This window comes from Arachis ipaensis, chromosome B8, assembly GCF_059453495.1.
Source record: "Arachis ipaensis isolate K30076 ecotype BB chromosome B8, ASM5945349v1, whole genome shotgun sequence".
In the NCBI taxonomy this organism is placed as follows: domain Eukaryota; kingdom Viridiplantae; phylum Streptophyta; class Magnoliopsida; order Fabales; family Fabaceae; genus Arachis; species Arachis ipaensis.
Genome location: NC_142443.1, coordinates 13573353 through 13645441, shown reverse-complemented (window position 1 = coordinate 13645441; position 72089 = coordinate 13573353). Strand labels below are relative to the sequence as shown.

At 32.9% G+C, this 72089-nt stretch overlaps 4 protein-coding genes and 1 pseudogene across 4 annotated transcripts in view; 1 reads left to right on the top strand and 4 right to left on the bottom strand.

Annotated features, from left to right (window-relative positions):
* Positions 1 to 13886: 13886 nt before the first annotated feature.
* LOC107610517 (uncharacterized) lies at positions 13887 to 14671 on the bottom strand. Its single transcript, XM_021108884.2, has 4 exons — positions 14621 to 14671; positions 14326 to 14529; positions 14026 to 14202; positions 13887 to 13937 (listed from the first exon to the last, which is right to left on the bottom strand). The coding sequence occupies exons 1-4, from the start codon at positions 14669 to 14671 to the stop codon at positions 13887 to 13889; spliced, it is 483 nt and encodes a 160-aa protein (XP_020964543.1).
* A 19224-nt stretch (positions 14672 to 33895) lies between these two features.
* On the top strand, positions 33896 to 44386 carry LOC107610516 (cysteine synthase-like). The gene is made up of 8 exons (XM_016312565.1): positions 33896 to 33929; positions 34021 to 34130; positions 34369 to 34503; positions 34600 to 34651; positions 43702 to 43781; positions 43876 to 43949; positions 44091 to 44184; positions 44333 to 44386. Exons 1-8 carry the CDS (start codon positions 33896 to 33898, stop codon positions 44384 to 44386), a joined length of 633 nt encoding a protein of 210 aa, XP_016168051.1.
* An 8754-nt stretch (positions 44387 to 53140) lies between these two features.
* Positions 53141 to 59781, bottom strand: LOC107610515 (uncharacterized). The gene is made up of 8 exons (XM_021108883.2): positions 59753 to 59781; positions 55235 to 55932; positions 54862 to 55100; positions 54572 to 54775; positions 54391 to 54483; positions 54197 to 54301; positions 53679 to 54080; positions 53141 to 53155 (listed from the first exon to the last, which is right to left on the bottom strand). The coding sequence occupies exons 1-8, from the start codon at positions 59779 to 59781 to the stop codon at positions 53141 to 53143; spliced, it is 1785 nt and encodes a 594-aa protein (XP_020964542.2).
* LOC148547255 (uncharacterized) lies at positions 56004 to 59344 on the bottom strand (annotated as a pseudogene).
* Positions 59782 to 70295: 10514 nt separating the features above from the next.
* Positions 70296 to 72089, bottom strand: part of LOC148547254 (uncharacterized) — a 4499-nt gene continuing 2705 nt past the window's right edge. Inside the window, exon 2 of the mRNA XM_088495360.1 lies at positions 70296 to 71801. Coding sequence (XP_088351486.1) covers positions 70296 to 71801 — 1506 coding nt within the window. The remainder of the gene's footprint in view (positions 71802 to 72089) is intronic.

Here is a 72089-nt window from a genome sequence, read left to right as displayed (position 1 = left end):
ATACAATGAGTAGAGAACCAGAATTCTCTCACTTTCTCCCTCTTCCAACAAAGCAAGTTTCATTGGCGGCAGCTACGACTACTACTCATCCCACCACACCTTCACACAGTGAGCACAACAACATTTGGCATCTTAGATTAGAACACATACCCATGCATAAATTGATTTTTCTGAAGAAGTATTATCCTTTTATAGATTGTATTGCTTCAAAACTTTCCTGTGATTCATGTCATTTTGCAAAACAAAAGAAATGATCTTTTAATCTTAGTACAACTAAAATAAAAGATTATTTTGACTTAGTTCATATAGATATCTGGGATCTTATTTTTGTCCTTTCCAATAAAGGACATAGGTATTTTTTTACTGTGGTGGATGACAAGAGCAGATTCACTTGGATTTTTTTTTATGAAAACCAAATCTGAAGCATCATAATTGGTTATTAATTTTGTGAATTTTGTCAGAGTACAATTTGAAAAACAAGTTAAGTGTATAAGGACTGACAATGGGTCAGAGTTCACTCTAAAATTCATTTTTGCATCAATTGAAATTTTACACCAAACTTTTTGTGTAGAAACACTAGAGCAAAACAGGATTGTAGAGAGAAAACACCAGCATATTTTAAGTGTTGCTAGAGCACTGATATTTCAATCAGGAATTTCACATTGTTTTTGGCAATACGCAGTTGCTCACGCCATTTACCTAATTAAAAGGTTGTCCAGCACTAACTTGGATAATGCTAGTCCTTACAAGCTTTTGTATGGTAACTTACCTGACCTTTCATATTTAAGAGTATTTGGTTCTCTTGCATATGCCTCCACATTAACAAATTCAAGAACAAAATTAGACTCAAGAGCCAGAAAAACAGTTTTTCTTGGTTTTAAATTAGGAACAAAGGTTTTCGACTTATTGATTTAAAATCAAAGGAAATTTTCATATCCAGAAATGTAACTTTTTATGAAACTCATTTTCCATTTTTACATTCCACTAGCACTGACATTTCTGTGGTACCCATTCGTACTCCACAATGCATTTATCTTTTTCAATATGATACACCATCCACACATCATTTGCAATCATCCACACATACACACTCACAGATTCAAATGAACATTTCTCAAGCTCAATGCACTCTCACCAACTTCCTCACACACCATTGCACCCATTACCACACCACATACTAACAATGCACCTACATCACAACACTCTGACATCATACATGACTGCATTACTAGAAAGTCTGAAAGAGTCAAGAAAGCAAGCTATCATTGTATGACAACCCACACAGCTCACTCTAGCAACTTTGCCAACTCTAACTCTTTATAACCTATCTCACAACACTTGTCATATGATAAACTAACCCCAAAATATAAGTCACTTTCTTTAGCCATCACCTCAAATCAAGAACCTAGCACTTATGAGGAAGCAGCTGCACATGAATGTTGGAGAAAGGCAATACAAGATGAATTGACAGCACTAGATCAGAACAGAACTTGGTGTCTCACTGAACTCCCAAAAGACAAGGCTGTGGGTTGTAAATGGGTTTTTTGTGTAAAATTCATTTCCGATGGCACCATAGAGAGGCACAAAGCGAGGCTAGTTGCAAAAGAATTCACTCAAGTGCAAGGAGTAGATTATGGTGATACTTTTAGTCTAGTTGTCAAAATGACTACCCTACGAGTAATGTTAGCATTAACAGCGGAAAAGAAATGATATTTGAAACAGCTGGACGTCAACACTGCCTTCCTTCATGGAGATTTGGACAAGGAAGTTTATATGAAGATACCACCCGGTTTAGCTATGTCACAACTAGGTTTGGTTTGTAAATTACAAAAATCTCTATATGAGTTTAAGCAAGCAAGCAGGCAATGGAACATTAACCTCACTCAGACTCTTGTGGATGCTGGTTATAAGTAATTTTTTTATGATCATTCACTCTTCATCAAGAAACAATCTGAAACCTTCACTGCCATTCTAGTATATGTTGATGACTTGGTTTTAACCGGGAATGACATTGGTGAAATCAATTTCATCAAGCAAAATTTGGATGACAAATTCAAAATAAAGGATCTTGGTGATCTCAAATACTTCTTGGAAATGGAAGTAGCACGCTCTAACTCTGGAATTCACATTTATCAGCGGAAGTACACCATGGACCTTCTCAGGAATTTTGGTTATCTAGATTGCAAGCCTCTCTCTACCCCATTTGATTATAGTCAGAAACTCTCAAAGGAATCATGTACCATTTTAATAGACAACACTGTTTACAGATAGCTCATCGGCCGACTCCTTTACCTTACAAATACTAGACCCGATATCTCTTATGCTGTGGGACGTTTGAGTCAATTTTTGGACTGTGCAATCACTTCTCACCTACAGGCTGCTTTTCGCATACTCCAATATTTAAAAGGCCGACCTGCAACTGGTCTCTTCTTCTCCTCTACTTCTAATCTGCATCTCACTGGCTTTGTCGACGCTGACTGGGCTACCTGTGCCAATACTCGTCGCTCCGTTTCCGGTTATTGCTTCATGCTTGGGAACTCTCTCATTAGCTGGAAGAGTAAGTTGCCAAATCCTCTGCAGAAGCTGAATATAGGTCTCTTGTTATTGCCACTTGTGAAGCTAGTTGGTTATCTTTCTTAATGAATTTCATTGGTTTGACGCTTCAAAAGTCTATCACTCTATTCTGTGACAACCAATCAGCCATTCACATTGCCAATAATCCCATCTTTTATGAAAGAACCAAACACATTGAGGTGGACTGCCACATTGTTCGTGAAAAGCTTTTGTCTGGTCTCATTCATCTTATGCCAGTTCGTTCCAAGGATCAACTTGTTGGTTTTCTTACCAAAGCTCTGCCACCGGGTCCTTTTCTTGCTAATGTTTCCAAGGTATGATTGTTAGATTTACACAATTCTAGCTTGCAGGAGGGTGTTACCTAGATTATTTCTTTATCAATAATAGGCTTACCATTGTAATAATTTTTTAGTGAGAGTACATAAAGAGTACATAGTATATAAGGTGTAATAACTCAACAAATATTTTTTTAGGGAATTTTTTATTCTCTTCAACAATGAGAAGAACTTATTTCTCTCCTTCTTTTAATCCTTTCTAGTTTATCAAACCATCAACATCACAGCTTGAACAGTTTAGAGCATGAGATTTTCTTCATCGATGGATATCATCATATTACTATTCTCTAGTGGCATGTACAATATGGAGCAATATATAGATAACTAGAAATTATATTCACTAATATTTTTCAGATGTTATATCTATTAGTTCATTACTCATAAGATAAATGAGACACATCACATACCCTTGGCATGACCAATATGCAAATATCCATTTAGTTCTGGTGAAAAGCGGGTCAAAACTTTTCCAAATGTTACTTGGCATTTACTAAGTTTCCTAAGAAGTGAAAACATACATAAAATTTAATGAGCAAGTAATACACTGGAGATGGCTCCCATGTAACTTGAGGTTGTAATCAGAATAAAGAATTTGCTTCATAATACTAACACAATAGATCAGGGACACAATTATGATCAAAATAATGAAATTGGATACTTTGAAATGATCAAAAAAGACTTGAAACAAACATCATAAATAAGAGTGAGATAAAGATCACCTCTACTTTAGCAGGCTTCTCTATCTTCTTTTTAGTAGGCTTAATGATGATGAATCCATTTGAAGAAATATGGCATTGGCAAATAGATTCATGCTGCTCTTTACTATTACATGCATATATAAAGCCAAATAAAGCTAGAAAAATGCTGAGAATCTCTGGGTCTTTAACAACAAAGTAAAACAGGCAAAGCTACATGAAAAATATCATCACATCCCTCAATGGCAGAGTCAAATGAACCTTGTTTTAGAAGAACTGCCTTAAAGAGTTGCAACCTCTCCTTTGCACCATTTAGTCTTCTTTGGATCATCTATCTCCAAAACTAAAATAAAATCATTATATTATACATTTATACTCATATGAGAAATAATGTTGTTTCAGTTTTTAACATTTTGGGTGAATTTTATTTTGGTCTCTAGCATTTTAATATTTTATTTTTATCTCAAAATGTTAAAAATATCATTAATGTTATCTCATAGTTAAATTTGTTACTAATAATTAACAGAACTGATGTACTATTAATAATATTTTTTAAAATTATATTTGTTCAACTTTCTTCTCTTATCTTCGTCCTCTAAACAAGTCTAAATTTTATTTTCTTTCTTTCTTCTTTCTCTCTCTTTTATATTATTAAATCTCTAGAAAAAATTTGAGGAAAAAGAAGGAAGAGAAAGTAAGAGAATAGAATTTGGGCTTATTAAGTGGGTGAAAAAGTGAAAGAGTAGAATTGGCCAGACATAATTTTTAACAAAAATATTATTAATAGTATATTCATTTCGTTAAGTATTGGTAAATAATTTAACTATCAGATAAAACTAATCTTATTTTAAACGTTTCTAGATAAAAATAAAATAAGTTCAAAACCAAAATAAAATTCATCCCAAACATTGAGACCAAACAGTATTTTATCCAAAATAATAATTAGTTTATTAAAAAACAAAAATGAAGTGACTTGGGTCACGAACTGTTAACCAGAGGCACCAGTCACAAACAACATTTCCAGAGTTAAGACTCATTCTTTCTTCTTCCTCGCTCCTGCCTTGTGTAGTATTGTGTTCTACCTAAACGCGGTGGATCAGCACTGAGTTGACCAGCTACGTATATACATTATTGACCAATATACCTAAAATTGAGCTAATTAACATCATACGAAGCTACTAAACGCAAAGTTGTTAGTAACTGTCTAATTCATAGCTTAACTTTGTAACTAACTACAACACTTTCTTGTGTGAAGTACCATTAGTTAATTAAACAGCTACATTCGTTTTATCTGTAAATAAACTAAAAGTAAAAGTGCTTATTAGTATACCAAAGGAAAGGAGAAGAGTGGGACTCTTGGCGAGTGAGAACGCCGGCGGCGTAAGTTCTGCCGTCGGGAAGGGTTTGGAACTGAATCGGCTTCTGAACCTCACCGATTAGGTTCATGACATTCGCTACCTACAGCAGTAAAATTCAAAACGCGGAGAGGAGATAGCGGCCAGCGGCAAGCAGAGAGGAGAGGAGCAGGAACGACGGAGGGAGCGGAGAGGATTTTATAATAATATTTTATTTTGTTGTAATTTAAATATACACTATATTAAATATATATTAAAATATAAAATATATATTAAAAATAAATTAAATAATATATATTTATATAAATATATAATAACTAATTTTAATATATAAATAATATTTTATTTAAATATTATTATTTTAATTTAAGTATTATTATTATTATTATTATTATTATTATTCGTGCTTAATCAGAGAAATAATTAGCCAATAAGTAATAACTCAAATGGCATAGTCTCTCCATGTTCAATTAAGAGGTTTCGAGTTCGAATCTCCTATATAAAAAAAATCAGAGAAATAATTATATTTTTATATATTTATTTTTGGGAGGGGGGGTTATGTGATTATGTCTGAGATATACACGTAAGCCAACAGGAAAAACTGGATAAGAATCAGCCCATTTTAATTATTTTTTATTTTATTTTATGAATCTTTTTTTACAAAGACTCAAGGAGAGTATATCCTTGAAATCTTTATGCCGTATATAACAGAAACGTTTTGAAATCATCCGACACACATTGGATATGATTGGCGTTTTAAGCTAATTATGGTGAAATCTTTTCAATATATATTTATCAGTCAAACATTATTACTCCTTTTTTATGAATAATAATAATAATAATAATAATAATAATAATAATAATAATAATAATAATAATAATGTAATTAGAAATATGTTATTAACTATTCATCCGTGGTTCTCCTGTTTCCCACTAATATCTACTAAAGAAGCTATGTATTATTATAATAATAATATTTTTTTATGTTAAAAGTAATAAAAATGCTATGTGCATGCCTTATACTAGCTATGTCTACATACATCTTAATTAACAAATATTTTAAGGGCTCAATAATTAATAAATCAGAGATATTTAAAAAAAAATCTTATCAATATAGCATTAAGCATAATAGTAATAATTAGATATATTTTTAACATTTAGTATTACTCAAATAATAGTATAATGCATGTATAACTACTTGCATTGAGAACAAAAAGATATATAATTGCTATATGGGTAAGTAAAATGACAACACAAAATGCTCATAAATAGAAAGCCTCTTCACTAAACTCTTCTTACACCGTCTCAAAGAGCAAAAGCACAGATAAAAAAAAAATCAAATAGACAAAAACCATAACGTAACGAGAGACACTGTCAAACAAGGTAGAAATTTAGAGGTAGTTAACTGCATGTAAAATTAATAGTTGAGAATTTTAGATAATAATTTAATTATACTTATCAAATTATTTAATAATTTTCAACTATTAATTTCACGTGAAGGTAACTGCATCTGAATTTTTATCACCAAACAAACCTACATATATCTCTCTATATAAGCTCCATAACATAAGGCTTAATTTGAAAACATATGCAGGCCTATTTAATTGAAAATACTACAAATTAAAGCGAGATGTGAACCTGGAAAGCAAGCTCGATCCCGATAAGAACAACGAAAATTTCTATGTTGTTTTGTATATGACAAAAGCATATATAATAACACCCAAAAAAACAAAGCTACTTATTGCTTGGTGGTTCGGCATTATGATGTGGATTTGGTCCTCCTGGTGAGAGTCTATCCCCTGGATGATGCAACTCATCACCACCACCATCTCGAATATGGAAATGGATATGCTTTGTTGATGCATAGTGATCAAAGCCTAGTTTTCGAAATAGTTTATAGCTATCTACATTACTATTCTTGTGAATGTTTTTGGGGTGGAAGCTGCGAGCCTTCAACATGATGAAGGAGTTGGAGAATAATAGGATTAGAAGAAGTAGAGACACTTGAGAAATTCTTGTAATTGCCATGCTGCTGTGATGTGAGGAATTTGAACTAATTAACTTAGCAAGAGTGAGGAGTTTGGAGTATGTAGTAGTAATTGGAAGCTGACTATGACCACTATTTATATATCAACAGATATTTAAAAGATGTGTGTAATTTCTACTCATTTTATCTTTCATATATCATATTAACATGTAAAAAACCAACACAAATATTGTTATTGTTTCCACATATTTAAATTTTAAAGTGTTATTTTTATATAAAATAGATTTTTTTTAATATCAGCTAAAATATAAAACGTACATGAGATATATACATTAAATTTAATTTTTTATTTAATAATAAAATGGTATATATATATTGATTAGCTTGTGTTATTTTCATTTTCAATTTTAGGGAACTTTTTTTGGGGTTTTATTTCTTTTGTGTTATTTGATTTGATTAGTTGATTGCAAAGCTTTCCTATCCAATCTAGCTAGGGTTGCTTTTTTTAATTTGCCCCCTTTTTAAGGTTATTTAATTTGATTGTATTGTTGCCTTTGTTGCATTGCAACTAGAGAAACAGCAAAAGGAAACTAAAGCATCAGAATATGCCAAAATGAAACCACGGTTTCTAGTTTTTCGTTTCCGCTCTTCTCTGGATTTTGTAGTGCGACTCAATACTGTCGACACGTGCCTCAAGCATGCCATGACACGTTTCGATGATTGGATCGGATTCACATGGCATGGCATATTTATAAAATCAATTGAGAGACGAGGAAGAAGTCAGAATATTATAGTTTAAATGATATAATTTTTTTTATTCAAAAATTTTAAATTTTTTTAATTTAAAAAAAATTAAGAAATAGAAATTAAATATTATATTTAATATAAAATATATTATATAAAATTATATCTAAATATTATATTTAATTTAAAATAAGTTTAGAATATGAAAAATAAATTTAAAATTTTATCTCTAAAAATATCAATTTTTTGTATTTCGATTTTTTAGAAGTATAAAAAAATTAAAATTTTGTATTTCAAAACTAAAATTTTAATTCAAATCACTAAATATAATATTTAATTTTAGTAAAAAATTAAATACAGCGTTAAATATATAATCGTTTGTTTTTTTTCATATCAATTTAAATTAAAAAATTTATTTTATGACATAATATTAATAATTTTTTGATTTAAAAATTTAGAATTTAATTGTTATTGACTTTCAAAAAGCAAAAATAAGATAAATAAAAAAAAGACATATACAATATTTATACAAATTCAAAAGGTTCCTACATAAAAAAATGTGTTATAATTATTTATAGGTCATGGATTTCTTACTCCCACAATTTTTGTGGGAGTATCATTAACCTTCATAAAAATAATTACAAAATATACCCCGTTTTTTTTTTTAAAAAAATTTATTAATTAGATTTTAACTTCTCAAATTATTAGTTTTTAATTTTTTTTTCTTTTTTCTTTCATTTTCAGATTCAAAAGCATCCAGAGAAGAGAGGTATAATAGGGTTTTCCTCTCTTTATCAATTTCTGCTAGGGTTTTCAATCCCTGTCTTTCTCTCTTCCTCTTTTCCTTCTGTAAATCTCAATATCTCTTTATCTCTTCCTCTTTCCAACCTGCGACTGCCGCCGCGCTACCTGCCGCCCCCGCGCAAGATGCCGCCGCCGCCGCGCAAGACGGCTGACAGACATTCTCAAGGATGACAGCAAAGTGACAGAGCAACATTCTATGTCAAATTCAGAAGGTGGTGGAAGGGTGTAAATATATTTCAGAAGGCCTATGTTTTGATTCCAGTACACGAGGAGTAAGTTTTTTCCTTAGCAGTGAAACTTCATTTTGTAAGTTATTAAATTCTTGACGGCGAGAAAGTTCTTTTTTGCTTTCTGTTGTTTTAGGTTATACTTCTCTGAAAATAAAATTCTTATGATAGGGAAAGCCCTTTAAGGTCAAGAAATATATTTAGTTTTGGATGTGCTCTAATTTTGAATCATTGCATAACCCAGTTTTAGGAAAGATGAAAAGGTACAGAACTACAGATTTTAAAATCTCTCAGTGTTGAACTCTTCATTTCAACGGATCCTGCTGTAAATTTCTTTCTCACTGTGGTTCACTTTTTGATTGGTTAGGACTTAATTAAATTGCATGAATTAATTTGATAGTATCACAGCTTTTTCCTTTGCTGTGTAAATATATTGTGTTTGTTGTTTGTATATTGAATTAGTAGATTACTGCTAGAGTAGGAAGGGATTTGAGCTGATTTAATACGTCTAAGAATCTTAACAAGTCCTTATCTTCAAAATCTTCGTTGAAAATTGCTATGGGCTTGTTCTGTAATCTTTCTGTAAATCTCTATAGGAAAAAATAGAAAATGAGAGAAGATTCTAGTGATTTTGTTTGGAAAAAAATCTAGACCCTTCTAATCCGATATGTTTGAGTGTGTGCTGTTTAATGCTGCATACTCTTTGTGCTCTTTGAATAAGATGATTAAAGCTTTCACTTCCAATTTATTTTAAATCACAAAACTTTCCCATATCATTTATATAGGTTTTTTTGTCAAAGATAAATTTTTAAGATAAATTATCATAAGTTAAATTGTGCTTACAGTCGTTTACCTTAACCGGAATTTCTCCTTTTACTCTAAATCTAAATACATTGACTTTAATTAGATATCATTATTGTTGTTTGTATTAAAGATGTATTACGAAATGAAGCAATCATACAACTTAAAATAATGTCTTATATATATATATAGATAATAGTGGATCAAATTTGTTGATGTTCTACCAAAATATGAAAAAGTTTGAATATTGTAATACAATAATAGACCAAAGAATAATATAACTCTTCATATAATCAGAAGGTAGAGAATCGAGAGGAGTTGGGATTTTTAATATAGAAATAAGTTTCTCTAATAATACTAGAAATAGTTATTGTGACTGAAAAAATAGCATTAAAAACTTTTTATAATCATGCATTACAAACACCATTGCCCATTATAAAAATAATTTGTGCATAATAAGGAGACCTTAACTTTTTAAGAAAATCTGACTTTGGTAATAGGTCAGCCCGTAATGCAAAAGACACAAATGAGTCTAATTGGCAAAGATTATTTTTTTGAACAATACCTCAAAATTTCATTAAAGTTTCACAATAGACTAATTTGCCAAAAGAAACAAAGAGTTGATGATTCTATTTTAGAGACTAAATTGTTCTACTAAATTTTTTTAAAAAAATTATTTGTAGTATTACTCTTATTTTAAATATTTTACCACTAAGGTCAAGAAATATATTTAATACTTAGACTATAGTGTCACCTCATTTTACATTGACTTGAAACTACAACTGTGGTTTATCCGACTAAAATAAGGGGCTGATATGCTCTGTACTTAGTATTTCTTTGATATATTTTAAGTCTCTTCTGCCTTATAAGATTTTTATATTAGAAGAAATAGTGGGAGAAGAAAATTAAACTGGTAAGAAAAAACAAATGAAGAATGGGTTATTTAATTGTAAATGTTTATAGTTATGTTTTCTGTGCTCCTATGAATGCACTTCATGCTCAATTTTATATTGGCAGCAGGGACATTTTTATTGTTATATTTTAATCTCTCTTGTCCATTCTCTCATTTCTGGATTCCTTTTCTTCTAATGTTTCATGTATTCAGTCTTTATTGGAGCTTGATCATTATTTGTATTCCGGATAAAGGTGATGAATCAGGGCCAATCAAACTTCATTTGGATTCTTTGAGTCTTCACTCTAGCAGATCACTATTTGATAACATCAAAAGGTTAGGATGAAGTATCACTTGATTTATTGTATACCATATATGTGACATATCTAGTTCATTTCTGCTCTGGTTATTAGTTCTTAAACATATCACAGCTTCCATATCTTGTGACTTCACTACCATCTTATGTTACAAGTAGGTATTTTTCTTATGTTCTTGTAACTTGTAAGCATATATATTTGTTCTTTTATATTACATGTTGCTATTCTATCTCTACCTTTTAGGTTTGCAATCTTTACAAGTAATTTGGGTGTAGTTTTATGGAATTAAATTAAGTAAAAAAAAATTAAAAAAAAAGAAGGAAAATAATAGCAATCTTTACAAGTAATTCACCTTCTCCTTGCATCGCATCATTGAGTTTCTTTACAGCAACAATTCTTTGATCTGATATAATAGCTTTGTATACAATGCCTCCTACACCCCTTCCAATCTCTTGGCTGAATCCTTTTGTCGCCTTTTTTAGCTCAGAATAGCTAAATTTTCTAAATCCCGCTGTTGCAAGATAATGGCCATGTAGATCTATGCTAGAACTCTGCTGGCTCTTGATTAAGAACAAGACAACAAAGACGCAAGTCATTTCAAGAACTCCAATTGCAGTGGCAAAACACAAAAGGAAGCTCACAAAATGGCTTACATGCTTTTTCTGTTTTACTGCAATATACTTGCTATGCAGCCTATATTATGCTAGATTCTTTGCTGTAGAGCATACAGGTGCCAGATTATTCTTAAGGAAGTGTGGTGAATATTTATTTGTGGTTATACTAATATTCAAGTAATGCCAAGTATGTTGCGAAAGCTTTTATTCTTTTTAGGTTTTCAGTTCTTTACTGTCACTTAAACGGTGACTTATCTGAATTGCTTATTGCATACTTGCCATTGTGCATTTGTTCTCTTCGTGCGAATATTTCATTGTCATCATCATCTTTTTTTCTTTGTAATCTAGCTATTTATGTTTGTATACATTTTGAAAATGTCATAGTGATATGGTTGTCAATTTGATAAATACTACTTTTTTGGCCCCTGGTTTCCTCACCTAAGTAATGCTCTTGCACTATGTATTAGGCTCTGTATGAAGCTCTAATGAGGCAAGAAGAACTGCCAACTTACATTGACAACCAAGAAGAAGCTAGGCTAAGGGTGAGTTGTCTAAAATCTTCTTAGAACACAGTTAAATCATAGAGTTTCATTTTTCACATGATTTTTCTGATAGTTCTATTTCCTTATTTCCTCAATTTTGATGATGTTATTTAGCAGAAGAAGAAGTTCTGCTAGTGAGTGTTGTTGCTGAAAGAGGATCTGCACGACCAAGTTTTTCATACCATGGTGTTTCTGAGGATTGCTGAATGATGATCCCTTGCACACGTAAACTCTAAATATTGATTTATACTTGATGATGGATTTGACTTAACTAAGGAAATTTACTAATGTGTGTATAGCCATTCTGGCTTCTTTGCCGAATTAAACACAAGTTTGCTGTGTCACACTTTTTTCTATAGTTGTGTTTAATGTGATTTGCCTTTATCAGTTGGAAAATGAAAAGCGTTTGTTCCTCTGGATCTCTCTTTGCATAGATTAAATTAGAAAATTAGTTGGTAACTTGGTTATACAAAAAAACCAAGCATAGTTTTATTCACTTATTCAGCATATATACATAATACACATACATTGGAGGGATGACATAGTGCATTACACATTGATCAAATTTATACCAAAGTGAATTCAATAATGACATCTAATGGGACTGAAGATGAAAACGCCACCAATCATATCAACACAAACTAGTAATAATATTTTGAGGTTAGGTAAAACATACGCTTGTTTCCTCACCAGTGGAACTGCAATCACAAATCAAAGCTTATGCATGTTAAAAGCAAGAAAAAAAATTTTGTGAACTTGTCTATAATTTAGATAAATTGGGTTACAATCATCATGCTCGGCCATGGGGCAGATTCTCTTCGGCATTGCCTTCTTAAGCGGATCATGGCAATGATTCCCATTATGAAGGCCATGAATCCACCAAAACCTTGAGTTGAACGACCATAAGAAGTAGTATTGACAGGGGAACAATCTTCATACATAAACAATTTTCTTTAGCATTTTAACTAAATTTTTTTTAAATATCATAATTCGTTTAATAGATTATATCTTATATGTATATAATAACTGTTTGTTGAATGCTTTTTATCATAGGAATGATAGCGGAGTTTGGGTGACCGGTTGGATGAGAGAATGTACTTTACAAAATGACTTCAACATTCAGGTCATATTTATAAGAAAGTATTTTTAACATAATTTTTCCAACACACTTCTAATTAGAATTATATTGTTGGTGCTCTAAGCAGATTAACGACTCCACACGAATGAGACTTGCCGTGGATCTGATTTTAGAGGAGTACAACGATTTATGTCTCGTAATACAAGAAAATGCTTGGCAATATAGGACCAAGGTGGAAGCAGAGCATGAAGACATTTGGGAATGAGAAATTATCTTTTTAGATATTTTTAATATTTTCTTTGAAAGACAAAGTACTAAGCTATGTATCATTTGTTTTTACACTAATTTATCCTTCTTCATATTACAATTCTATATTACTAATTTCCTTTACTTTATCGGTTAACATAAATTATTCATAACCTATATATTCCCGTAACTAATTATTGCTAAGTATGATGAATACAATATATAACTAATCCATGGTGATTTTATTGTGCTAGTTCACCCAGGAAACTGAGGTACAAACTTATTTAACTAAACCAAACTTAATATATAACTATTTTATTCAACCTTTAACTATAAAAATATACATATTTTCATCATTCTATATCAAATTTGAAAGATAATGCTGGCATAGAGAGTAAAAAGACAAGCATAATCTCTATATCACTGAAGAAAATATTTGACACAGTAGTCAGAACCAACAAGTTGTGTATAATATGGCTTCTAAGCTTTAGCTAACATCCACTTGTGAGAACCGATATCTCATGTTGATGAAGAGGACGATTTTTTGTATAGTAAAGCATCAAGTGAGGATTGATCAGTCACAGGCGGACTACAAGTGAAGTTTTGGCATACAAGAGCTACAACCTTGTTTGCTGCATGCTTATTTTTCGTAATCAGAGCAATGTTGCTGTTATTCTATTCCCAAAATTCCATTTCTTCTTTGTTGTTGGGATCTATATGAAGAACCTACAACCAACATCCGCACAGATGTTATTGATGACAACCAAAAAGAAATATGCAGTATCAACTCAATAAAGGAGTTAAATATATTCACCGTTTTGTTTGGATCATATGATGCATGTGCTGCTGCAAGCATTCTTTCAAATTTCTCAGAATTCCTTTCTCCAACCACAACCACTTGCTTTCTGGAAGGTACACGCAGCATATCTGCTGCACAACACATGAGGGGCACCGCCATAGGCAACGCTTTCAATCTTTTCTCAAAAACAGCCTGCACTACCATGTAAAGGGGAATCTTAGACAACTACCAAGTGATAATCACTTTCCACCCTTGGGAACTTGTACAAAGAAGAAAACAAGTTTTCTAGGAGGAAAGAGGTGGCAGTTTACAAACCAGAAGGTGCTCTGCATTTCGCTTATAGTGCTCAGCCTTACTTTCAGCAAGCATGGAAGCCAACCTAATAAGATTTATAGCTGACACCGAGTTTCCAGAGGGTTCTGCCCCATCATGGTCTTCTTTCACACGGAGAAGAACTGATATATCTTCTCCAGTATTATTGAAATATCCACCTCCATCCCCATCAAGAAACAAAGCATCCTGCAAGTAACACATCTCAGGAGGAACTCGATGTCTGGCAAAGCACCGTAAAATTTCTTTCAGATTCAGATATCAATCTTTACCTGAGTACCTTGCAATTCAATTGCCCATTGAAGCCAGTTGATTCCACCACCAAACTCATAGAGATCCAGTAATCTAGAGATCAGAAAAGCATAATCATCCAAGAAACCAGGTGCTTTAGATGGAGAATTTCTGAAACTATGGTTCAGCCTTTAGGTTTCAACATTGTGAAGTTCTTTCTTAATAAATAATGCTGCTTTTTCCGCAATTTGCATGTATTCCTTTGGCTGGAATTTGCAAAACAAAAAGGAGAAAGTTGAATATATTAGCAATTACTCAAAACTGAAAAAATGAAGAGGATCTAATTGTCTCTAGGTGTTCCTTTAACAAGCTTCATCCACAATTCCCTTATAACTGCCAATGCCAACTAACTCATAAACTGCCAATTCCCATTTTGATCAACACAACAATATAAAATTTATCCATAATAGGATAATTTACAGACATCCATGATATAAAAGCAGTGTGTCTTCTATCTTTTTAAATACCAAAAGTCATTCAGCAAAAGGGCAAAACTAAAATATCAAAGGCTCTCTAACTGCATATATGGACACATCTGTATATTTAATCTTATTATATATGCTTACAAGTTACAAGAACATAAGAAAAATACCTACTTGTAACATAGAATGGTAGTGAAGTCATAAGATATGGAAGCTGTGATATGTTTAAGAACTAATAACCAGAGCAGAAATGAACTAGATATGTTACATATATGGTATACAATAAATCAAGTGCTACTTCATCCTAACCTTTTGATGTTATCAAATAGTGATATGCTAGAGTGAAGACTCAAAGAATCCAGATGAAGTATGATTGGCCCTGATTCATCAGCTTTATCTGGGATACAAATAATGATCAAGCTCCAATAAAGACTGAATACATGAAACATTAGAAGAAAAAGAATCCAGAAATGAGAGAATGGACAAAAGAGATTAAAATATAACAATAAAATACTACTTTAGAGACTTGATCCAAAAATCAAGGAGATTCCACGTCCAAAAATTGTGGGGGGAATAAAGAACACAATGAATTTTGATCATCAGCATTTGCAAATGCATGTTACACATTAATTACATACACATGACCCCAAAATAAAAAAAGATATAAAAAGACTAGTATTCCTCTAAACAAATGAATCTGTTGTATACCAGTACAAATGAACAAAATTTTACAACGCCTCTTTCTGACGGGTTGTGGACTTCTGGCACAAGTGTAAGACGAAAAATCCAAATGAGAAAGAAGGACAAGTGTGCTAAAAGAGACCTATTAAGAGCTTATTCCCGTTTGTCCTCCTCCTCCTCCTCTGACTCGTTATCTACATCCAAGTGTGCGTCCCTTCCGACATTCTTTTCTTGCTTGACCATACTTAGTTCACCACCTTGACCTTCATGCTTTCCCTTTGTTAAAGACTGAGCTTCTTCATCATCTGATTCTTCTCCCACTTCCTCTGAATATGCGTACCTATCAATAGTAGGCAGAGAAAAATCAAACACAATAATCGAGTCTACTCTCTAAAGCAAATTAATCACCAAGATTTAATTGGGGAAGGCTGCAAAAGTAAGGAGACAGGGAAACAGATTATCAGCAAAGCATTTGCTATGCAGCCGAAAAACTGGAGAACATACAGAAGCAGGGCGCGGCGGCGGCGGCGAAAGCAGGTCGCGGCGGCGGAAGCAGGCGTAGGAAATTTGCTGCAGAGGAAGAGAATGAGAATGGCAGGGATTGAAGTTGGATGGAAACCTTAGCTGCTTCTCTTCTCTGAATGCCTCTGTATCTGAAATCAAAAAGAAAGGGGAGGGCAGAGTTAAGGTTTTCCAAACTCTAAAGGGAGAGGAGAGTGAGGGCAGAGTTAGAGAAGGAAATTGCTTCAATCTGGTTGATGCTCTCCAAGAACTCTATTCTCTTCAGTTTCTCGTACCCAAAAAAGAAAGAAAGAAAAAAAAAGTTAAAAACCAATAATTTGAGGGGTCAAAATATAATTAATAAATTTTAAAAAAAATGGTATATTTTATAATTATTTTGATACAGGTTAATATACTCCCACAAAAATGTGAGAGTAAGGAATCCATGGCCTTATTTATATGTCTACTCATATTAATTATCATATTATATTTCTTTCTTAGCTCTGTAAATAAATTAAACAGGATTAACATCCAAATAATATCCTATCAAAACGAAAAAAGCATCTAAATGTCAGATAATATTTTGAATAAATATTCAATTTGGCCTTTGAATTTATACGTTTCAATTTAGTCCTTAAAATTTTAATTGCCTCTATATATTCTTCAAACTTTGTAAATATGCCTCACATAATTTTCAGTATAAAAACGTTAATAAAGCGCTGATATAGACAGTCGAACCACGCTGAACCTGCAAAGATACAGTTTTAGTTTTGGTATTTAAATAGTTCAAAAATGACGTTGTATCACTTATTTTGTTAGGTAAATTAATTGAAGTTTCAATAAACACTATTTACAGTGTTGTTTTTGGATTATTTAAGTGTCAAAATTAAAATAACATTATTTTATAGAATCTAGTGGGGTATTCAACTGTTCATGAATCTGTTAAAATTTGTACATTAAAAATTATTTCAAGAATTAACAAAAATCATGATGAGAATTAAATAAAAACAATTAAAACTTTAAAAACTTCAAACTCACCTACAAATTCAGAGATCAACTTAAATATAATCTCGTTAATTTTTTACTTAAAAAAGAACTTAATTGTTATTAGTTATTACACTGTTTTAGTAATGGACACACTAGAAGTAGCCATTTAATTAAGATTTTCCCTTCTCTCCGGCCTTTATTTCCATATTGATTAATTAAATGCTTTTGAAGCAGTATAACAGACGTAGAAATCAATAATATTAAAAACCTTAATTATATCAAAAGAAGAATTTGGACCACCCCGAAAGATATACTCTTGATTATTTCATATAAAAAGTTCCCTCTCTTAAATTAATGCACTCTACAAGAGGTTTAGGGTTCAAGAGGGTATTACGAGTCTTTGTAGGCGCAGCGCGCAAGAATTGCATGGACCATTATTTGTCTTTCATCCGGAATTCAGTTATTAATCCTATGTGATGGAATTATTTTTTCTAAAAAATTTATACAGATTAAAAAAATACATAAATAATTATATTTTTAATATTTTTAACTTTTTAGATTTGTGTAAAATTTACATAATTTTTTTTTATGTATCTGAATTATTTTTAGAGATCATCAACAAATATTAAAATTCTAAATCTTTTAACTATAAAATATTAAAATTTCTAATACCATGATAACATATATTTTTTATGTATGCATGTATAAGGTGTAGCTCAAACGCTTATATATTTAGCGGCTCTTTCCAAAAGACGTGAATGCAAATAAAAAACATCTCCCAGATAAGCTTCGCGACCTGTGGTCGTTTTAATAGAAGAGACATTTGGCGATAAGACTGGGCTTGTTTGGAGGGATCGTCATAAATAATTAAAGTGTGGTGTTCGCGGTACATAAAAAATTCAGCCAGAGCTGCTCCCGTATACAGAGCGAGATATTGTAATGTAGCTGGAGAATCCGCAGTTTCAGCTACTATAATAGTGTATCCCACAACCCTGTTTTCACGGTTTAGGCTGCTCCCATTTCGCTCGCGCTACTATGGGAATCGCTTTTGCTTTCTTTTCCTCTGGCTACTAAGATGTTTCAGTTGATTAGGTTGTCTCTTGCCTGCCCGTGGATTCAGCAGCAGTTCGAAAGGTTGACCTATTCGGGAATCTCCGGATATACGCTTATTTTCAACTCCCCGAAGCATTTCATCGCTTACTACGCCCTTCCTATGTCTTGGTCCGAGTGGGAATAGCATTTCTCTTCTGCATGTCCATGGAGTTTTGAAAAATCCAAACATCTCAGAAATAGATAGAGATGTAGGAATTTATCGAACGAATCGCACTCCTTCGTATACGTCAGGAATCTATTGCCGGAATGGTATTTCTTTCCTGTATTTCAAATACTTCGTACAGTGCCCAATAAGTTATTGGGCGTTCTTTTAATGGTTTCAGTACCCTGGGAGGGGGATAGGGCTAAGCGGAGCGAAAAGGGTTTCCCATGGGATGGGAAATGAAAACTATTAGCCCCACAGGGGGTTTGTGAAGCTGATAAAAAAAAACTTCATAGAATAAAAAAAATGAAGAAATAGAGATATGTCTAGATACTTTTTTCTATGGATAAAAGATCCAACTGATAGAGGAAGCGCCGTAAACATCAATTGGCGAGGTTTTAGGCCGAGATAATAAGAACTGCTTACAACTTATATCATTATACAAAATCTATCTTGGTTCTATTTGATTTCTTCAACAAGTTTAGTAATGAGTATAACGGCCCTATTGTTCCGATGGGGAGAAGAACCTATGATTAGCTTTTCCGAAAATTTCCAAACGAACAATTTCAACGAAATCTTTTAATTTCTTATTCTACTATGTTCAACTCTATGCATTTCCTGTCCATTTTTTCTAGTATTTTGCATTTTATATTACCAAAAAAATTAAAATTGAAAATTCATAGCAACTAAAGTTAGAATAATGGTATCCGTTGGCATTTGAGATATTGCAGATTGATGAATTAACGAAGAGAGAAGAATTCGAACCCTCGGTAAACAAACAGCCTACATAGCAGTTCCAATGCTATGCTTTGAACCACTCGGCCACCTCTCCCCCATATATATATATATATATATATATATATATATATATAAGTTTATTTTTTTATTTTATTCATTATAATAATTTTGGATTATTATATTTTTTTATTCTGGATTTTAATTGCTGCAATTATAAAAAATAATGATAATTTTAATTTGAATAACTTTATTAATTAATTTTGTTACTGAATAAAATAGATCTAATTGCTGCTTCTTTTGTTATTTTTTTGTTTCATTAATTTTTATAAAGCTACAATAAATTTATTGATGGTTAATTTTAATGATTGTAGAGTAATTTTATTATTGACTCTTCCCTGCTTTGTTAAATTTTAATTTTAATGATTGTGATATTTTATTAAATTTTTTAGAATAATTTTATTGATAGTTGATGTGCATTTTAATTTTTTTTAGTTATAAATTTTGATATTTAAACTTACTTATAAATTTTAATGATAAATTATGAACAATTTTATTGTGTGAAATTATATAATTTTAAATTTTATTAGTTTAAAAATAATTAAATATAAACACTTAAAATTATATATTAAATTTTTAATAATATATTTATATTTAATTAAATATCGATTGAACTACTAAACTATTAAACTAATCACTCTATCACATCATTGACAGATTCAATTCTCAAAACCTTGGTAGCAATAAACTCCTTGGCCTCCTCTGTAATGAGCTTAACTATCCCCTCCAATACTTAAGGGTCAGAATTAAGATGATAGGTGAGAATAATGATTAAGAATTCAGGACAAGATTTGATACATAATGCAGGTGGCGGCGGCGTGCTGCGTTTATTAGATTTGGACGGAAACGTTGATCAACTTTAATTTTGGCCTTTAACAACCTGATTGACAATCTAAATTCTAAAGTAATGATAAAGGGTGTGTGGCTCCACGTAAGCTTATGCCATGATTTTCCGATTTTGTCCAGTGAGCAGCACGTGAAATAATAACATATATAATTTCATCTTTAATAATGGGACGATTAAGGAATATTAATCAAGAATTTCAGAAAAGAACTAATCCATGTGCTAGGGCATGTGCCATATCACCATATGTTTCTTCAAAATTAAACCTAACCAACTCTTAGTCTTATTAGATAAAAATATATGTTAAATTAAAGTAATTAGATTAATAACTAAAAAATATTGGACAAAAATAATAAATTCTACTCACCTTTAAACTTTTCTTATTTTTTTTTAATAATAGTGGAATTTAGTTAGTTGAATATTTAGTTAGAGAAAGGCCCTATCAATTAAGAGATAATTTGATAAGTGTAAAGTAATGTAATAGCGTATGAATTATGTATTAAGTGCATGTTTGCTACTGGTTCGTGGATCAAAAGAAAAGTCAATATATGGATTAATTAAGGTACTAATTAAACTATGCATGATGCTACAGAGATCAATTCAACATTTATATTTGTAAACTTGAACCATAAAAAATTTATCTTTTGTTATCTTTCCGGAAAACTTGGAATCACAAATTAATAATAAATGTTAAAAAGTTTACTAGTGTAATATCTATATTATGGTGAAGTCTACTATACCCTCTTTAAAATAAAAGGTAAATTATTCCTCGTGACATATACAGTGATTATCATAAATTATCTTTCCATCAGAGTTTCAAGATTCACGTTATCTTCTCTTTTCTTTTCAATTGACGCTATGTTTCTCTTAAAATTTGATAACAATATCATTACATTTTTTAAAATCTTTACACATAGTACCAAAAATATTGTCTGACAAGACAGATTTTTCTACTGCAGTAAAATTGAGGGATGAAGTAGCGTTTACAAAATTATTACTATTTGGACCATTGTCACTACCGCCCTGAGTGAGTCCACTTGGGGAACTCAGAATCGTTTGATAAATTGCGGTCATGATGAGAGTAGCAACTACCATAATAGCGTTGTGTTGATGTTCTCTTATTTACATTCTACCGCGATCCATTAGTATGAAACCAAGTAACCGAAGTGACTTAAATTTTAGTTTGACTTCACAGTTGGAATCATCATCAACCGATGCACTACGTTTTGCTTTAACTTTTAATAATGATGTAATTGTTGGTAAAGCATGAGTTTCAGTTAAGTCTAATCACTTTATATATCACGAGGATAATTTACCCTTTATTTTAAAGAGGATAGGATATTATCTCATTTATCTGTGATCTCTACTCAAAACACACTACTGTTCATTAATTTAACCAAGATAACATTAACCAGAATATCTAAAAGATGCTAAGCATAGTAAACAAATAAGACATCCGAACATTTTCAATATTGAATGGTAACCTGATGAATGTTAGCAATTTATTTTACTTTTAGTGATAGAAAATAGTCGCTAATATATTTATCGTTAATTAATTTTCTTATATTTTGTCTCTCAAATTTTTAATGGCAATTATAATAATCATCATAAAAACCTTTTTAAAGATCATAAAAGATATATAACTTTTAGTGCTATTTTTTTTATAATTTATATAATCACTAAAATTAATTCTAAATTGTAATGTTATTCCTTTTTATTATTAATGTTATTGCCTCTAATAGCTTAAGACACTTCTTAATTTTATTATATAGTCATTTCTTTCAATTTAGAGGTAACAATCTATTTTTTTAATTTTAAAATTATTTTTATCAATAATAATTATATATTATTTTACATAATATAAATATACTAAAATTAACTACTATAAAATAAAATATGAAAAATGTTAAGGAATTATTAAAATTTATTGTTTTTGACCATCACTTAACTATTAACTCAATTTCTTTAGTTTAGTAATTCGAAAACATACTTTATATATCTCATACTTTTAAATATTGATAGCTAACTGATGTCAAAACCAATAAATTCCAATAATACTAGAGAAACAAAAATACAGTTAAAATTTGTCTTATTTAATATTCATTAAATGTTACAATATTTAATAAATATTAAATAAGATAAATTCTTGTAATTTTTAGCAAATATTTTTTTATTACCAAATATTTTCGTTTACCAAACACAAAAAATATTAAACTATGCCATATAGTGTTTTCATTACGCTTTTCATAACTAACAATATTCTCGACAAAGTCCTACAATAAAATAGAATAAAATCACTTCTATAGTTATAAGTTCCAAAATCTTGCATCCTCTATATTCTTCCACCTGTACAATTAAGTATCAATGATGAAAGCATTCAGGCCATGATTATTAACAGTAGAAAACCATATTTAGCTAACAGAACGAAATATATAAAATAATTTGATTGGCATAAACTACCATTTTCTTTCAAAAGGATTGAATGGAAATGTTGCAAAAGGTTAGGCCTATTATTCTATGGCTGAGAAATCATGTCACTGCTGCTAATATTGAGAATGGTCGGCGATGGACGAAAGTGGGTTTCTCGATTACAATAATGGAGGCAAGTGAGGATGGAAACATGAACAATTTCTCTTTTCCTTTTTCTTTCTCAATCAATTTGATTTAGGAAGATCAGATAAAAATTTATAATGAAAATTAGTGGCAATAATGATAATTTATGTGACTATTTAATTTAAAGAAATTAGAATTAAAAATAAAAAATAAAATAATTTTTGTGACGGTAATAATAATTGGGGCAATTTACGCATCTAAATTGTTTGACCCCCAATATTACGCAAATACATTGTTTCCAAATTTAATACGCAAATGCATTGTTTCACTATTTTATGTAAACCGCTACTGGCAGTAGCGGTTTACAGATGTGCATAAACCGCTACAACCAGCCGCGGTTTATGTGTGTGAGTGTGTGAGTCCAGCAGCGGTTTACGTGCATGTGTATGTGAGTGTAAACCGCTATTGGCAGTAGCGGTTTACGTGTGTGTGAGTGTAAACCGCTACTGCCAGTAGCGGTTTACGTGTATGTGTGTATACTATTTAAATAATATTATAAATAAAAAATTTAATTTATCATTTTACAATATAATTTAAAAAATATAAATATGCATGTAATAAATTTTTTATTTGTATTTATTATTAGAAGTGAGACCAAATTACAAATAAAAAAATACAGTCTTCAAAGTATTGAATTATATAAAGCAAGACTAATTTTTTTTATTCTCATCTCTTTTAAAATTTATAAATAATAAAATAATTTATTTTTAGCCAAAAATTTACTAAATTATATATTTTACTCTTTAAAAATCACTTCATTCTCTTTTATTTATATCAACCATACAAAGGAGATTGGAGAGTTTGGAAAATGGGTTGTGTTCTTTGCTGCTGATTTGCATTTGAGGTTCTAGCTAAATGATTTTTTTATTTGTGCAACTTTGTTGTCTTATACCAAAAAATAAAAATTATTTATATTTTACAGTTGATTAATTAGATAAATAATAGTGATAGCATCATAATTTTGATGAATAAAATAAAAAATATAAATATGCATGTAATAATTTTTTATTTGTATTTATTATTAAAATGAGATTAAATAGCAAATCAAAGAGTGAGTACCCACAGAGTACTAAAATATATAAACTAAGACTAAATTTTTTTTTTATCTTCATCCTTTCTAAAACTCATGAATGATAAAATAATTTATTTTTAGTAAAAAATTCACTAAAGCATACACTTTTTTCTTTAAAAATTACTTCATTTTTTATCCATATAAATCATATGATTGCAAAAAATATATACTCCGTTTTCTTTCTCTCAATTTTTTTGTAACTTAATTTAGCATAAACAAACATTTTTTCTAATCAACGTAAACCGCTAGAGGAACACAGAAATCGCTAAATTAAGTTACAAAAAAATTGAGAGAAACAAAACGGAGTATATATTTTTTGCAATCATATGATTTATATGGATAAAAAATAAAGTAATTTTAAAAAAAAAAGTGTATGCTTTAGTGAATTTTTTACTAAAAATAAATTATTTTATCATTCATGAGTTTTAGAAGGGATGAAGATAAAAAAAAATTTAGTCTTAGTTTATATATTTTAGTACTCTGTGAGTACTCACTCTTTGATTTGCTATTTAATCTCATTTTAATAATAAATACAAATAAAAAATTTATTACATGCATATTTATATTTTTTAAATTATATTGTGAAATGATAAATTAAATTTTTTATTTATAATATTATTTAAATAGTATACACACATACACGTAAACCGCTACTGCCAGTAGCGGTTTACACTCACACACACATGCACGTAAACCGCTACTGCCAGTAGCGGTTTACACTCACACACACGCACGTAAACCGCTGCTGGCAGCAGCGGTTTACACTCACACACTCACACACATAAACCGCGGCTGGTTGTAGCAGTTTATGCACACCTGTAAACCGCTACTGCCAGTAGCGGTTTACATAAAATAGTGAAACAATGCATTTGCGTATTAAATTTGGAAACAATGTATTTACGTAATATTGAGGGTCAAACAATTTAGATGCGTAAATTGCCCTAATAATTGGTATTACAATATATAGTAATATATAGTAAAAAGACAAATATATAATTACTACAAAATCATAAATTAAATAAGAGAAATAGTGACTATTGTATTATTGTCACTAAAAATAATTTTTGTCGTAATGTCAAAGATATAGTCATATCTCTTTATTTTAACTTAAACTTTTAAAAAAGTGAATTTAAAATATAATATCAAAATTTTTATGATTAAAATGTTTAGAATTCAATTTTTATTGACATCAAAAGAGAAAAAAAAAATTAACATAAAACATACAAAAAGGAAAAAAAGGCTTATGTAAACGCAATCTCAAAAAAATTTATTACGCGAAAGATCATATTAAAAATATAATAATTAATGTATTTTTTTTATTAGTTTAAATTTTTTAAAAAGATAATTTAATAATAAATTTATATCGTCATTGAAGACCTTATTATGAAAAAGTAGATTAATGACTATCGAAAATAAATCTTTTTAATTATTTATCATTTATTATTGTAAAGTGTAATTTATAATTATATATTTATTAAGATCACACTTGATAATATCAATTGAAACAAAAAATTAAGAAAATGTTGAATGTGTAAGTTGTTTTTAAATATGTTGATTATTTGACACTATAAAGATATAAAGATAAATAAAGAATTGATGGTTAAAATTAATAATACATTAAAATTTAAGGACGCCATCCATAAATTATTGAGTCTCGATATAATAAAGTATAATGAATAATTAGATACATATTTTTTAGGTTAATTCTATAGTACCTTTTATTTAGTGTCTAACTTTTATCTAAATTAATTTTTATAATTTTAAAATATTTAAAATTTTTTAATTTTTATATTTTTAAATTTAAAGTTAATTATTTAACCTATTTTAACAATTAAACAATATCTTTTAAACACAGTAACAAATACCTTTCCTTTATTTCCTTCGTATAATATCCTCTAGTTAGTATATCTGCAAGCCTATATGCTACAAATTGTCATTCCCAGTATTCATATTATGATGGTTACTACATCAAAGGCCAAGCTAAGGTGGTTTAGCTAGAGGTTTGTTTCTTTCCCTATTTAATTTGTATCCTCTCTCTTATAAAAAATATATATAATTTTATCATAAAATTATTTATCCTAAATATTTCAAATAATAAAAAATTATAAAAATAATTATATCTTTAATATATTTCTTATACAAAAACTTTTTTTAAAATGTAATTGTATATAAGTAATTTTTTTTGTGATAATATGAATTAAATTTTAAATTTTTTAATCATAAAAAATCTAATCTCATATTATAAAATTACTTATCTTATAAATTTAAATCAATAAAAATATATAAAATAATTATCTTATTTTTAATATTTTAAAATTAAACTTCTTAGATCTTAAGTCTTAAAGTTTAAATCCTAAAACTATCGCAAAGACTTTTTCTTTAAAAGAAAAGGAAGAAGATTATCTCATATTGGTTTAATAGTAAATGTTCTCACACTTTTTAATTTTAAAGACAAGATCCGTAGAGAAGTTATGATGAGGTCTTCTCATATAGGTTGAATTATAATATTCTAAATTATAATATCTTATATGTCTCTCGGCCATACACTAAAGCTAAAGAAGTATATTTAAATAATCTTCAAGAGTCAAGTCTTGCATTTTTTTATAATCTGGTTAACAATAAAAAAAAAATAAACCGCCTAAAATGTTCAAGAGATATGCATGTAAGTTACTTTTTATTGTTGCTAGTAATATGATTTGATTTCTGATTCTGTTAATACTAATATAAGTGCTTAGCTTGTTCATAAATTCATAATTCACAAGGTTATTAATTGAAGTTCCCAACATTTAGGTTAGCTTCATCTTTAAGTAGAGGGCGGTGCAAGGTCATTTAATTGTGGAATTAAGTCTAAATGACTCTGAACATTTTATAATAAGGGTTTCACTAATACGTTCTGTGCGTGGGGATATATGTTAAAAATTTAAATGAATAATTGAAATTTTTTTTTTTACAAAATATAGGTTTTTAATATATTTATCAAAGAGTTTAATTTTAATTTTAATATACTGTAAATATAAATTAGTTTATATAATTGTCTAATTATATTTATTTTTTAAATAATTATTCATATAAATATAAAAATAATTATTTTTACTAATATAATATTATGAGATTAAATTTACGCATAAAAATACGAAAATTAAATTCTTTATTAAAATAAAAAACTTAAAAACTCTTACTTATAACGACTTTAATATATGTTCTTAAAATACTATTAACTAAACCCTTTAATTTTCGGTAGTAACACTATAGAGTTAGTCCTATTATTAGGTGGTACTAACATCATGAATTACAAACTGTATTTATTAGAATATATTGGTTCTAAAGTATATTCCCTTTAGAAATAGTTCCCTAAAGAACTAATCCACGGCTAGGATAGATTAGCTATAGCAGCAGACCATACCTTAGTGTGAAAGAAATTAGTATATTTTTAGAAAGACAAAAAAGGGGACAACTTTATTTAGATGAAAACTCTATTCTTATTATATATTGTTTTGGGCTACTTTTTGAACAAGAATAAAGTAATGTTGTATTTGCATTTTTAATACTAACAATTATTTCATATCAAAATACTGAGAGTACATAGTATTTTACTCTAATATTATCATAGCTATATTGATATAGAAAAAGTTTAGGAGCCAACAATTTTATTAAATTTTGGTCAGCATATAACTAATAAAAAAATAAGTAATTTTATACTATTAGATAAAATTTCACACCATTAAAAATATTATTGATAACTACTTGATGACTATAAATCACAAAATTTATTAGCTCCTTAACTAACAATCCTCATTATTATATTTAGCCCCTTGTTATCAAGTAAGCCACCACTTGTTGATAGGAATAATTATGAGTCCATATATATATATATATATATATGATTTTGCTATGACTAATAGAAAGTTTTATCTTACTAAAATTAGTAATGTTATATTATTTCTCTCAAGGATCAAATGTATAATTAAATTGTTGGAAAAAATTTATGAAAGATTTTTAAGTGTACTGTTGTACCGATGTATCAGTAATTTTTAACCGTTGATCTTAATTATATATTATATATATTTTTTATAATTAAGATCAACGGTTAAAAATCACTAAAACATCGATACGACGGCACACTTGAAAATTCCAAAACTTATTAGTGTCCTGGCCTGATCCAACTAAAGGCATTTTCAAATTTCAACCTCTTTATTTTAAATTCAAAGTTGGTAAGTTGACTAAGTTCATAATAAGTGATTAGCAAAACAAAATCAAAATTGACATGTCGACTTCTCTCTATTTATTCCGTTAAATATTTTAATTTTTTTGTTAACTGACAGTACAATTTTAATTGTAGTGTTAACTGTTCAATTTGTTTTGTTTATGATAGATACCTTACATAATGTTTGGTGGAGAGATAAAAATGAAAAGAATGAGGTTGAGAGACAGAGATTAAAATAAATCTCAATATTCTGTTTGATGTAAAATGGGAGACAAGAATTAAAACAAGAATGAAACTCTAATTTAATTTGCACAAAAGGTAAAATTGAAATTAATTAATTGAAATGAAAGTATTTTAGGTATAAAATGTTTTAAAGTTTTAGTTTCTATCTTTAAAAATTTCAGTCCCTGTGTCTCTACTTTTTAGAAATACTGAAATACTGAAATTTTAGAGACAGAGACAAAAATTTTAGTATCAGTCTTTGAACCAACAAACACAATACTGAATCTCAGTCTCTCAGTCTTTGTCTCAGTACCTCAAAATAAACGCTAATTTACTGAACAATTAGCAAAATGCATATATTTTGCTTGCTCCAAAAATGGTGCAGTCCACTCTAACGGCCTCATATGAAGAGGATTTTCCATGCATCACCTCCATTCACATAAACAATTACACACCACACTTGGTACCAGAAAATCGCCAACTAGAGACACCGTGACGGATCGGAGGACCAACGCCGACGTGACGGTATAATGACACGAACAGCTCACATTGTGGTGACATCGTCTGTTTGTGCTAATTCCATTGCATGTATTTTTATGAGAGGGACTTGTTTCTTTGGTTAGTGTATAGTTTTTTTTTTTTTTTTTTTTTTTTTTTTTTTTTTTCATTTTAAGAAGCCTTCTAAAGTAATTAAAATTGGGGAAAAATTAAGTTTTGAGCTCTGTTTACTTAGCAGTGAGATACTGTGAGGTTATTTTTGAACAAAAAAATGATAAAAATGGTTTGAATCATGAGTTGTGAGTTGTTAGAATTTAGCTTAATTTTATTGTTAATTTGTTGCAGATATCTTATGATGTTGTCCTTATGTTATACTACGGAAGATGATTTAACCTAAGAGCTAGTTGTTGGACGTAGATAAGATCAAGCCCTAAAAATTTTGTGAAATATCAAAAGGTGGTGTCATTTATTATTTCATAAAGTCAAGCGACCTGAACTTTTTTTTTTCTGGACATTATTTAAAATTGAAGATAATTGATCAGATTTCGCATATTGATTAGCTAATTGGGTTCTACGCACTAACATGAGGTTTCCAATATTTGAATCAAGGGATCGGAAACACTCAAATGCAGTTAGTTTTATATAAATTGAGAATAGTTAAATAATAATTTAATTAAATATATTAAATTATTTAATAATTTTTAATTAACAATTTTATATAAAAATAATAATAATACATAAATTTTTTTTTATCTTAAATGAAATAAAATAAATAAATAAGTAATTTTCTGTATAGGATTCAATTTTTTTTTCCTTATATATTATATTTTATGTCCAACAAAAGGCAACATAGGATGTGACTCTTCCATTATACTATGCCGGAAAGTGAGGTTTTTACGTGGCGATCCGATAAACAGAATTAAAAGTAAGTATAGAAGATATCAAAGAATAATAAGCTTTGTTTATTTTTTTTTTTCACATATCATGTGCTAATGTTCTATCAACATCGTATATACGCTGCATAAAGTCATTTTCATTGGTCCTATAATTTAATTTTCCCTTAAACTTTTTTATTGCATTTCTTTTAATTAAATTATCACCCCCACTAGCAACTCAATTTTTTTCACCGTTTTTCTCGATCCAACGTATTAAAGATTAATTCATCATACATTTAAAATTAATTTAAAAATCTTGATTAATCGGACATATAAATTAACTATTCGATTAATTTAAATTAATTATTAGAATTCATTAATTCTAGTGTAATTTATAAAAAGTAATATTATATAACCATTAAAAATTATTAATTTTAGCCAATACTTTATTTTAATAATTTAAAAATAAAATATTAACTAAAAAATTGACTAATATTAATCCCGTAATATTTTTTATTTAAAAAAATAAATAATTAATGACTATATTATGTATATACTAAAATTAGTTATTAAAATTAATTATTAATACGAAATATATATTAAAATATATATATATATATATTAAAAATAAATTAAACTTACAAATAGTATTTTTGAATAATCAAATAAGTTGACTCGTTATAGGTGGAAAGTACAGTGTATGTAACAATACATACATCTCACCCACATAGTATTGAGTAGCAAATATTTTATTTTTATTTTTTAACTAATAAGTGATTCGAGTTTAAATTTTGAAAACATTTAAAAAGAAAATTAAAAATCTTCTGCAGGAAAAATTTCGTGTCTCTATAATATCGGTGAAATATATCGTTATCTTTATATATATAGGATAAATGTAAGAGCACCACTAGAGAAGGAAAAAAGAAAATTGAAGGGTGACACTCAAATTAAAGAAGCAGAAGAATCCAGGGAATAAAAAAATTGATGAAGGGTTATCCGATAAATTATTTTAATCGCAATCGCAGGCTTGTATGTGGATTTTTCTTGTGGTTGGCAACAGACTAATTATTAAAGAGTGTGATTCTTAATTATAGATATTTGAGTCAGGGTGGGCGGACAAGGTGAGATGGATTATCTAATTTACGTTGATAATACCTTAATTAGCATTATTACTACTTAATTACTAGACAATATATAGTGTACCCTTATCTTGTTGTGCAGGGAATATGCTTGCTTGTTCAGATAATGGCCACATAGACATTGCCTTCTCAAAGAAGAATTGGCCACGCATGCTCATTGCATGACAATTATTAAATGATAAAATGGTAAATTTTAGTGTTGGAATTGAATGAGAGATCTCACACTTATGCTGCCTCATATGGATGGGCACTGTATACATGCTCTCGATTACCTTCATAATAATTATATATATAGTCTATGTATATATTAGGAGCTGTTAGCCTGTGATTTTTATTATTGATTCCCTTTCTATTATGATGTTATTGTTAGGGATAACAAGATCGTCAGGTGCATTTTTTGTTATCAAATATAATGTGAACGAAAACATACCAAAATTGATATGGAGATTATCAGTAAAATCAGTAAACGAAATTATCTATGCGGTAGTACCTTATGCATGAATGTTAGCATACATATGAATAATATTGTATAGGTAAATTTTAACATATACAAATTATATCATACAAAAAAAATAAATAACATAAAAATATTAAAACATATAAAAAATAAATAACATAAAAAATTAAATATTAATTTTTTTTATTTATTCAATATTATTAGGATGGCAACTTTCTCCGGCGGGACGGATATCCGCGGAAAATTACCCGCTAGGAACGGGTTTGGAGAGTATTTTTTTCCCGCGGGGACGGGGTGGAAATCCGTATAATAAAAGGGGCGGTCCCCGTTCCGTGGGTACCCGTTTAATCCCCGCTATATCGAAAAGACTAAAATATTACTACAAGAAAATAAAATATTTGTAACAAAAATTTTGTATCAAATTTAAAATTGTTACAAAAAAAAATAATTTTTTGTAATAATAATTGGTAATTGTTACAAAAGAATAATGTTTTGTAACAACCTGATTTTTTTGTTACAAATTACGTTAGTTTTTGTAACGAGATGGTGTTTTGTTACAAAATATTATAATATTTTGTTAAAAAAAAGAAGTTGTAAAAATTCGAAATATTTTGTAACAAAATATTTTTTTGTTTCAAAAACTCCAATTGTTTTATAACAAAAAATTAATTTGTCACAAAATTCAATATTGTTTATAACAAGTTAATTGTTTGTCACAAAATATAAGTATATTTTATAACATTTTTTTTTCAAAATGTTAAACACTTTAAGAATTAAAGAATTGTGTATATATTTTTTTTCAAAATAATTTTATTTTGTTTCAAAAAAAATTTTTTTTTACATACTGTTTGTAGTCATTAATTTTTAAAAATGATAAATATTATTTTATATTCTTTTAAAAAATTAATATATAATTTTTATTAATAATCAAATTTTTAAGATTAACAAAATAGATTTGAATTTTCTAAATTTTGAATTTTATTTTAGACATTATTTATTTTATAGATAGAAATAAAAGAGAATATATCTAAAAAGTTATTTAAAAATGAGAGATTACACTTTTATGAATACTTTAAGTTTAAGACAATTAATAGTTATGTATAATTTTTATTATAATTAATTATTTTATACAAAGAAATTAAAGTTTTGATAATAAAAAAATAATAAAATGTCATATAATTTAATTTAGGCAATAGATATTTCAGGTTTAACCTGTGTTTTATAAAATGACTAAAATATTCATTTTATGATTTAAATTAAAAATAATTATTTAAATTTATTGATAAATTAATAAAATTATGTGTTCCAAAATTAATTTTTACAGTATTATATTTAAACGCTAAATTATCATTTTATTTCAAATATTTTATATAATTATTATATTACTTGTATATATTTTACCTTAACTCTAGAATTACTAAATAAAATTCTAATTTTACTAAATTCCTAAATCTATTACCCTAAATCCCTAAACCTATGTTTAGAGAGGGAACAGAAAGAAAACGGGAAACAGGGAGAAGACAGAAGGGAAAAGGGGGGAATCAGAGAAGAAGAGGAAGGAGAAGAGAGGGAAGGGATGGCGCCGGGAAGGGTGCCACTGTCGCCGCCGCTGCCGTCGTGTGGGTGAGAGGGAGAGCTCGCGAACGGGGTTGCTGCCCAAAGCTGTTGTCACCATTGGAGCTGCACGAAGCCATCTCCATCATCGTCGCCTAGGGCTGTCGCCGTTGTGCTTCATCACTGCCGTCGCACGCAGAGGGGAGAGAGAAGGGAAGATCCACAATTGGCCAAGAGAAGGGGGGGGAGAGTCGAAGGACGCGTTGGTGGGTGTTCTCCTCGCCGCCGCTGTGGGAGCTCGCCACCACTGTGAAGATGAACCGAGGCAAGCATTCTTGCTCTTGGTTTTCGTTCTGTTTTACTTTTGGTTTTTGTTCTGTTCTTGCTTCTAGTTTTAGTTCTGATTATTAGGGTTTGTGATTTCGTCCCCTTTGAAGCTACTGCCGTTGTTGATTGCCACTAGAGAATGTGCTGCCGATCTTCTACTGCCGAGAGCCAATGCTGGAGCTACCGTGATGAGTTTAAGTCTGAGACTGCTACTGGACTGTGATTGCTCTTAATTTCCATCCAATCTGAATCTTCTGTTTTGCTACAATCCCGGTCACTACTATGAAGACTATGCCTCTGCCATTCCGGTTGCGTGGGAGTCACCGCTGCTGCCATGAAACTAAAAGGGAAGGGAGTTGTTATGTTAAATTATGTGATTGCGACATCGAGGTAGGGGCTTTAATTTAAATAATTTTAATTTTAGAATGCCCATAAAATTTATTGAATAACTGCAAATAGGTTTAATTATCATGAGTAATTAATTGATTATATGAATGTTGAATTATGACTGTGAAATGTGATTGGAATTGTTAATTCAGTGTTATTGGTTGGATGCTCCTCCATTGCTTATGGTGCATATGAAGAAATTGGCCCTTTTAGGATTAAGCCTGATGGGAAGTCACTTTACTTGAACCCTTATATGCTTGGAACAAATGTATGAACAAAATTGAAAAATTTTGCATCAACAACTGTGTTATTTTTTCTTGTTCTTTACATGCTTTTGATTGCTTACTGGTGTTGGTGCTGGTGTTGTCATGGCAAACATATTATTCCTTGATTCTCCTGCTGGTGTCAGGTTTTCGTACTCAAATAAGACGATGGATCTGTACACATTTGGTGACCAGAGAATAGGTAATGAAGTTGTCACATCTGTTCATCATGTCGATTTTGCTTTGTTCATTACGATTTTGAGTTGGTTGTGTGCTTGTATTTGGGATCTTAGGGTTCCTGAATTTGCAGCTGAAGATGCATATACATTTCTTGTTAAGTAGTCTGAAAGATTTCTTCAGTATAAGCATAGAGAGTTCTACATTGCTGGAAAAAGCTATGCAGGTGATTGATTGATATACTAGTTTTTTCTTAAATGTTTTAGAATACTAATTTTTAAAAATTTATTGCAATTGCTGGAGAAAGCTTTTGTTTTAGAAAATTTGTTGATTCGGTTATGATAGATAGATGAGATTCTTTACTAAAGTCGATATATGAATTCATCAATGTTTTGTTTTAGTACATTTTAGTACAACTGATTCTTACCAACTTTGGGTGATCAATTTTATTCTTGTGGCATATACATTATCAAACCACTGGCTCAGAGATATGGAAAGGTTCAGAAGAAAAAGTCGACATGCTTGTATGTGGGATAGGTAGTGGTGGTATCATCACTGGTGCAGGAAAATATCTAAAAGAACAGAATTCTAACTTAAAAGTTAGTTGTTCTTTAGATACATTTGCAGAAGATAATTTTTGCTATAATCATGGTGTTATTTTCTTATGTTATCATTTTTCTTTTGACTTTTTGTAGTTGATTGGTGTGGAACCAACTGAAAGTCCAGTGCTCTCAGGAGGAAAACCTGGTGAGTTACAACCTCTTCTGTGTGACAATGACTTTTGACGAACGGATTTTTGCTAGTAAAGAATTCACAAATAAGTTCTCATTACAAGTATAGTTTCTAAACTAACAATAATTCTTTCGAACAAAAACTTGTTTGTCACTAAAGTAAACCCAATAAAAATAATAAACCGAATTTAAACATCGGGTCGTCTCTCAAGGAATTGCAGGGAGGTGTAGTTATTATTGGTTATGGAAAAGTATATTTTTGGGTTTTTGAAAGGTTGAACAAAGAATGTAAATGATAAGAAAATAAACTAATAACTAAGTGGACTCTTGGCAAGGTGTGAGAATCAGACGTCCTATCCTAGTTATCCTTATCAATTGTGATGAGAATTGTTTGTTGCTCCCACTTAGTTAACCCTTACTAAATAAAGGAAAGTCATGTGGACTAATCAATTTGATTCCTCAAGTCCTAGTCAACTCCTAAGGAAAGACTAGCTTTAGAGGGATCCAAATCAACCAGCAACCTTCAATTATTAATCAACAAAGGAGTTTGATAACTCAAGAGTCTCTAATTACTCAACCAAAGCCAAGAATCATAAAAAGCTAATTTAAAACCCTCTCAAGCATTTTGTTAAACACTTGGAAGGTATAACATAAAAACATGGAAGAGTAATAGAGAATGTAAAATCTAATTGACCAATTGAAAGTATCAGTAATCATAAAAACAATCATAAATCTGAAATACCTCAAATTGTATTAAATATAAAATCATATCTAACATTGGAAGGTTCATAAACCAAATTGGATAAGAAGAGAATCAACAAGAAAAATAAATAAACCAAAGTGCTAGAACAAATAAAAGTAGAAGAGAAAACTAAACTAAAGGAACATTGAACCTGGAATTGAGAAGAAATAAACCTAAACTAAGAGAAATCCTAAAATCTAGAGAGAGGAGAGAACCTCTCTCTCTAGAAACTACATCTAAAACCTAAATTGTTATGAATTGATGAATGAATGAATGATGGAATGGATTTCTGATTCCCCCATTCTGCGGCCTCTATTCTGTGTTTTCGGGCTTGGAATTGGGCCAAAAAGGAGCCTAGAAATCGCCCCCAGCGCTTTTTGCAACTTTCTGCACGTGGCGCATGTCACACGTACGCATAGGTCACGCGTGCGCGTCAGTCACGCGTACGCGTCGCTCGTTCTCTGAGCTAGGCACGCGTACGCGTCGTTCAAGCGTGCGCGTTGCTGCCAGCTTCTCAAAACTTCATTTTTCACGTTCCTTCCACTTTTACATGTTTCCTTTCCATCCTCTAAGCCATTCCTGCTCTATAAAGCCTGAAAATACTTAACACACAGATCACGGCATCGAATGGTAATAAAGGATAATCAAAATTAACAGTTTAAAGGCCTAGGAAACATGTTTTCAATTATATCACAGGATTAGGAAGGAATTATAAAATCATGCAAATTATATGAATAAGTGAGCAAAGGATTGATAAAAACCACTCAAATTAGCACAAGATAAACCATAAAATAGTGGTTTATCAATCTCCCCACACTTAAACATTAGCATGTCCTCATGCTCAACTCAAGAGAAACTAAAAAAGAGTGAAGGCAGAATGGTGGAACTTATGCAATGCAAGCTACCTACAAGCATCATGCAATTCTAATTACTATTTATATATATAAGCATACATGTGGTCAGATTGAGTCAAATTTTCAAGGAATCATATATGCACAACTAAGGACTAAATCAAAACACATTCACAATTGAGTTGAGTCAACAAAAAGAGTTCACAAACTTGCAAAACAAGTAATGATCAAATATGGACATATGAAAATGAGCCATTGAACCCTCACTGGAATTGTATATACACTCTAATCACTCAGTGTTTGGGGTTAAACCACTCAAATCTCCTCTAATCATGATTTCTAAAACTTTATTCTTCATCTAACCAGTCAACAAATATTTAATGTACAAATGCAAACATCATGAGGTCTTTTCAAGGTTGTAATGGGGTTAAGACAAGGGTGAGGATATATGTATGGCAAAGTGAGCTATAAATTGAATTCTTGACTAGCCTAAGTTCTCACCTGACATACACATATTCTACGTACTTCTAAAATCATGTCTGGCTACCCATAATTCTCACATTTGCATCACATACTCATGTACCAAATATTTATTTAATTGTATCACATACGCATTGATTATTAAAGTTAGCATTGGGGTAATTTTGTCCCCTTATTTAATTACTTATTTATTTATTTGTTTTTCTCCTTTTTTGTTGTAAAAATAAATATAACATATCAATGCACATGGTGTTTTAATTTTTTTGGTCTCACATGAGTATGCACCCAAATTCTCAATATCTTGTCAATTCAACACCTTCTTATCAACCCAAGTTCCCACGGTTCCCCACACTTAATTAATATACAATCTCTAACTTAAGCTAACCAAAGATTCAATTGGGATAATTAATTGTTTTTTTTTTCGCTTAAAGCTAGTGATGTGGTAAAATACAGAATAAATAGGGATTAAAAGGCTCAAGGTGGCAAACAAGGTTGATTGAGAGGGTAGGCTATTTGGGATAAGTGGACTAATGACAAATAATGGCCTTAATCATATGCAAGTATGTAAATACACTAAACAGTGGACATATAGAATGGAAGAAAGTAAAGTCTGCAATCATAGTGAAGAAATAGACAAGAATAAAATATTATGGTTAAATAATGTAACCATGCAATTAAGCTAAAAAACTCACGGGTTGTGTGTTCTTTGGCTCAAAAACCATATACCCAATTATATATATCATGCAAGTTACTAAAAAGGTTTGTACTCAAATTCAATGTGAATCTTAAATTCCTTTCCTCAAAATAAATATATTCCTTGAAAATGTCATCAATTGATATATATATATATATATATATATATAATAAATGGATTGTTGTGATTATGAAAAACTAAAAAAAAATTCTAGTTTACTCCCTATTTTCAATTAAACCAATTTCTCATATGCTAAAAAGGTAAACTAAACTTCATAATCCATGTTTTTCCACATCACAACTAATAAACGAAAGGTGCAATTCAAGCTAAATATCTAAGATATATACAGCCCTTCACCAAAAATCCGCCAGAGATGGCGACCTCCCCACACTTATATCACAGCATCGTCCTCAATGCTCAGTCAAGCTCAGTGTGAAGGGTCATCGCCTCCTGAAGGGTGTGCTGCTGCTAGCTCTGTGGGCTCTGGCTGTGTAGGGGCATGAGGCGCTGCAGGCTGCTCAAGCTGAGGCTCCTCGCGCTGTGCCTGCTGCTGGTCTGCCACCTGTGCCTCCTCATCCTGCTCATCCTCCTCTGCTTCCTCAGAGTGCTCCGATGGTGTGTCGGGCTCGGAGGGGATATCAGTATTTCCAGTCCTCATCATCAGCTTCAGATGCTCATAGTGCCGCTTGTTGCGACGCTCAGACTGCTCAATACGCCACTGAGTGTGGCACTCCATCTGATCGATGTGCTCAAAGAGGCGGTGCACTAGATGGTAGATGGGCTGGGAAGCGGAAGAAGGTGCTGTGGATGCGGGAGGTGCAGCAGGCGCTGAGGGTGCTACGGAGAATGTGGCCGCGTCAGTAGAGGCAGTGAGAGAAGGTGGTCTGTGGACTAAAGCTTCGAACTGCTTGCCATGTGGAATAATCTTTTTGCATTCGACAACCGGTGGCTTCTCATCCTCAAGTTCCCAAGGCACCTCAGCTCGGCAGGCCATCTGGGTAATCAGATAGGGAAAAAGTAGGGTGCCTCTGACATGGACTCTAGCCATGTATTTCCTGATGAACCGTGGAAGGTATAGTTCCTTGCCTTCCATAACGCACCAGATGAGAACGATCATAGCAGCCGGCACCTCTGACTTGTGAGTGCTCGGCATAACATACTTACTCAGTATTTGTTGCCATAGCCGAGCCTCATCATTAAGATAGATAATCTTGATGCCCTTAGGAGTTACCGTCGACTTACCCATAGCCCAGGGAACAGCAGGATCAATGGCTATGGTGCGCCTCACAGCATCCCAATCAAAGCTCATAAGCCTCATGGACTCCTCAGCCTTCTGGTAACCATCTGCTTCAGCTGATTTTGGCTGAAAATGGAGGATATCTTCTATGGCCTCCTCAGTAACCAATATCTATTTTCCTCTTAGTTGTACTGCATCCAGGGTCATCTTGTAATAGTTGTAGTAGAATTCCTGGACCCAGGATGTGTTAACCTCTGTCAAATTCCTCTCTAGAAAGAATCAGCCTCTCTGTTTGATCTGCTCTATAGTGTATTGCTGTAATTTAGTTGGTATTCTGAGAGTTTTTTCCAAATATAGGTGCCTCTTATGCGCAAAGACCGGAAATTTCAGTTCACAGTAGCGATTTGCAAACTTGATTGGGTCAGTCGCAGGCACTAGTTGATCTTCTTTTTCCTGTGGAGTGAAGTTCTTCTCACGCCAGGAATCATCCCCTAGAATATTTGATAGAGCGACAGAGGACTGTCCTCTTTTCCTCTTACTCGTGCTGGCCTTAGCCTTGCCCTTTCCTTTTGGATCAGACATCCTGAAAAATAGAAATTCCAGGATACAGATTAACAAATAAAACAGGGAAACAAATAGGCAATTAATAGGAAAGCATAACAAGTAGTGAATAGGTAAAAGAGTAATGACAGCTAAAGCAAGAAGTGAGTCATAAAGATATAGAATTTTGGACTGGATGCAAGATAGGATTCAAAGAAACCAATCAGAAATCACAATCCAAGAAGCTATTAAATAAAATTTAGAATGCTTGTTTGGCAAGAAACAACAACAAACATGCCTGGAAAGGGGTTGAAAAGAGTTAATGTAAAACTAGGAGAAAGGTTAGGAAGTCAACGAAGTCAAGAGTTAGAAAGGTAAGTTAAAATTAGTGGCATGGTACTGTAGTTCCTAGCTAACAGAAGTTCACAAGATTGAAGAGCAAGCAACTCACATTCAAGCAGACAATGCAAATTATTGATGATAAATCAGGAGGGACGAAAGCACAAAGAGAAATAAAATCATCAACAATGCAAGTCAATTAAGAAGGGAACCAATTGGAATGGAAATGCCAGCTCAACATCTCATGAAATGGCTTTAGTGGAAACCAAGTAAATCGCAATTTCAAAAGCACTAAAGTCAATTTTTTGAGTGGAAGTTAAGTAAAACATTTTTCAGAAAAATTGGGCAGCATTCCGGCAGTAAAAGGAACGTTCCCGGGAAAACAAACAGCAAAATCAACAATGCAAGCAGTAGCAATTTCAAACAGAATCACCAGCTTATACAAATCTCAGCACAAGTTGTGCAAAACCAGCAAGCAATCATAAAGCAAAACAAAACAGCTGGCTATTTCCCAAAGTCCAGCAAACAATTTGGATTTCCTAAGAATTCAGTAGTGAGTAAAAACACCAAAACCATATGTAAATGCAGAAGAATTAAGCATAGGATCTAACAGCAATGAGCTTGTATGCCATAATCAATCAAGCATAGGTTACCATCAATGGCAATGTCAAATGCACATGGGGGGGCAACCAAAATAATGACAGAGGTGCTTACCGAATGAATTATGGAATGAATTCGGCGAAAAGAAAGTTTATCAAGGTAAAAATAGTGCCAAATTCAATCCACAACGTGCAACAGAATAGCCCAACAACAAAAATTATTTTGAAAATTTTGACAGCAACCCGGCAGTAATTGAGGTGTTCCCGAATTAAAACAAGCAACGAAAACTCAGTTCATATGGATTCAAAGCAGTGCAGAAAAGAGCATCAATCAGCATGTCATATGAACTCAGAATAATAATGGTAATTTGCAGTTAACCAGCATCAAGCAGCAGTCAAACAGCAAAGCAAATTAAGAATCAGATAAATCACACAGCAGGAACAAAGCACTTATCAGACCTAAATCCTCTAACCATAACCTAGCTACCTAACCACCTAAAATCCACTATGAACATGCATCTCTAACTATCCTAATGCAAAAGAATTCAAATTAACTAGCTAATGAAAGTGAACAGAGGAATTAAATTGATAAGCAGGGTTGGAAACAGGAAAACCTGGGGGTGCAGTAACAGAATTGGAAAAGGAAGTGGGAAGGGGGTTGTGATGGCCGGAGATGGCGGCGGCACGGCGGCGAGCTTGATGAAGGCAGGGGTGGCGGTGGGAGGCGGAATAAGGGGAAGAAGAAAAGAGAGGGGGGAGGGCGAGCGGCAGACGGCGGTGGTCTAGGGTTGCCGGCGGTGGCTGCGGTGGGAAGCTGCTGATGGGGAGTGGTGGTTATGGAGGGAAGAGAGGATTTGGAATGTTGAGGGAGGGGGGAAGGAGGGATGACACGAGTTAGGGTTATCGCGTCAGGGGGGTTATAAAATTAAATCCACGCGTACCCGTGGATCACGCTTGGGCGTGGATGGGAGAAAAATGTGTCGACGCGTACACGTCGTAGACGTGAACGCGTGAAACAGGATAAATGAAGATGACATGTACGCGTAAAGCACGCGTACGCGTCAGCCGAAATTGTGCTAAATGCACGCTTCCAGCGTTGTTTTGGCACAAGTCTCTGTTTGATTTGGAAGGGGCTAGTCTTTTCATGCGACGCGTGCGCATCGCGTACGCATCGGGGACGCGTACGAGTGGGCCAAATTGTGCCTATAGCACACCAACCGCACGATTTCATCACAACTTTCTGGTCGTTGGATGGAGACGCCGATTTGGGATCGACGCCCACGCGTGGCCTACGCACACGCGTGGTGTGGTTTTTTTTTATGCAGTATGCAGAATGCAAAATGCTTATGTAGACATTATGAATGAACACTAATAAAAATAGAATAAAATAAAACTAAGAAGAACGCAAAATAAAATAAAACTAAAACTGAAAAAGAACGATCATACCATGGTGGGTTGTCTCCCACCTAGCACTTTTGGTTAAAGTCCTTAAGTTGGACATTTGGTGAGTTCCTTGTCATGGTGGCTTATGCTTGAACTCATCCAGGAATTTCCACCAATGTTTACGATTCCAATAACCTCCGGGGTCCCAAACTAGGCACATAAAGCCTTCGAGCAAGTTAAAGCAAGTGACAAAGCTCTAGGAGTGTTGATTGTCAGAATGAATTCCGGGGTCCCAAACCTTGCTTTCGCACCGTCTTCGCTTTGATCTACATTGTTCCAACCGGGTGGTACGCAATCTGAATTCTCACTGAGATACCCAAACATCTTCTGAGACCCATTCAATCGAGCTCTATACCAATCCTTGTACGTCAATTTGGAGCGTGAAACCATATTGAACCTTGCATGCCAACTCCTATCACTAACCATCTCCCTCTTACTCTTAAAGCCACAAAGAGCTCTAAGCTGACCATCTGTTTCAAGAAAACCATATTCAAGTGGAAACGTAAGGGTTGAGGATAAGGATTTTACCCACTTGAATGTTTTATTGGATGGTAATGGCCTTGGGAGAGGTGTTTCCAATGGTCTTGCAAGCTCCACTCCCTTGTACTCTTCTGTGAATTCTTCCACCTCCTTGCAAACCTCTTCAAGTGCAACTGCATCTTGATCAAAATCTTCTACTTCTTCCCCATCACTCAAGTCATAAGTTGGAGGTTGAAAAAAGTATACCTCCACATCATCTTCATATTCACTTGGGGAAGGTTCTTCAAGCTCAAGGGGTTCAATTACGGATGCAAGTTCATCACTAGGAGAGCTGGATTCATGATCATCATCACCAAGGAAACTGGCTTTCGGATCTATTCCATCCAATTCCTTATAAGGTACATGCCTTGGAGGTTGTACACTATCCTCCTCAACATCAATTTCAAACTCTTTGGCAGAATTCTCTATAGCTCTCGATTCCCATTGAGGTTCAGCATCTCCTAGGTCTTCAACCACTTCTTCTTCTTCTTCGATAATTACAGCTTCCTCCAATTGCTCTAATACAACATTGGACTCCTCCTGGATGTCTCCCGTCACCAATTCTTCAGCTACTCCTTCATCTTTAAGTCGATCCCTTCTTTCTTGTTCCGTGTCAATAGCATGATTGGGATCATGTCGCTCTTGGATTGATGCATCCGTATGGGTTATAAGGTCTTGGATAGTAGAGGTCAGACCAGTTAAAGTAGAGGCAAGTGTGGTTTGAAGCTCTAATTGCCTTTGGCGAATAACATTAAGGATGTTGCTATCCAGTGGAGGTTGGGGTGGATAGGAGGATTCGTTATTTTGGATAAGAAGAGAATCAACAAGAAAAATAAATAAACCAAAGTGCTAGAACAAATAAAAGTAGAAGAGAAAACTAAATTAAAGGAACATTGAACCAGTAATTGAGAAGAAATAAACCTAAACTAAGAGAAATCCTAAAACCTAGAGAGAGGAGAGAATCTCTTTAGAAACTACATCTAAAACCTAAATTGTTGTGAATTGATGAATGAATGAATGATGGAATGGATTTCTGATTCCCCCATTCTGCGGCCTCTATTCTGTGTTTTCGGGCTTGGAATTGGGCTAAAAAGGAGCCCAGAAATCGCCCCTAGTGTTTTCTGCAACTTTCTGCACGTGGCGCATGTCACGCGTGCGCGTCATTTGGCGAATTTCCTTGTCACGCATACGCGTCGTCCATGCGTGCGCGTCGCTGTCAGCTTCTCAAAACTTCATTTTTCACGTTCCTTTCACTTTTGCATGTTTCCTTTCCATCCTCTAAGCCATTCCTACTCTATAAAGCCTGAAAACACTTAACACACAGATCACGACATCGAATGGTAATAAAGGATAATCAAAATTAACAGTTTAAAGGCCTAGGAAACATGTTTTCAATTATATCACAGAATTAGGAAGGAATTGCAAATTATATGAATAAGTGAGCAAAGGATTGATAAAAACCACTCAAATTAGCTCAAGATAAACCATAAAATAGTAGTTTATCAACTTTCTTGTATTTTTTTTAAAGAAGGTTATTTATTTATTAGAAGTCCTCAGGGTTAAGGTCCACAACTTCATTTGTAGTACCCAATGATTTACAATTTGTCATTATTAATGTGTAGGTCCACACAAGATTCAGGGGATTGGTGCAGGCTTTGTCCCCAGTGTATTAGAAGTAAATCTTCTCGATAAAATCATTCAAGTAAGCTTTATTCAAGAGTTGATAAAATATTGTAATTCATGAAGTCAAACTAAATTTTATGTTTTGTTCACTTGAGATATGTTTAAATTGGTAGATATTAAGTGAAGAAGCTATAGAAACTGCAAAGCAACTTATGCTTAAAGAAGGCCTGTTTATAAGTTCTCTAATGTATGTGTATTAGTATTTTGTTGTGACACTTGTAATTTCTGGTAACATATTCAGTTAGTGATCAAAGAATATTTGATATTGTCAATAACCTTTTGTTTTGTTTTTTGTTTTTCTTTTGTTTGGTAATCAATCTTATTTCAGGTTTATTCTCATCAGTAACTTATTTCTTCTCAAGAAACATCTCACATGTTGGATTACTAGCTTGCTCTGGAGCGATGTGTTAGAAAAGATGCTTGTAAGTAGTTGCACTCCAAGCAATCAATAATAAGTTGCAGAACTCCAAATCACAATGCTTTTATCCTCATATAACTTAATTTTTACTCGGATGAAGATAGTGTTATGTGTTATTTTTTAATTTTGATTTTTATTGTTTATATTTGCAGGTGTACAAAATTGATGCCAACATGCTAGACTTTATATTGACTGAAATATGCTAGAAGAGTCAATAATTATAAATTCGATATGTACAATTTTATGTTAGAAAAAAATTGTGTTTAGTTGAATTTGTAGAACTTATTTTATTGTAAAAGAATTTTAATGACATGTAAGATGTTTTAATTATCTATATGATTATATATTATATAAATGTCGAGTTAGTGGGATTAGCAAATTAATTGATATATCAATTATTTAATTAAATATTTTAAAATAAATTTTATATTTTGTAACTAAAAGAATAAAAAATGTTACAAAAGCAAGTAGTATTTTATAACAAAATATTATGACACAAAAATCTAAATTGTTACGAAAAGTATTTTAAAAGTAAAAAAGTGTTAGTTGAAAAACCCTAGCCTCCTCCATTCCTGATTTTTCCTTCGGTGATTTCTCCTTCAATCCTTCCCTCAGACCTTTACCAAATCCAAACCCTACTCACCTCCGCCGCCACTCCGCCGTTCCCCAAACCTTACTCACCACTTCTTCGTCTCACTCTCAAGGTCACCGCTACACTCGTCGGCTCGTCACTCGCCTGAGATTACCTGCCCTAATAAAGTTAATAATAAATTTGGCTACTTGGCCTGAGATTATCTGCCACAAAACCCTAATAAAGTTGGCTACTTGGCCTTGCCACCTATCACTTTGTACTAGTTTTGGATCTCATCATCTCGGAGGGGCGTCACTTAAACGCTGGTAACATCAATCTCGTTACGTTTTCTCTCTGTTCTCTTTTTCATTCTTTGATGTCACATTTTTTGAGTTCCTCTATTTTTTAGTTGAACTGAACTAACAGCTAGTCCACATCAACATCGAGAGCTTCACGGTTTTCTTCTTTGAAGCAAACCGAAGCCATGGCCTTAGTGAGTCCCTCCCTCATTCTCTCTCATAATCAACATCTCTTGCCTAACCATTTATATTATTATTATTTAGGATTTAGGGTTTTATTCTTAATTGGGGTTTTTGAAATAGTAAGCAAATTTATCTCAGGATTGAAATAATGAAATAAGAGAATGTGTTATTTTTTTTATTTAATAGCCTCCACCTTTAATTTGTCGCAATAGTTAGTGTCGTCATTGCTATCATCCTCGCAACAACCCTCGCAGTAAGCCAATAACCTTCGCCGCTCTTCCTTCCTTCAATTATTCTGTGATTATTGTGATTTCTGTTATTTTTATGAATCTGTGATTTCTCCTGATTTTTTGTGATTGTGGTAATTTCTGTGAATTTGTCATTTTTCCTGATTTGTTGTGATTTTTATAATTTATGTGATGTCTTTTGATTTTCTTTGATTGTAGTGATTTATGTGATTTCTAGGATTTACCTTGAAGCATTTTTGTGATTCTGCTAAATATGTGTCTCTCTGAAGGATATGTTCATGTAAGTAAACTATATACAATACACTATTTTTTCATATTATTGTTGATTTATTATACGATTTTGATTTTAACTTTTAATTATTCTTATCGATATAGGAATAGGATTCAAACAAATCTGTCTTTGATGAAGCCAGACCAGGATTTCAAAAGCCTGAGAGTATTAGTTCATCAAAAAAATCATATTTAGATTTCATCCTTCTGACTGAAAAGGGTTTACTTCTTCCAAATTTCATTTTGAAAGACCCAGATACTCAGTATATATTTGTAGAAAAGAACAACACAGATATTTATCATCTTCATAAGCTTTGAAGGTGGATCATAGTCACTTAAATATAATTGTTGTTGTCATTTGTACCATATTACCACCATCATTAGTGGATGTTGTAATAGTATTTTATTCTCATAAATTAGAGATAGCAGTGTTTAGCTTTGGAGTGATAAATTATGTTTTCATGAATATATTTTATCGCTTATTATTATTTGAGTCTTTGAACCCTAATAAAATTATGTTTGTAATGACAATTAAAGATTATCTTAATTTTTTCAATTTTTTTATGTTTTTCTAATTTTTTTTCATTTTTTAATATTTTTTCTAAATCCGCGGAAGTGAATATTCGATTTACTGGCGGGTACGGGGTCCCCGTTACCCATTGCAGGGACGGGGCGGGGACAGAGAGTGTTATTGGAGGCAGGGGGCGGAGAGCGGGGGCATGTCCCCGCTCCCATCGGACCCGGCGTTGCCATCCCTATTCATTATCAATATTGATATATTGGTAAGTAATAATGTAGTTATTAATTAATTTTTTATAAAATAAATATATAATAATAATAAAAAATAAGATTAATCAAAATGATAAACAGATTATCTTCTAATCAATAATAAAAGTGAAACATATTTTCTTCATAAATTATATATGAAAAATGGTATTTCAGAAAAAAAATTGTGCACCAAATCTCTCATATCCTTAATTATTATATATTTTATAGATAAATTATTTAATAATTATTCAATTATTTAGTAAAAAAATAATTTTAAATATAATAAAATAGAGTTAGTTACTTAGATAGATAAAAATATAAAATGAGTTATTGTTTTAATTGATTTTTACTCTAATTTATGTTTGAGAACTAATTATCAAAATAGATCTCTAATACAAAATATTTTAATTCATTAGTAAATATTAAAGTTGAATAAAAAAAATTCAAGAATATAAGTTTCAATTAAATAATACTACAATAATATTTTATTTTTTATTAAATTGATTTAATATATATTTTTAGATATAAATTAAAATTAAATTTTAATATATTATTGATAGTGTAAAATATTCTACACTAATACAAAACCATAATGCATACTAAAAATTGAACTTCTTCTATAGTCAAGTGGCTTTTAAATATTCAATGATTTTAGTAAGCTAGAACCACATTTTTTCTCATTACTTATAACGATGTCTTTCTACCAAATATATTGTCCGATCACCATTGTCGAAAAGACTTTTAGCACAAAAGACCCTTATCTAGGTCCATTAACAACTATTTACTATAAGCAAAATATTGAATACTGTCAAATTTATTGTTGTCCTAAAGTTGACGGTATAAACGGCGCTAAAAATTATTTACCAACAGATTATTTCGTTCAACGTTAATTATTGGTGGATTTTTTGTCGGTTTTTTTAATGACTTTGTTGAGACTGAATTGCTAATAACCGTCGGATTATTTTGACGATAACTTTGGTGCCATATCACGTGTTTTATTTGGCACCAAGTTACTGTCAAATTTGTCCAGCAATAAATACTACGGTAATTTTTTTTTTGCACAGTTAAGTTACAATTAGTAGTCAAATTAAAACTTTTGTTAACAAAATTAGGGCAAAAATTTAAAATTACCAGAAATCAACAAATTATTTTATTAAAAAAATATTCTGAATATAATAAAATGTCACAAAAGTAAAATACAATGAAGTAGACATAAAAAACATTAAATTCCTAAACCCTGTAGATCTCGGTAACCGTCCTTGTCGTCATTAACTTTTCCCTGCTGAGGCGGCAGAGTAGGTGATGATGTTAGTGTCCCACCAGCCGCGTTGCCACTGGTACTAGCAGCATCACTGCCCCCAACGCGTATTTGCTCATTGTACACCTCCATCTGCTCTCGCAAACGATTTAGCTACTCCAGCTTCTCCGTCAAGTCCAAGCTGATGGCAACGTCTCCTCTCATGCGTGCAAGAAGGTCGTTGTACCTCTACTCAGACTGTTCCGCTTGTTGGTGAAGCTCCTATGTCAACTTCTCCACCTCCTCCCTAAAGTCGACAACTTCCTTGGATCGGCAGGGCTAGTGGCAGTGGCAGAGGCAGAGGCAGAGCAAGCCGCCAATGTAGAGGAGTGGAGGCTCCTGGCGAAGTATAACCCTAACCCGAAGCGGCGATTCTTGTGGGATTCAGAGACGATCTTGTACCAAATCCTATCAGGATCTACCATTGAGGTCTCAGAGCCGGCTTCATCATTCCTACTAGGCGGCTGAGATTGCTGGGTGCGGCCTCCAATATCTGCGTGTAATCCTCCCATGCCACCTACGTTGTGATTAGGATAATAGTTAATTGACTTTAAACTAAATAAATTTGAAACTTAGAATTAATTAAACTCACATAATGGGCCGCATACCACTCGTCAACAAAATTTTCCTTGTTAGCCTTCAAGGTATGAGTATACTTGAAGGTCTTCGCTAGTGTCACCTCACAATCTAACGACTTAGACTACACATAATCAATCAACCAATAAAATAAAACAACAAATAACTAATTCAAATAACTCTTAACAAACATTACCAAACTACTTACTAGTCTGATTTTCGTTTTCATCAAGGTCGCCGACCCACCCGTATACTTCAACGAACTCAACGAAGTCCTGTTAGCGACGTTCATCAAACTGCGATACTTGAACCCCTCATCATTTCTAAAATGGGCCTCCAGTTCCTTTTTGATAGATGGATGGATCTAGGTCGTTAGGTGGCCGCGTCCCTGACGAACGTCGCTCATTATCTGCTGAAGTCGTTTAGCTGCCCAGTAGTCGTAGATCTTCCTGATGGTAATCAGTGGCTAAGAGAAGGGGGGTTGAATCTTAGCCTCCCTTTTTGCTGAATATTACTTTCTGACTTTTAAAGGAACTTCAGGAGATATTTTTACTTTTCGTCTCATAACAAGTTAAGAGACATTTTTGTTTTGTCTCGTAACAAGTTGAGAGACATTTTTTATTTTGTATCTTGTGAACCAGAAACAGAGAAGAAGCAGAGAAGAGAGAATCACACAAAGAAGTATCTTGGTTCAGCTGCTAAGTGCAATGCAGCCTACATCCAGTCTCCATCACAACAATGATGGAATTTCACTATTTTTTATAAGATTACAAACACCAATTCTTTTCCTAGGATCTACCCAATCCTATCAGGGACAAACCCAGATTCTACACCCAATCTGAATTTGACTAGGACTCAAAACCTAGCTTTGAACTGCAAAGTGCTAACCCAACTTGCAAGAGAATCCCCACAGGATCATGACACACAATAGAAAGATGTACAAAGAAACTCTGAGATAGACATCTATGGCTTTTTCTCTAATTTTGCTCACTGCCTTTTTTCTCTCATTGGCTTTTTTTTACAAACCTCACCATGTTTACCTTTTCCACCATGAGACTCAGATAGACAAAATTAATAAAAAGAAAACAAAATGAACACCATTGAAGGAGATGAACTCAAGAAGCTTGGGTAGCTATGAGAACTCTGTGCTTTATGCTTTCTCTCCTTGATCTCAACCTTTGGCCGTTCACTCTTAATATAGAAGGGGAAGCTTCCAAGGTTGAAACCGGTTCAACCAAGCAACTTCTTCTCCAACCAAAAACAGTAGCAGTTCGGACAGAGAGAAGAGAGAGGGAAAACCAAAAAAACCAACATGCATGTACCTCTCTCCACCCTTTTCATCAAGCTCCTTCAATCTGAACCCTTGATTTTATCTTTGGCTCCAAGAAACGATTCGGACCCTTGATGATCTTCTGACCCAGAACAGCTCTTTGCTTTCCATTTTTGCTTCTTCCTACGTGTAGCTCGGCGGCTAATTTCTTTCTTTGATGAACGAAAATGGAAGTGAACTTTTGCAATTGATATCTTCCTCTCTAACAGAGGCGGATTGCTTCTATTTTTGGCTTCGAAAATCTTGAAGCTCTTCTTTAAAATCTTGCCTTCAATGGTAAAGATCTTGCCATGCCTTACTTTAGATCTTCCTTTCTCATAGCCTTTCTTTCATAGGCTTTTCTTGTAACTTCTTTTTCTTCTGATGACTTCTATCTTCTTCTTTGTTTGATTGATATGACCGAAAGATAAGAGAGAGGAGAGAGAAGAGACAAAGCTTTTAATGTAATATTTAACCCAATTTAATTTTGAGTTTTGGTTACCTATGCATGCAATCAATTGAATTGAAATTTGAATTCCATTAACCAATGGAGTAGGTAACCAAAGAGTACATGCTCCATTTCTTTCTTCTTCCAATTCGGACCAAGGGACTTGTTGGTCCAAGAGAATGTTGTCTTGGACTTTGTACTACTTTCTTGGCCCAATCTGTTTCATTATTTTATTAACATTAGCCATATAGAATGAAATATTTTTTGCATGAGGGCTGGACACTTTAATCACAGTGGGCTTGAATCAATTTTGGCCTGATCATAAATTTTTTGTACACTTGAACAAAAATATCAAACAAACCATTGGAAGCATATAACAATTTAATAATTTCCTAATCAATATTTTAATAATGTTTGATCATCATTTCAATATAAGTTTTTCAAACTCAACACTTCCTAATCATGAGATTATGCTCCGTGTCCCATATGAATTTCAAGTATACAAAGTGATTCAATAACATTAGTTAGTCAAAATAAAATACATTTCAAATACAGTTAATTAATTCAACATTATTGGGTTATTACCGCCCACTTCTGAAACCATTGTTCTCTAGTCTCAACAGGGATCTTCATGTAGCTCGACCATGGGCAGTTGTACATTAACTTAATCACCTTGGAGATCTCCTGTGTGCCAGCATTGTTGTTTGGTACAAACCTATCTAAAAAAATATATAAGATTAGCAAACACATAGAAATACATAAACTTAAGATTAAAAAATAGTATGTACTCACGCCTGCATGCCATCGGAAAAAAAATCCTTAGCCAGATGATAGGCGATGGTGAAGGGGCATTCTGTTGGGGGTACTAGAGGAATCACACACATTGCGGTCTCTGTTGCTGGATCTATATGAGGTGTAGTAGAAGGAGCCACGTAGTTTGAGTTTGGGATCATGATGAACTGCTGGTTCGCTGGACCCGCCTGTAACATCACAAGGGTCGATCGACGGGGTAGTTGAGGTAGAAGGCGATGACTGAACAGTCTATGCAGATTCTGTGGAAATCCTTCCTCTACCACGACCACGAGACCCACTCGATCTACCTCTACTACCTATCGTCATGTCTGCAAAGAAAATATATTATTATCACTAATCAACATATATTCTATACGAATCATTCAACAAAACTCCCTGAAAAAATTGGACATAACCTCCCCTAAAATTGAACATATATCCACTTTTACGGTTCTCACACAAATCCAACTAATCTCAATCCACAGCATCAGTCAACACTCAATTAATTTCATAAGAATTAAACTCAACTAAACAAAGTTCTCATGATTCAAATCTAAAGCAATAAGATGTGACATGCATAAATCCAATGCAAAAGCAACATGCAAAAATTTAAGTATGAATTAGATTGAACTATTTATTCTTAATTGATTCAAGTTAACATAATCAAGCATAATAAGATGTGACATGCATATAAATCCAGTACAAAAGCAATATGCAAAACTTTAAGTATGAATTAGATTGAACTATTTATTCTTAATTAGATTTAAGTTAACATAATCAAGCACAATAAGATGTGACATGTATATAAATCCAATGCAAAAGTAATGTAGAAAATTTTAAGTATGAATTAGATTCAACTATTTATTCTTAATTAGAGTCAAGTTAACAAAATCAAGCACAATTAGATACATCATGTATATAAATCTAATGCAATAGCAATATGCAAAATTTTAAGTATGAAATAGATTAAATTATTTATTTCTTAATTAGATTCAAATTAACATAATCAAGTACAATAAGATGTGACATGCATATAAATCTAATACAAAATCAATATGCAAAATTTTAAGTATAAAATAGATTGAAATATTTATTCTTAATTAGATTCAAGTTAACATAATCAAAAGCAATATGCAAAATTTTAAGTATGAAATAGATTGAACTATTTATTCTTAATTAGATTCAAGTTAACATAATCAAGCACAATAAGATGTGACATGCATATAAATCCAATGCAAAAGCAATATGCAAAAATTTAAGTTTGAAATAGATTGAACTATTTATTCCACTACAAAAAAAAGCCTATGGTCACGGTAAAAAACCGTGATCATAGCTAGTAAAAAGGGTGACCATAGATCTATGGTCACGGTTTTTTACCGTGGCCTATTCCCTCATGGCCATAGGTCTATGGTCACGTTTTTTAATCTATGGTCACGGTTTCAATTTTCAAAATATGACACTTTAGGCCACGTTTTTTTACCGTGACCATAACCTCTATAGTCACCCCTCGTTAAAACCGTGACCATAGATAAGGCTATGGTCATGGTTTTCACCGTGGCCATAGCCTTTATGGTCACTCTTTCTTAAAACCGTGACCATAGCCCTATCTATGGTCACCCCTCCTTAAAACCGTGACCATAGCTCTATCTATGGTCACGAGTTTTGCCGTGGCCATAGCCTCTATGGTCACCCTCCTTAAAACCGTGACCATAGCATCATCTATAGTCACGGTTTTTCACCGTGACCATAGCCTCTATGGTCACCCCTCCTCTTAAAACCGTGACCATAGCCCTATCCATGGTCACGGTTTTTGCCGTGGCCATAGCCTCTATGGTCACCCTCCTTAAAACCGTGACCATAGCCTTATCTATTGTCACGGTTTTTTAAAATAGTGACTATAGCCTGTTGTTGTTTATGAGATTCAAATTTTTTAAATTATAATCATATCCCAAAATGATAATAATCACAAAATAAATCTAAAAATAAGAAATTCAAGAAATCTAAATCATAAAAGTTTCATTATAAGATAGATATATTTAATTTTTAGTCTAAACAACACAAATAAAAATAGAGTATAATTTTTTCAATTACATGTAATACCTCAAAAAGTACATAACACATGAAAATATTACATTTACATAACTAAGGTCATTGTAAGACCCATCCCATGTGATATTTGTATGGAACATATTTTTTTCATCACATCATGTCTTCCTGCATGCAAAAAAATAAACATGTTAGAATAGAGCAAAAATGCTTTTGATGATGCAGTACATATGTAGCAAAAGAAGGAAAACATTCATCCACAACAACACTCAAGAATTATTCACAACCATTATTCACTAAATACTATTAATTTAATAATTAGTTAGCACATAAAAGGTGAGATTCATTTTTAAATAATGTTACAAATCACCAGCAAGTAAACCTTGGCAAATATTCATATATAAACAGTTGTTATAATAACCGACAATTAAGTTCTAAAAAAAAAATACCAAGTGACAAGCAATTGAGACATCATGAGTAAAAAGAAAAGATACAACATAATATGAACTTTGTTTTTCTTAACTTATTCTTTCATTAACATAGAATAGAGAGCAACATATATACAGCCAATATCCATGCATAATTATAAATGATTCACAATCCTAAAACCTTAACTTTAACTCAAATTCATGATATATCATTTACCAAAAGCATACTATTAATTTAACTAGAAGTTTTGAACAGTACTTACTTCCATATCCTTTGATACATGGTTCGATCCAAGTGAAGGAGGAATGTTTCGCCGTGCATCATTTGGTGCACTACTCGCGTCAGGCGGAGATTGTTGGGCGACTTCTATCATTACTTGCACTTGTTCTGCACTCATACCAGGATTGACTTGTTGCAACAATGTTTTAATCAAGTTTGTTAAACCATCCAACTTAGAAGTTAAGTTATTTTGATTTTTCTCCATAGTTGAAACTACTTCATTATGTTGTTGTTGCATTTGTCGGATTTTCTTCTGCTTTTTAAGAGAGGATTTTGTGACTGATCGACCATAGAAACGAACTCTTCCATGTCTCTCCTTTCCGAAAACTGTTTGAACTGCTTCATCATCATTGTATCCTGCTTCTTTCAAATTTTGAAGATGTTCCTATTACACACAAATATGATCAAAATAAATGCATGCACCCAAATGCTTCAGAATAAATAAAAATAGCTAACACATTTCTTGTTTGGTGTACTTTTCTAAGAGACCAGAAAACTAACAATTGTTTCTTGTGTCCCCGAATCAGTCTCTCCTTTTTTGCTCGTACGAGTTACAACAAACATGTCAGATTGTGATGGATCTTCATTGTCCTCCTTCTTTGCACGCTGCAAAGAAACCACCAATATGTGACTAAGTAAACACACATAACATGAAAGATGTAAAAATACTTAAAATAAAAAGCACAAAAAAATACCAATTCAGCGCGTACTAATTCAAAACTAACTGGACCCATTCGATGATTCCATTTTTGCTTGGATCTGTTTTCATGATTGTTGTCAGAAATAACCTACGTTTGTTGCAATATAAAATTAGATAGAGTTAGTTAAATACACGATACCATCATTAAAGCCAATAGAGTTGTGAAAATAACTTACTTTGATGATATCAAGCCTCCAAAATTGAACTAATTTTCGAAAATACAGTTCAGGTACAGTCATTGGACGATTTTTCATCATCTCTCTAAATGAGTTGTACGGTGTATAGTGATATTTCTTTATGCGTTTCTTAAATTGCTTCCATGCCTCTCCAATGGTATCTATCACCCAAGGCTCAGCATCACTAGGAATGTTATATTTAAACTATGAATAAACAACGAATTATGTTATTTTACCAAACATGCTAAGCCTATTTGTAAACAATTTAAAAAGGAGAATGATCAACTCACCTTTGCATAATCCAACATTGAAGTTTTAGTCTCAATGGACACAGCTTGCCAATTAGTATATAACAACATGACCAAATTAGAGTTTCTTGCAAGTGTTCCCAAGAACCGACTAAACAATTGAACCTGTGTCTTTGTTGGGCCTATGGGTTTGCCATTGTACCATGTTAACTCTATTTGTGTCTCCAAAGCATGAATATGCTTGAGTTGGATGGGACCACAAACTTTTTTCTTTTTGGTACCTATTTCCAATGTCATTACTAGAAAATATTAACAAGAATACTAATCTAATGAATAAAAGAGTAATCTACTAAATACAAGAGTTAGGTTGGTGTCTTTCACTATTTGCTATTGAAAAAAGGGATAAAGGCATTACCGAGTTGACTGTCACTACTATCACCAACGGTTGGATTGAGATCATCATAATCATATTCATATTCTTCATTATTTTCATATAATGATATCCCATATTTTTCGAAGAATTCATCTAAAGTCATAGCAGGGATAAGAGACTCAATCTTATGTTCTTCGCTGGCATCTTCTTCATTCGATTCCTTCATCGGCATCTTATTGGTCAGCTTCTTGCTTTGACCCTCAGCGTCATTGGTATTTATCTTGACTTTATCACCCTCCACCTTTGATTTCTTCATTGGCACCTTCTTCCTAGACGGCTTCTTCCCACCTTGATCCTCATGTTCAATGGCTTTCATCTTGACTAGATGATTTTCTTCGTTGGAATTATTTGTTGGCATCTTGATTTGATCCTCACCATTTCTGATGTTTGTTATCTTCTTGGTTACCATTTCGCTTTGACCTTCATTGTCAACTCTTGCCAGCACCTTTTTCGGCATCTTGCCCTTTTTTCTTGTCTCATGTTTACAAATATTAGCCCCACATGCAGCTAAAACATGTTCCCTTTTTATTTGAAATTGTTTTAGCAAAGAATAAGCACTTGTGAATTGAATTTTTTCTGAATTTTTTACTGGACTCCTCATCTTCAAGGGACTTCTTTGTGACCCTATTTGTGATAGGGTCCTTAACCTTTTTCTTTTGGAATTTCTTTCATTGTTCATCCTGTATAAAAAAATAGAAGTCAAATAAAGCATCAACATAATTCATTTGCATGAAGAGATAAAAATAAAGCATCAATACTAAGATTGCCAAAATTAAAATAAAGAAGAAACATGGTAACGCATTTGAAAATAAAGTAAACAAACATGATAATGCATTAGAAAATAAACATGATAATGAATTAGAAAATAAAGTAAACAAACATGGTAATGCATTAGAAAATAAACATGATAATGCATTAGAAAATAAGTTAACAAATAAAGCATCATGGACAATTTGTGTACTACCTCAAATTCAGCATCACTGTCAAAATCATCAGACACTATTTCTTTGTCTTTAGGTTTGATCTTGTTCGGTGTCACATCAACAATAGTAGGTCGCACACCCTGTCTAACTAAGTCTACCTCACCAATATCACTTAAGGGTATCGGACTATTCGCCGATTCATGTGGCTCTCTTATGTTAGGGTCAAACTGTAATTGGACACCAATGTTAAACAAGTCTCTGGGAACCGTTTTCATCATATAATTCTTTTGGGGGAATATATGGATCTTTCACATAAAAGCACTGGTGTGCTTGGCTTGCCAACACAAATGGTTCGTCTTGGTAACATCTTTTGTTGAAATGAACGTATGTCAAACCATAATCATCTTCCTCAGCCATAAACCACTCACACTTAAATAACAATTGTAAATTGGTTATAATAGTCTAACTTGATAATATTCATGATTCTACCATAATATCTTATATTGGCCTTGATTGGTTTTTTGTCCTTAACACTCGCAAAGCTTGTAGTTTCAGCCACCACAGTGACACTACTATTTTGCGTTTTCCGCATCACTTCTCGCTGCTTAGTATGAAATCTGTACCCGTTGACAACATAAGTAGAAAATGATTTTGCAACTTTATTTGGACCCTTAGACAGCTGTCGTATCCAACCGGGAACATCATCCTTCATGGCACGTCTCGTAAACCACTCGATAAAGTTTTTATTCTGATCTTTAACGATGTTCCACTTTCGCTTCCGCTTGTCTTGCTTTTGTTGCTCACAACATTCTCTACAAGGAATGTATATTATTATGTAATACTACCAAAATTAGTCTAAGGAATAGAACTAATGAGAAGTGCAAATTTACCTCATGTAAGGCTCCACGTTATCGCAATTATTCAATACATATGCATTAGCTTGAAGGAGTGACTTCTCGTCCAAAATAACTAGTTGCCCTTTTTTCCACCCAATGGACTTCCCTTGTTTGTGAACAAATTTGAATCAGGATCTTTGGTTGAAGTGCCTGCATCATTATTCCGAGATACTCTGTTGAATCTTGTTTTCACTCCCTCATGCAAATATCTTGAACAAAAAGTTAAACACTCTTCAGCCAAATAACCTTCCACAATTGATCCTTCTGGACGACTTCTATTAGGTACATACCCTTTTAGTGTGCACATGTATCTCTCAATCGGATACATCCATCGAAATTGGACGGGACCACCTAACCTTAGTTCATTAGCTAAATGAATAAGCAAATGAACCATTATATCAAAAAAGGTCGGCGGAAAAATTCTCTCCAACTGGCACAAAGTCTCTACAATCTCTGACACCATTAATCTCTTCAAACGAGATTTCCTTTTGACATAGCTGATGAAAAAAGGAACACAGGCGCACTAGAGGAATAGCAACATGATCTGGAAGAATGCTCTTGATTGGTATTTGCAACAGGTAATGCAACATGAAGTGATGCTCATGAGTCTTGTAACCGTAAAGCTTTCTCTCTTCTTGTTGTACACAACGAGAAATGTTTGAAGCACTTCCATCAGGCAATTTTATTTTCTTCAAAACACCACAAAAAATGGATCTCTCCCCTTTGGTCATGGAGAAGCATGCTCTAGCAAGTTTAGTTCTTTTGCCATCCTTAGTATTTATTGGGTGAAGATTCTTTCGAATGCCCATCTCCTTCAGGTCATAACGAGCTTTTGCATGATCCTTTGTCTTTCTAGGAATATCCAATAAGGTACCAATTATACTGTCAACTATGTTTTTTTCGATATGCATTACATCAAGGTTGTGCCTGATCATACGTTGCTGCCAATATGGTAACTCAAAAAAGATTGATCTTTTTCCCATTGGCCTTTACTTTTTGCTTTGCGTCTTCCCAGAGGCATTATCTACTGACTTTAGCATATCTAGAACCTCTTCACCTGTTAACATTCGTGGTGGACCCCTGAATTCTATTTTTTCATTAAAAGATCTCTTGTTAGACCTCCATGCATGATCAACTGGCAAAAATCTCCTATGGTCCATGTAAACTGTCTTTTGGCTATGTTTTAAGTAACAAAAATAAGTATCATGGTTACAACAAGGGCAAGCTAACTTTCCTTTCGTACTCCAACCGGACAACATCGCATGCGCTGAAAAATCATTGATTGTCCAAAGAAGTGCAGCATGCATTTGAAAAGTTTCATTCTTAAAAGAATCATATGTATCTATCCCTGACACCCATAGCTTCTTCAGCTCTTCGATCAATGGTTGCAAAAAAATATCAATATTATTTCCTGGTGAACAAGGTCCAGGTATGATTAAAGAGAGCATGCAATATTCAGACTTCATGGACATCCAAGGAGGAAAGTTGTACACCATTAAGACAACTGGCTATGTGCTATGTGACACGTTCATAGTTCGAAAAGGATTACAACCGTCACTTGCCAAACCAAGCCTCAAGTTGCGCAGTTCTTTTGAAAAGTTCGGGTACTGACTGTCCAAGTTCTTCCATGCTTGGCCATCAGCAGGGTGCCTTATGCAACCGTCTTTCAAACGCTGCTCATCATGCCACCTCAACGCCTCTGTTGTATTTGGGCACATAAAAAGCCTTTTAAGCCTTGGTATTAAAGGAAAGTATCTTAAGGTTTTCGCATCAACCTTATGAACTTTATTCAGAAGCGCAAAGTCCTCTTCGCTGCCATCTGTAGTAGGAGTCTGATTATATCGAGACTCTCCACAGATACGGCAAACTGAGTCATTTATGTACTCATTCCGATACAACATGCAGTCATTAGGATATACATCAATCTTTTCATAGTCAAGACCCAACTCTTTAACCATATTCTTAGCTTTATTAAAAGAAGTGGGAATGTTCAAATCAGGTATAGCTTCTTTCAATAACTCCAAGAGGGAGGTAAAAGATGTGTTACTCCACCCATGTAGACACTTCAAGTGGTAAAGATGAATGATGAACGATAACCTCGAAAATCCAGTTGTACAATTCAAATATAATTCCAGACCTGCTTTGTCTACTAGCTTATAAAATCTTTTCGCATCTTCATTCAACCCACTGTTCCCCTCTTCAAGATTTGCTATATTTCCGAATGCGTCACGCAGCAACCCGTCAATATCATCAAGGCCGCCTCGATCATCCATGTCAGTATCTACTACTGTTGGGATTATTGATTCCCTATGATTAGTCCATCGTTTATAACCTTCGACAAACCCATAGCAAATAAGATGCTCATATACAGCGTCTCGTTCACGCCAATAAGTGTTTCCACACTTTGCACACAGACATTGAATTTCTTTTCCAACTGGTTTTCCCTTTACGAAGGCAAACTCTAAAAAACTATTTACACCAACTATGTACTCCTTCTAAAATCTTGGTGAATCCATCCAATCTTTTGACAAAACATGATTAAACCTAATAATGCAAATATCTGAACTTACTAAACATGGTCTAATAGGTCAATTATAGTGTCAATCTAGCTACCATATACACACTACCTAAATAACTAGAAGATCAAATTATAATATATATCAAGTATGATATAAACTTACTGCTTAGTTCCTTCATTTTGAGATTCCATTTTAAGTTGTTATACACTGTGTCACAACAACTACTCGACTCATTTTGTCTTTACCAATCAATAAATAATATCCTGTATAAAACAAAACAAAAAAATTTAGGAGAAGGTAAATCTATATGAAGAATTAAATTATTAAACCTCCCTTCTCTGTCTCTAAATTTTATTTGAAAAAAGAAAATATATATTTTTTAATTTTATTTTTTTAACATTGGAAAGAGCATGTTATGAACAGATCAGCTGATTAGATAATGAAAAGATAGAGCATGAAAAAGTGTTAGTAGTGTCCTATGTATATGTTAAGAAGAAAATCAAATGGTTAGCCAGCTTCTGCAATTCTGCATGGGGACTCCATGGAATACACACACAGACTACAGAAAATCAGTCCTCTAATGTATTTACCAAATCAGCAAAGAAAAATATAAATTTGTAAAGGGAAGTAATAAATCAGCAAATAAGCACAACATATTTAGCATATCAAATCAATTTGGGAAAGCAGATAAACCCAGGATATAGCAAAGTTAATACACTAACATGTAAGACAGAACGGTACATTACCTAAGCGAAAGCATAAATTGTACGCACGAATCTAGCGTAATCTGCTCCAGGCATTTGAATGACCAAATCTGTCAGAAATATTCTCCAGAGCCTATTTAAAAGACCAAATAACATGATCAGAAATATTCACTAACTGTGTCTCAAAAAATAGCAAGGAGGAAATGGAAATCCAGCTGAAAAGTGTTAGTGGTATATTTTATCAAGAGAGTGAATGGCGTTTCCTTTATTTGGTAGAAGTGGAACCATAGGTATCCTCTTATCGAAGTAATCTTGATTGAGAGTTGGGAATGCCCTACCCAATATTTGAATTCAACACTGTTGGCTAAAGAGAAGATGTATACGCTATATACCACTTCAATGGACCATAAATTAGCATTAATACCACCCAAAATATTATTAAATTAAAACCTATTTATTTTTATAAAAGTACGAAATTCTAATTAGACAATATAGTATATAGAATCATTAAACTTGAAGGATTAACATTAACATGTACAGCATATGTGTGTATAATATATTCATTAGAAAAAGTCCTCTGGAGACAAATATATAAGCATGTGTTCAGAAATTAAATAAAAGTAAATTGGATATAAATTAAAAGAGATATATGATAATGAAGATGATGAATGATGGGTCATGTTTGGAAAAAACTAATTCCACTCAACTTTAATAAATTTCATCACTTGAAAAATTAACTTTAAAAAAAAAATCTTTTTTTCATTTTTTATTTTTCCCTTTTTCCAAATCAGCTCCATTTTTTGCAAGTTTCCAAAGCACAAGCAGAAGCATCATCAAAGTCCAAGATCAAAAGGCAATTCATATTACATATTACAGGAGGCAATTCAATTCAATTCAATACAGTTACAAGTTACTAAACCTACAAATTCAGTCCAATTTTTGAATCCAAACTAAACGAAAAATACATCGATAACAACAGCTAAATTGGCAACAACAATTTTTTTTCGTCAGCTCAACAGGGTTTCAATTAGGCAGAAAAAGTTCATCCTCCCAAACTCAAACCTCAAAGCAAATACCAAAATATCTACTTTTAAACCACCAGAAAAAACTAATTCCACTCAACTTTAATAAATTTCATCACTTGCAAAATTAACTTAAAAAAGAAAAAAAAAACTTTTTTTTCATTCTTCATTTTTTCCCTTTTTCCAAATCAGCTCCATTTTTTGCAAGTTTTCATAGCACAAGCAGAAGCATCATCAAAGTCCAAGATCAAAAGGCAATTCATATTACATATTACAGGAGGCAATTCAATTCAATTCAATTACAAATTACTAAACCAACACTCTTCAATCCAATTTCTGAATCCAAACTAAACGAAAAATACATCATCAACAATAACTAAATTGGCAACAACAATTTTTTTCGTCAGCTCAACAGGGTTTCAATTAGGCAGAAAAAGTTCTTCGTCAGCTCAACAGGGTTTCAATTAGGCGGAAAAAATTCATCCTCCCAAACTCAAACATCAAAGTAAATACCAAAATATCTACTTTTAAACCCCAAAAAAAAACTAATTTCATCACTCAACTTTAATAAATTTCATCATTTGAAAAATTAACTTAAAAAATAAAAAAATCTTTTTCTTCATTCTTCATTTTTCCCTTTTTCCCAATTCAGCTCCATTTTTTCCAAGTTTCCAAAGCACAAGCAGAAGCATCATCAAAGTCCAAGATCAAAAGGCACTATACTATGATTATGAATGACCATTTCTAAACAAGTATATATAAAATTGATCGATAGAATCAATCAAGGAGTGTGTGTGATTGAATGTTACTCAGAGGATTTTGCTTCGAATAAGACTTGCTCACATAATCAGACTTGCTCTTCGAATAGCAACGCTTCTACTGGTGAGCTCGCGGTGACAGGAAGCTCGCGGTGAAACTGAACGACACATAGCTCAACGGCGGACTCCACCCGTGGTAACGGCGGCAGCAGCTTCCCCAAGTGGCGGCTCGGACGGCAGCAGCAGCCGCATCAGAGCTTCAACAGTGGCGGTGAAGGCAGTGGAGGCAGTGACAGAAATCAGCTCAGTTTTGGACCCCTCTCTCTTTCATCTTCATGCGCTTTCTCTCTCTCTTCGAACTTCGATAGTGACACGTAGTGAGGAGCGATGGCGAACCTAGCTCAACGGCGGCTGGATAGCGGAGGAGCGCGACGGCTCCTCTTCTTCCTCGCGGTGAGACAGAGGAGCTCGGCGATGCTAGAGTTTTTGCCTTCGTCGATCTTGGGGGCTGTGACGAAGTAAGGGCTGGGAGGAAGGGAAACGACGATGGAGGGGGTTGGGAGGAGATCGGCGATGGTGGAGGCTGGCTCGAAGGAAAACGGTGAGAGCTAGGGTTCTTTTTTTGTTCTAAGTTATTAATTAGGAGGGAATGGGGATTTTGCTGGGAGAGAAGGGGGAATTTTGGGATTGGGGGGGGGGGGAGGAACGACGGCGTTTGGAGAGGGATAGTTAAAAAATAAAAAATAAATTAAAAAAAAAAAACCGTGACCATAGACCACCTTAGGCCACCCCTAATAACCGTGACCATAGATACTCTACGGTCATCCTTTTTTAAAAAACCGTGACCATAGACTCTTTTAGGTCACCTCCCAAAACCGTGATCATAGATACCTTTAGGTCACTTTCCAAAACCATGACCATAGACCCTTTTAGGTCACCCTTTCGAAAAACTGTGACCATAGACCCCTTTTTGGTCACTGTAAAAAATCGTGACCATCGATCCCTTTAGGTCACTCCTAAAACCGTGACCATAAACCCTTTTAGGTCACCCACCAAAACCGTGACCATAGACCACTTTAGGTCACCCCCCAAAACCGTGACCATAGACCCTTTAGGTTACCCTTTTTTGAAAAACCGTGACCATAGACCCTTTTTGGTCACCGTAAAAAACCGTAGCCATAGACCCCTTTAGGTCACTCCTAAAACCGTTACCATAGACCCTTTCAGGTCACCCCCCAAAACTGTGACCATAGACCACTTTAGGTCACCCCCCAAAACCGTGACCATACACCTTTTTAGGTCACCTTTTTTTGAAAAATCATGACCATAGACCCTTTTTGGTCACTGTAAAAAAACCGTGACCATAGACCGCTTTAGGTCACCCCCAAAACCGTGACCATAGAGCCCTTTTAGGCCACCCTTTTTGTAAAAACCGTGACCATAGCTTTTTTGTCACGATTTTTTGCCGTGACCAAAAACACCGTGGCCATAGACCCAAAATGTTGTAGTGTTCTTAATTAGATTCAAATTAACATAATCAAGCACAATAAGATCCGACATGCATATAAGTCCAATGCAAAAGCAATATGCAAAACTTGAAATATAAATTAAATTCAACTATTTATTCTTAATTAGAGTCAAGTTAACATAATCAAGCATAATAAGATGTGACATGCACATAAATCCAATACATGAAGCAATATGTAAATCCTAAATCCCAATTTTACAGTAACATAATTTAATTTCTAAACCCCAAATTCACAGAACATTGTTCAATTTTTTTTCGAAACATATATTAAAATCAATTTCACAGCAAAATAGAAACTAGGGGTATGCATGGCCCGACCCGGCCCAAAGACTCAACCCGGCCCCGAACACTTTAGGGGCTAATTTGGTGTGATTTCACCGGGTCTAGGGCCGGGTAAGGGTAATAGATCCGGTCATTATTTTGGGTCGGGTCTTGGCCATGGCTCGGGTCATCCGAACTCGACCGGTGGCCCAGTCATCATACACAATTAATATTTTGTGTTATAAGTGATGGATGATAGCTATTCTTATGTGGAATTTAAGTATTGTAAACCTTAATATTTTGTTTTATTAGTTATTATAAGACTATAAGTTAATATTTTATGTTTAAAATGCATAAGATTTTAGACAAATGCATAATATTATGTTATTTGTATTGATTTAAATATTTTGTGTTATTAGACAATATTAGTATTGATTATGGATATGATTTAATTTTAGAGAAGAGTTGGTTCTTGTTATATTTTTCTAAATGAATTTTACCATGTCAAATAATGGTTGGAGTGTTGAAAATTTGGATATTTTCACATGCTAGCTTATAAGAAAGTATCAAGGTAATGTAACGTTAATGGCCCGGTTTTCACCCGGTTTTTACCCAGTATAATCGTGGCCCGAAAGTATATAGGTTTCATCGGGTCTAAGGCCGGGTTCGGGTCTAATAAACAGGTGCGGTGTATATTTCGGATTGGGTCTGGGTCACATCAAACCCGGTTTCACCCGACCCATGCACACCCCTAATAGAAACATTAATGGTAGATATTAAAGGCTAACTTACTTAGAATAGAGGAGGTGGCCGGCGGCGTAGCAGGCGGCACAGTTTCTTCACGAGCAGAGACACGACTCCGGCAACTCTCTCGTCGCGGAGATGGGTTAGTACAAGGAGAGAAAAGAGGCGGAGACAGGAAGCGTACGTGGCGGCGGTGGCGGTGCTGACGAAGCGGCGGTGAAAAGAAAGGGCTAGAGAGAAAGATGGAGAAGAGAGGGTAGAGAGAGATTTCGAAATGAAGGGAGAGAGGGTTCACGGTTTGAATTTAGGACACTATTATCGTCGGATTTACCGGCGGATAACTTCGACGGTAACGCATTGTGGATCACCAAAACGCAGCGTTCCATTAAACGTGTCTACCGTTGAATTTTTCTGACGGTAAATTCGACGTTATATTTAGCGCATATTTGCCTTTTTCCGCCAAATATTACCGGCGATTTTACTGTTAGAAGAGGCTATCCGCCAGTAATTATTTGGCATGATGAATCCCACAACAAATTCTTTGATAAATCCGTGGGTAAAGCCGATGCTAATGTGCGACGCTGAATCCGACGGTACTCAATGTATTTCTTGTAGTAATTGCTCTAACATCCAAAAAAGCTCGATTTACACCATGAGCTATGATACCATTTTTTGGGATAATCATAGCCAGGTATTTTCTTAGTATATTAAACACTATGAGTGTGAGTGAAAGTACACTAGAATTGATGTAGAGAATCGCCGTTAAAATCAATAAATGTAATTGTGTACGCCATAATATCATATATATGAATAGTACAAAAAGTATGATGATTAGGGGTGACAAACGGGACTAAATCCGTCAGTTCGATCCGCGTAACTCGCCAAAAAAATAGGTTAGGCTGGAAATTAAAATTGAGACCGCCACACATCGAAAGCCCGCCTAACTCGCACCGCTTAAACCATGGGCTTTGGCGGGGCGGGCTTCCTCGCCGGGCTTAGGGTTTTTTTTAAGATGTTCTAATTTAGTGTTTTGGATTATATTTTACGTTTGATTTATTATGTTCTAAACTTGTATATGTTTAATTATATATTTTGGACAATATTTATTTTACTTTAGACAATGTTGATTTTATTATTTTGTTTCAAAAAATTTGATTTCGAATTATGTTTATTACATATTTATAATTATAAAAACTTTAATGTTTGTGAATTTAGATATTATAATATTTTTATGTCTTTAGAAATTATAAATTTATTAAAATGATTGTGAAATTATATATATTATTTAATATTTTTTTATAATTTATATTATTTAATACTTAATAGTAAATAAAAAAATAAAAAAAAAGATTTGACGGGCTACCAACCCGTTATTAGGCTGGACGGGATGAGATTTTAAGACCGTCTCATTAGGCGGGACGGGACGGGGCGGGGCGGGCCAGCACGTTTGCCACTCCTAATGATGATATTATCATACAATACATACTATACCAAAAACAGAATTACACCTTTAACAAGATTACGAGAATCGAATCGATCAATAAACCAATAGAGTAATTGATTGATCACTTTGTGTTATTTCATATTCAACATACAACCAACAACACAATTCAAAATAATTTCAGACACTAATTCAGCAAAAAACATAACAACACAATCAAAAAATTATGATAGAAAAATTAACTCAAAAAAAAATTAACCATCAATAAAATTATTCCATAAAATTTAACAAGTACCATCAACTTGTTAACAAATCAATGAAACACTAGGAATAAAATTATTCCAAAATCATTAGATTCAACCATCAGAATTTATTCTAATTTCATACAAAAAAAAAAATATAATATATAAAACAATCAGAAACTCATAACTATAAACATTATTTGATTATTCCAGTTTTTAGAATCATACAAAAAAAAATTAAAATAAAAAAATTAATAAAAAAAAAACTGAAAAAACACATTTTAAAATATTTTACTCAGTACAAAACAACTCTCACTCTAAGAGAGCTAGGATTAACATTGGGGCGAAAGTCTCTACTAAGAGAACAAAATAATCAGTATTCCAACTATCCAAACCATATTCATTCTCACCAAATCATTTGATTCAAAGCTTCGAATTCAAAGCCATGAATTCAAAGCCTTTCAAGGACCAAGGTTGAATACCAATGCAATCACGACCAACATGGATTAACATTGTTAGCTCTACAATATCTCATATTGAGTTTTCTCAAGTGTGTAATGTACTAAGGTATTTTTTTTTTAAGTAATATAACTAGAAGATATATGAACTTGAAAAAAATGTCAATCAAAGATAGAAAATATGAGTAAATAAATCACCTCCGAAGTACAACTTTAAATGATAGCATATACATCACAAGTAACGTCAATATTTCATGAGTGAAAGAGCTAAAGGCACAAAATTGTTCAACTTAAAAATATGTCAAGTAAAATGTGCAAACCAACGTTTTAAAATGAACATAGAGTAAAGTATATATCGTTTTTGTCCCAACGTTTGGGGTAAGTCCCAAAGTTGCCCTAACGTTTCAATCGTCCTATTTAAGTCTTTAACGTTTTAAAATTGGCTCAATGTTGTTCTGCCGTTAGGGATCCGTTAACAGAATTGACGGCGAGACAAAATTGAGATGATTTTGAAACGTTAGAGACTTAAATAGGATGAAAACGTTAGAGACAAAAACGATACATAACAATAAATTTTAATTTAATTTTATCTTTCAATAATATTAATTTTTTATTGTACATAGTATTCAATTATTTTTTAATTACATCTAAATAAATTATACTTAATCACATTACTTTCATTTTAAATAAATTTATTTTTTTATAATTTTAAAGAATTTTGATACATTAGAGACAAAATGTATAATTTATATTTTATTGTATATATATTATTTTTTTCTTTTCTGCAAGTTTATATACTAGTCATTCTACAAACATTTCATGATAACTAAAAATCTTTAAGAATAAAATTATAAAAAAAATTAATTTATTTAAAATGAAAGTAATATGATTAAGTGTAATTTACTTAGATGTGATTAAAAAATAATCGAATACTATGTATAGTAAAAAAATGATATTATTGAAGGATAAAATTAAAATTTATTTTTATGTATCATTTTTGTCCCCAACGTTTTCGTCCTATTTAAGTCCCTAACGTTTCAAAATCGTCTCAATTTTGTCCCGCCGTCAATTCTGTTAACGGATCCCTAACGGCATGACAACATTGAGTCAGTTTTGAAACGTTAGGAACTTAAATAGGACGATTGAAACGTAAGGGACAACTTTGAGACTTTTCCCAAACGTTGGGGACAAAAACGATAATTTACTCGATGAACATATTCAACATACTAAACCTTTTTCAAAGTCATTTTTCTCTTAACATCTACAAAATACAATACGAAACTACCTAAAAGAAAATGACCTAAATAAAAGCAAAAAACATTTGTTATTTATGTACATTTTAAGAAATAAATATATAAAAATTGAAGAAGATTTTCAACAAATTTTTTATGCTTTCTATATATATATATATATAGAAAAGCAAAAAATAACGCTGAAATGAACCATTGCAAATTTTTTTCTAATTTTTTCTACTCGCCTTCGTTTCTTTGTTGACATTCGCGAAACAAAGTGCCATTAAGTTTGAATAGTTATGCCACTAATCATATCATCATAGTACAATCAATTATTTATAACAATTCATTGCTCAATTACTAATTCAAACTCAAGATTTTCTCAACTGCACTTACCTTCTCAAAGTTATACAAATATATTCAATGATTAAGTGGTAAATTATGCATGTAGCCACATTCTTATATTTTATAAAATATGACATTAACATTCTTCGGGTTTAATAACTCAACAAATCTTCTTGTATTCCAGTTTTTGGTGAATTTCTTTTTGGTCAATACTCTTCTTAGGCTTAATTATGGGCCTATAAAAGTTTGAGGACCTACAAACCATACATAATGCAACCCATCACTGCTAGATATCCTAACTCTTATTGCTAAAACATGAGGTAATGATAATTAACCTTTAGATTAACAAAAAAAAAACCTAGTGTGGAAAACTCTGTTCTGAGTGCAGAGTTTTGGAGAAAAATGAGAGAGAGAGGAATTATCAGTGAGAGTTGATCGAAAGAATTAACTAACTTAGTTAAGCCAGCAAGGTGTAACAGAATAACTAACTCCATCCCAGTTAGTTACATTGCTAAATTGGGAAAGCGTACAACTAACTCCTGCTGTTTGTTGATGCTTCGGCATTATCATGATCTGCCACAAGTTGTTCCAACATTTTATATTATCTAACTAATAATTACCCTGATAATTCTTTCCATGTATTAGGATTTAGTCTATGAATTAGGAAAGAAAAGGTGACTATAATTTTTGCATGAACGCAGCAAGTTTAGGAGTTATCCTTAATAGAATTACAAAATTGCTTTGAATGTTCTGAGATGTTTGTATATGTACAAGACATAAATAAGAATTTAGAGATCAAATGGAGAATGACGGAGATAATTAAATATACTCTAAGGGTGTGTGTGGTTCAAGTATTACTTTGTTACAAAGATTCCATTCCCATGGGAATCAAAGATACCCAAGGGGAAGGTGGGAATTGAAATGATGGTATTCTGATTCCCTGGAATCAAATTTGTTTAGGAATAACTTTTCAAACTTTGAACCAAATATGGGAATATGATATTTCTATCTTAAAATTCCTAGGAATTATTTATAATTCCTCCAACCACACACACCCTAAAAGGTATCATCAGAAGCAGTGGAATTGTGATCCAAGCTGAGAGAATTGATTGAAAGAGAGTAAAAGGTGAAAGGAGAATTGTTATTGCTGTAAATGAATGATTAGTTACAACAGGTAGCATCTGGCTTTACACATATAAATGCGAACAAAAAGAAAAGATAACTGCCTAACTAACTGCTGCTGACTCAGCAATTTAAGCCTAACAAACTCAAGATGCTTCTAGACTTGGTTTATTTCCATTCATACTCCTATTCTGTTAGAACTTAAAAGTAGTTATAAGAGAAATAGAGGTAGAAGGAATCTAGAATTATTCTAGCTAGCTAGGTGCCAGAAAGTTAGTTTGTTACACCGATCTGGTAAGACTAGCATTCTATATAGTTCTGGATTGTGGGTGTATAGAATTTCAATCATATTTGTCATTATAATATCATGATGCCTCATCAAATAAGTGATTTAAAAATGCTTTTTCTAATTTTTTCTATTTTTACATGTAGCATCGTTTACTTGATTAGCATTGTTTATATTAACTCAAGTGCAACAATTATTATAAGAGATCTCACGAGATATATATGCATGGATGCCAACATGATCCTTTTCAATTCAAGTGAAATAGTAAACTGTGAAAGGTGAGTTCAAACTGTATCTAAAGGGAATGATTCAAGAATCAGTGGAGTGTGGGGAGAACATTTTTCTGCACATTCCTTTTGAGAGAATTTGCAGAAATCAAATTGGTGACTGAATTGTATTTTTCAGTTACAGGTTTTTCTATTTATACATCAGTTTTAAGAAGGCTAACTGGCTAATCATAAATAGAACGAGCTAATGCTAAAAAGCTAACTAATTCTAACAAACTTAAAGCAGTGCTAACTAACTTGCTAACTAATCTAATCTAATCCAATCAGGCAAGTTATCAAGTCACACCCTCCCTCAAGTCAAGCGCATGTATGTTGAGGAGCCTGAACTTGTGATGACATGAATCGAACAGCTTGGGACTCAATGCTTTAGTCAGGATATCTGCAGCTTGTTCGGCAGACTTAATGGGCAGTAGCTTGATCACTTGTTCCTTGGTTTTGTCGCGGACAATGTGACAATCCGCTTCTATATACTTTGTTCTCTCGTGAAACACTGAATTTGCAGCTATGTATAATGCTGCCTGGCTGTCGCAGTAGATGGCTATTGGCTTTATTTGTGGAAATTTGAGGTCATTCATGATGAAGCGTATCCACTGGGCTTCACATGTTGCTGCCGCGAGAGCCCTGTACTCAGCTTCTGCTGATGATCTGGTCACATTTTGCTTCTTGCTCTTCCATGCTATCAAACTTGTTCCTAGGAAGAAGCAATAGCCCGTCACTAACCTTCTCGAGTCGGGACATGCAGCCCAATCACTATCCGAATATCCAATTACTTCAAGATCTGACTTGGTGGAGAAAAATAGGCCTTGTGCTAGGGAGGATTTCAAGTACCTCAGTACTCTTAGGCCAGCTTCGAAGTGTTTATCAGTGGGGCATTCCAGAAATTGACTCAACTTGCCGACGGCATAGCTGATTTCGGGTCTTGTGTTTGCTAAGTAGAGTAGGCGCCCAATTAGTCTTCGATATTCAGTGTTGGTCTTCAACCTTGTTCCTGTGGATTTTGATAGTTGCCTGGAGTAATCCATTGGAGTTGTGGCACTCTTGGTAGCCAGCATACCATAGTCTTCAAGTAGTTCAAGGCAATATTTGCGTTGGTACATTGCGATTCCCTCCCTGTTTCTGGCAAACTCGATGCCTAAGAAGTATTTAAGCTCACCAATGTCCTTGATCTGGAACAATTTGTGCAAGTGATCCTTAACAGCCTGAATCTCAACCATACAATTTCCTGCCAAGACGAGGTCATCTACATATACAAGTAAAGCAGTGAAGGAGTTACTAGAATCCTTGGTGAAGAGACAGTCATCATGTTTCGATTGATGGTACCCAAGACCGATCAGAATGGTGGCAAGTTTGGTGTGCCACTGTCTACTTGCTTGTTTTAAACCATAAAGGGACCGTGTGAGTTTGCAGACCAAAGTAGAATCATCAACCTTAAGGCCTGGTGGTACCTTCATATACACATCTTCAGGGAGATCGCCATGGAGGAAGGCCGTATTGACATCAAGTTGATGAACGATCCAATCTCTTGTGGCTGCAACAGCGAGAAGGATTTTGAGTGTGTTCATTTTAACTACAGGCCTGAACGTATCGAAGTAGTCATGGCCAGGGACTTGGGTGAAACCTTTTGCAACGAGACGCGCCTTGTACCTCTCAACGCTTCCATCAGCTTTGAGTTTAGTTTTGAATACCCATTTGCAGCCGATCACGCGTTTCCCTTTCGGCAGAGTAGTAAGGAACCAAGTGTTGTTTTTCTCTAGAGCTTCAAGTTCTGCATTAATGGCCTGCTGCCAGCAAGGATACACAATTGCCTCTTGATAGGTTTTTGGTTCTTCGATAGTAGAAAGTGCTAAGGATAGGTTTCTGTGTGACGATGACAGTGACTCGTAGGATAAGACATCACTTAGTGGATATTTGCATTGGGTTGCAGGAGCTTAAGATGATTGGCAAGCTGGTCCTGTGTTCAATAGGGAGCAATGAAATTCCTTTAAGTAAGAGGGGGGTCTCCGTTCTCTTGAGGATTGCCTAATAGGCCCAGCAGGCAGTGTAGTGTTCTGATGTGGTGCAACAGTGTG

Coding starts and splice junctions, on each gene's coding strand:
- LOC107610517 (XM_021108884.2), bottom strand. CDS start 14,671: ATGAGTTTGGTGGTGGAATCAACTGGCTTCAATGGGCAATTGAATTGC. Junction 14,530..14,620: donor ATGGGCAATTGAATTGCAAG/GTACTCAGGTAA, acceptor TGTTACTTGCAG/GATGCTTTGTTTCTTGATGG. Junction 14,203..14,325: donor GAAATGCAGAGCACCTTCTG/GTTTGTAAACTG, acceptor ATGGTAGTGCAG/GCTGTTTTTGAGAAAAGATT.
- LOC107610516 (XM_016312565.1), top strand. CDS start 33,896: ATGGATCTGTACACATTTGGTGACCAGAGAATAG. Junction 34,504..34,599: donor AACAGAATTCTAACTTAAAA/GTTAGTTGTTCT, acceptor GACTTTTTGTAG/TTGATTGGTGTGGAACCAAC. Junction 43,950..44,090: donor CTGTTTATAAGTTCTCTAAT/GTATGTGTATTA, acceptor ATCTTATTTCAG/GTTTATTCTCATCAGTAACT.
- LOC107610515 (XM_021108883.2), bottom strand. CDS start 59,781: ATGGAATCTCAAAATGAAGGAACTAAGCA. Junction 55,933..59,752: donor CAAAATGAAGGAACTAAGCA/GTAAGTTTATAT, acceptor TTTTTTATACAG/GATGAACAATGAAAGAAATT. Junction 55,101..55,234: donor TAGTAGTGACAGTCAACTCG/GTAATGCCTTTA, acceptor CATTGGAAATAG/GTACCAAAAAGAAAAAAGTT.